The 71,412-nt window shown below is 42.5% G+C and overlaps 5 protein-coding genes and 1 long non-coding RNA gene across 13 annotated transcripts in view; 2 read left to right on the top strand and 4 right to left on the bottom strand.

The window, feature by feature from the left end:
* The window catches only part of LOC123747106 (NAD-dependent protein deacylase Sirt4), a 10,336-nt gene extending 4,856 nt beyond the window's left edge, over window positions 1-5,480 (top strand). For all 4 annotated transcript variants that reach the window (XM_069317320.1, XM_069317317.1, XM_069317318.1 and 1 more), the window contains exons 4-6: window positions 99-241; window positions 4,270-4,451; window positions 5,256-5,480. In XM_069317320.1, the coding sequence (XP_069173421.1) occupies window positions 99-241; window positions 4,270-4,451; window positions 5,256-5,388 (458 nt within the window). In that variant the 3' untranslated portion in view covers window positions 5,389-5,480. The remainder of the gene's footprint in view (window positions 1-98; window positions 242-4,269; window positions 4,452-5,255) is intronic.
* A 1,368-nt stretch (window positions 5,481-6,848) lies between these two features.
* LOC123746937 (uncharacterized) lies at window positions 6,849-8,116 on the bottom strand. Its single transcript, XR_011225613.1, has 2 exons — window positions 7,449-8,116; window positions 6,849-7,047 (listed from the first exon to the last, which is right to left on the bottom strand). It is a non-coding gene; the product is annotated as an uncharacterized lncRNA (long non-coding RNA).
* A 2,200-nt stretch (window positions 8,117-10,316) lies between these two features.
* Gale (UDP-galactose 4'-epimerase) lies at window positions 10,317-20,489 on the bottom strand. Of its 2 annotated transcripts, none has more exons than XM_045729137.2 (8): window positions 20,216-20,489; window positions 14,976-15,228; window positions 14,744-14,857; window positions 14,218-14,397; window positions 13,900-14,080; window positions 12,838-12,991; window positions 11,867-11,997; window positions 10,317-11,092 (listed from the first exon to the last, which is right to left on the bottom strand). In XM_045729137.2, the coding sequence occupies exons 2-8, from the start codon at window positions 15,219-15,221 to the stop codon at window positions 11,043-11,045; spliced, it is 1,056 nt and encodes a 351-aa protein (XP_045585093.1). In that variant the 5' UTR covers window positions 15,222-15,228; window positions 20,216-20,489; the 3' UTR covers window positions 10,317-11,042. The 2 variants fall into 2 exon arrangements, with proteins under 2 accessions (XP_045585093.1, XP_045585094.1); XM_045729138.2 differs by lacking the exon at window positions 20,216-20,489 and adding an exon at window positions 17,054-17,329.
* Window positions 20,490-20,600: 111 nt separating this feature from the next.
* Window positions 20,601-28,292, top strand: LOC123747105 (tyrosine-protein kinase Fyn). The gene is made up of 5 exons (XM_069317316.1): window positions 20,601-20,656; window positions 22,488-22,596; window positions 24,629-24,693; window positions 25,597-25,912; window positions 27,137-28,292. Exons 3-5 carry the CDS (start codon window positions 24,648-24,650, stop codon window positions 27,510-27,512), a joined length of 738 nt encoding a protein of 245 aa, XP_069173417.1. The 5' UTR covers window positions 20,601-20,656; window positions 22,488-22,596; window positions 24,629-24,647; the 3' UTR covers window positions 27,513-28,292.
* Window positions 28,293-44,999: 16,707 nt separating this feature from the next.
* LOC123747103 (uncharacterized) lies at window positions 45,000-55,263 on the bottom strand. Of its 4 annotated transcripts, none has more exons than XM_069317315.1 (7): window positions 54,822-55,261; window positions 53,208-53,303; window positions 52,761-52,883; window positions 50,615-50,662; window positions 50,233-50,300; window positions 49,700-49,903; window positions 45,711-47,711 (listed from the first exon to the last, which is right to left on the bottom strand). In XM_069317315.1, the coding sequence occupies exons 1-7, from the start codon at window positions 55,168-55,170 to the stop codon at window positions 47,610-47,612; spliced, it is 990 nt and encodes a 329-aa protein (XP_069173416.1). In that variant the 5' UTR covers window positions 55,171-55,261; the 3' UTR covers window positions 45,711-47,609. The 4 variants fall into 4 exon arrangements, with proteins under 4 accessions (XP_045585092.1, XP_069173416.1, XP_069173415.1 ...); XM_069317314.1 differs by having other exon boundaries at window positions 47,473-47,711; window positions 49,688-49,903; window positions 54,822-55,263; XM_045729136.2 differs by lacking the exon at window positions 53,208-53,303 and having other exon boundaries at window positions 45,000-47,711; window positions 54,822-55,257.
* Window positions 55,264-57,842: 2,579 nt separating this feature from the next.
* On the bottom strand, window positions 57,843-71,196 carry LOC123747102 (uncharacterized). The gene is made up of 11 exons (XM_045729134.2): window positions 70,991-71,196; window positions 70,409-70,564; window positions 68,695-70,041; window positions 68,019-68,250; window positions 67,628-67,740; window positions 66,192-66,432; window positions 65,536-65,669; window positions 63,569-63,693; window positions 63,068-63,270; window positions 62,017-62,226; window positions 57,843-60,437 (listed from the first exon to the last, which is right to left on the bottom strand). Exons 1-11 carry the CDS (start codon window positions 71,183-71,185, stop codon window positions 59,197-59,199), a joined length of 4,197 nt encoding a protein of 1,398 aa, XP_045585090.2. The 5' UTR covers window positions 71,186-71,196; the 3' UTR covers window positions 57,843-59,196.
* Window positions 71,197-71,412: the final 216 nt, after the last annotated feature.

Below are 71,412 nucleotides of genomic sequence, written 5' to 3'. Positions count from 1 at the left end.
TAATATATCATATATTAGTTCAATAGCTACAGGGAGCCTCCAGGGCTCACCTAGAAAGTGGTGTGTCATTACATTCAACGGTGTTTTTTTGCCAACAGGTACAGCGTTCAACGTGATATGCATGACCTGCAACCATATGGTCGCTCGTCACACCTACCAAAGTAAATTGAGAGAAACTAACCAACATATGTCTGCGGTGTCCCTGGAAATACGACCTGATGGAGATGTTGAACTCACCAAGGTATACTGTATAATCACTCTGCTTGCTTTTTGGTTTTTTCCTTATTACAATACTTATTTCTACTTTACTTCCAGTTTATATACATATTTTCTGGGTTGGCCACTTGTTGACTTCCAGAAGATAACTACCTAATTAGCTTCCAGTATACCATGCCCCACCCGGTTTTTGCACAAGTCATAAAAGCCTACTGGAGACCAGAAACAGAATCTGATCACTCAATAGAAATGCAGAGTCTGGGGATACTAGATGAACTCCAGCCAAGAGAAAAACCACAAGAAAGGTAGAGCACTCCAAAACAAGCAACTTTAAGGGTGAATATTATACAAATAATATAAACATAACAAACATAAGAAATATAAGCACAATTGAAAAAATATGAGAACGATCATAAACTAGCTACTGCTGGTATTGCTGCCGCTAGTCACCACTGCTAGCTATTGCCATTAGTTATTCTTCCCTGCCACCACCAGCCTGGAGGTTCAACCGACAATAACCCTCAGTCATTCACCTGGTGTGATTAATGTTTTTTCCGTTCACCACTACCCTTCAGGTCCTAGTTTCCAGATAAGTATTGGCTATCTTTTTTGGACTCTGTCCTGCAGGGATGTGTGTATTTTATCTGTTCAAATTTCATGTATCACTTCATGAATGTGTGGACTCAGAGTCAGCTGTTCACTTCGACTACATGTGGCTAGAGATATCACTCTCTAGCTGTTCATTTGCATTGCCTTTGCACAGTCTGAGTTACTTCCCTGGGAGGTTCAGGTGCCTGATCTTTTGAAGCTTCCTCCTGTCAAGAGAGACTCCCTTCAAGTAGTTCATGAGCTTTGCAACTCTGCAGGGATAGGGGTAGGGACAGGGTGGTGTGATTGTTTTGTTTTGGGGGTGTGCAGTGAGATTTGTGAGGCAGCTTTGAGTCATGCACTGCTTGTACCCTGCTTCTCTACCATGTTTTAAACAATGCTCAATGTCTTTACACTAATGCAACCCCCCTAACTTTTTCCTTGCTGGTGCTATAAAGTTCCCGACCAGTCTTAGCGTGGTTATGCTATGAACTTTACATCTTCTGTGTGTGGGTTTTTTAGGATCCTGTGCAGCTTTGATGGATGCTGATTCCCATTTTTTCTGCCTTTACCAAACTGCCTGTTGGGTGAATTTTTTCATCCTTGGGCTTGCTTGTCATTGTACATTGTACTTAAGTACAAATGTACGTACTTTGGCTTCAGTAGTGTCCAAAAAATGGAGTATGACATCACGGCTCGGTGGTCGTCCATGGTGTAGATTCCCGGAGGCAGTCGTGCGCCAGGTTCAACAAGTGCGAGTTGCTACAAATATTTTCATGTTCATTTTTTCCGCACAATTACAAATGCATTTCTTTTTTTCTGGCTAATCCTATGTATATTGAACAGGTTTACAGTAGTAAGGCAGTAGAACATCCGTACTGTTCAAAGAAACTGTGTTACATGTATCATAAATGTGTCCACAAACATTGTTTATATTTCCTATATTACATGTTCAATTATTTACATTTACAACTTATTTACACACTGTACACTATCACAGACTATATACATCACCTATCAACATACTTAAAACTGCGCGAGTGTGTGATAGTCACTTAAGCAGTCAACGTGGCACAGTGGAACTTTGCACTCAACGCACCAAGTGCAGATGGATCTTCGTTTCTGTTCCTTACGTTGCGTGTTCTTGCAAACAACACAGGAACGTTTACCCTTTTCATGTTTTCCTCTGCTTGGCATATAACCAGGCTTGTGTACAGCAAGGTAATCTTTACACCTGAGTCTGTCAGGAAGTGTGTGAGGCATTGTTGCAGGCACCCCATGTGGCACAACACTGCCCTCCACCCCATATTTCACTAGCAGTTGCGACACTAGAACAATACTGAATGTACGGATTGGTGGTCTCTTGCCAGATTTCACAAGATATGTGTTGAAACAGTTCAGCTACATATTCAGAGATAGCTACAGGGAGTCACCATAGAACCAAGCCAGAAATCGACCATTGATTGTAATGAAAATTCTTCATTCTGGTGGCTCCTCGGTGGCTTCCCCTTATTCCTGCCCTTTCCTTTACAGGGGCTTCAGTTATTGTCAGTTTAGGCACCATCAGGAAGTGAGGAGTTGTAACTAGTGGTACTAGCTAGTTTACGAACATTTCCTTGCTTTTTCCGTGTACTGTACCTCTTTTTGGTGACATTTCATCCTGGCTTTGATTTTTACTACAGTGTCTCTGCACATGTGTTGAGTGGATCAAATTTTATTTCTTGTCTCTGGTACTCTGAAATAACATGGCAAGGCCTGGTGGTGGTGCATGATAGGTTTGGACACTATCCATTCCATTCAACAGCTAATTTTTTCCCTGTTCAGATGATACTTCCCATGTTGTCGAAGTGATGTAGTTTTGCTGGTGTTAAGTGGAAGGACATGACCATTTCTGAGCAGTACTTCTCCCCTGTTTGCTTGTGGGGGCTGGGCCTTGAAGCGCGGATGGCCACCTTCCTCGATCCAGTTGTACTAGCTAGTATTCACCTAGTTGTGCTTGCAGGGGTTGAGCTCTGCTCTTTCGGCTCACCTCTCAACTATTACTAACTACCTTTTTTTTTTCCTCACACACACACACACACATACTTTCCCCAGAAAGCAGCCAGTAACAGTTGACTAACTCCAATGTACAGTACCTATTTTCTGCTAGGAAACAGAGTCATCAGGGTGAAAGAAACTCTGCCCATCTGTTTATGCCAGCACCGGGAATCGAACCCGGGACCACAGGACTAAGTATCCAGTGTGCTGTCCACTCAGCCACCAGCACCCCCTAGTGCTGTCACTTGGTTGTTAATGTAGACGTTACCCAGTGTGCACCATTGGTTGAAAACAACTGATGTTGCACACTGGGTAGCATGTCACTTTAGTTATTTTCAACCAATGGTGCCTGCTAGGTAGTTTCTAATTAGGTACTGTACTTCAGAACTATCATTGGCTTTCTTAGAGGTCCTAAGAAATTGTTTGGAAACGTGTTTGAGTGGTGCGATGTGTTCTTTTGGTGTTAGCAAGCCGCTTTTCAACTGTGGTGGACTGAGGTACGTTCTCCACTGCCTCTCACCCCTGGACAATGTAACATGACCATTTGACAAGTTATTTATCTGGGTGGGGCACAAAGTCATGAAGAGCCTAGCATATTAGTAAATGTATAGTTGGCTATGGCTGTGTGTGCAGACGATGAGTCACATTAACGTGGCTGAAGATGTGATGACCAAACTACACACCAGAAGATGAAGAGACGACGATGTTTTGGTCCGTCCCTGGACCATTAGCAAGTCGATTGTTGCTCTGAATGTCAGTTGTGACTATGACTCTGAATAGCAATCAGTGGCCACAAAGAAAAGTGCATTTCATTCCGCTTTACATACATTTTTTAGTATATAAGAGATAAATTAAGCATTTTCTTATCACAAATCACATCCTTAATAAAATTAAATATTCGTCATCAGTCATAAAGATACACGTCCTGGTAGTACAGTCAGGTTCGTTCTTGACACACACAATCGAGAATTCCAGGTTCAAATCCCTGGTGGGACAGAAATGGTTGGGCACATTTCCTTTCACCTAATGCCTCTGTTCACCTAGCAGTGAGTAGGTACCCAGGAGTTAGTCAGCTTGTTGTGGGGTTGCATCCTGGGCGGGGTCAGTAATTTGGCCTTGGAGGAGGGGGGGGGGGAAATCTCGATAAAAGTCTAACATGTGTGAATACACTCTGGCTTCATGTCCCCAACACAATGAATTTTTATTAATTATAAATCTTCACAGCAATTCCCCACTCTTTTCACGAGCTCTGTGAGAGCAATTCAACTTTTATGAATTCTTCACTAGATATTTTAAGTTTTGCAGAATTCTCTTTTATGCCTGCTTATGAGAGTTTTATCCAATTTAATTCCTTAGAGGGCAATTTTATATTAGTCTATTTTAAATGTATGAAGTAGTGAAAAATATTTGTTTTCTGAAATTTTACAGGAAGAAGTAAATAATTTTCAAGTACCTCCTTGTGAGCAATGTGGAGGAATCATGAAGCCTGATATAGTATTCTTTGGTGATAATGTTCCAAGAAGTCGTGTGAACGAAATTCAGCAAGAATTGGCCACCTGTGATGGTCTGTTAGTACTTGGATCATCATTGTTTGTTTATTCAGGTTACAGGTATGTTTCTGTTTTTGAGTAAAGTAGTAGAGTAAATTTTTGAGTGCGACACTGTATACATTAAGTGCTAATGTAAAGTTTGCATGTTAGCCAGTAGATGGGGTACCCTGCTGTGCTCAGGTTTCTCCCTTTACTTTCCTTCCCCCAACATTCCTTCTCTCCCCTAAGATTTCCCCTCTCCTCCCCTCTCCACAACATCTCTTCCCTCTCTTCTCTTATCCTTCTTCCCTATCCTTTCCTCTCCCCGCTTCTTTCAAAAACTAATTTTACAAAACATTGAAAAACTGCTAAAAAACTCTACAGAAAATACATCCCCAATTTCACACTTCATGATAATTACAAAAGTTACTTTTAATTAAATTTCCAAAAATCTGGAATTCTTTACAAAACATTCAGGTGCGATTATCACTAGGCAAGAGGCACTGGTAAACTGAGGTGCGATCGCCATGCCACAGGTTGGCCATACACGTATCAACAAATGATACCCGAGGCAAAGTTTGTAACCCAATTCAGATTTTACAAAGAAATTGGGCTCGTAACCCGAAAAGTTCATAAAGAGGGGCATTAGTAAGCCGAGGTGTCACTGTACATACAATCCACCATTCTATCTGCCTCTGAGAGGGCCCAGTTCTGGCTTTGGTCTCCAGTAGGCCTTTGAATTCTTTGACCAATGGGACGTAGTAGTATAATTCAACAGTATGGCACACTATCAGAGTTAGTAGCTTCAGGGAGCCACTGGTGCTCACCCAGTTATTAGTATTTCATTTCATTCAATAATTAGTATATATGTATCATTACCAACAGGTTTATTCTACAAGCAGCAGAATCGGGAATTCGTATTGGTGCAGTCAACATTGGGGCAACACGTGGTGACAAACATATCTCACTCCGTGTCAATGCTCGCTGTGGGGAAGTGTTACCTCAGCTTATTGTATGATACAGCTTATTATAAATATAAAGCAGAATTGCAACTCGTGTAATCTTTTAAATTTGGGAAAATTTTTAAATTAAAATGTGTACTGTATATAATTTGAGTCATTTCTGTCCCAAGTACATATGGCGTCACTTTTCTTGGGGGAGCCCCTTGTGGCTATCTCACCAAGATTGCTCCATTACTAGATCTCGTCAGCTGTGGAGGTCAGTTCAACTTACCGGGTACAACAGACAGAACCTGGTCTCCCTCATTAGAAATGTAGGGAGCAGGCAACACTCCACCTCACCAGGGAAGGCACAAAGAAAGCTAACTTAAACCCAGCAGTGATTTGTATTGGTTAAAGAGATCAAGGCCTCAACCCATTGAATGAACTCCCACAACAATGTGTATAAAAAAGTCCCATCGCCTTGTACATAAGTCTTTTTGCTCAAATTTGAACAATTTTAATTTTCCAGGTTTGGTGCCTTATTGGTATTTACTTTTAATTTTCCATTCCCATATCTAGTGTACTCACCTAGTTGTGTTTATGGTGGGTTGCGCTTTGACTTCTTGGTCCCACTATTATTTATAGTTACAAGCATTTTTACATTCTTGTATAGCCACTAGCATGCATGGCATTACGGGCAAGTCCTTAATCCCGATATTCCCCGGAATACAACCCTCACCAAGTCTTACCCAATAGTAAAATGGGGTACCTGGTTAAACAGAGGCTACAGTAAAGTATTTGCACCCAGTAAATCCTCCCTGGCCAGAATACAAACCCAGGCCAAAGTGCTCAAGAAATGCCAGGTGAGCATCTTACCACTACACCATGGGGACAAAATTGGACTACCAACTAATGTACAGATTCCCGAGTTTCATCTACATTTTAAACTGTATGGAGTCTGCCTCCACCACATTGCTGCCTAATGCATTCCATCTGTTAACTATTCTGTCACTGAAAAATGTTCTAACATTCCTGTGGCTCATTTGGGTACTAGTTTTTCCACCCATGTCCCCTTGTTTGTGTCCCCACCCGTGCTAAATGTATGGGTGGGATTATTTTTATCTACCCTGTCAATTTATCTGAATTTTATAGATAGTGATCGTGTCTCCCCTAACTGTCTTCCATTATGGAGGTTTGGTTCCATCAATCTTTCCTCATAGCTTATACCTGTCAGCTCATGGACTAGCCTGGTGGCATACCTCTGAGCCTTTTCTGACTTCGGTTTGTGTTTGACTAGATGTTCACTAGACTGCAGCTGCATATTCCAGTATTGCTCCAATATTAGGTATACAAGGTTCTGAATGATTCTTTACAAGTTTCTGAAGGGGGAATTTATGTAATATTTAACATCTTATTCTAACATTGATCAGTTATATTCTATTTAAGGCTAGAAGTTTAGTTTTGAGAAACAGATCCTTAGTGGCAATTTGTGTAGACAAAGCATTAACAGACCTCCAGGCTAAGGTATTCAAGAAGAGCGAGTTAGTTTCAATTAATATTTTACAACTTTAACATTCATTAAACAGTCATTTTCTGGAAAAAAATATCAAAGGCTGGCATCACAATACTGTATATGAAGTGGTGACAGGTAGTGTGTCACTATGCCGTCGATATAGATTTTCTTCAGTATAGAGTCCTCGTTGCCTTCCATGTTGCCTGGATGTGGTCGCCCGAGCCTAGGAATGAGAGGGAAGAGTTAATTATATTCCTTAATAAATTTTAAGAAATCTTGTTAAGCCAAGACTGACTTTAGACCTTTACAGCCGTTTAAGCCCTTACGAGTAACCTGCACTTAAACCTACAAAACACCCTGCATGTCTTTACAATTTGAAATTTATGACAGTCAAACAAGCCCTACAGCCCCTTCAGTGAGAGATCTGCTTGATAAGTACCCAGATGACCACTGTCAGGTCGTCATACCTCTCTTTGCCGCTTGTCCACATGAACTGGATCCCACCTGACAAAAATTAATGATTTTATAAAAAAAATCTTGGCCCTTTAGTAAAATTTAGTCTAGCATTATGACAACCTTTAGTCATGGATTTAAATAATTTAAGTATTAAACACTAATACTTACACTCTTGGCAATAACGCTCTTTATGAAGTAAAGGGCTCCAAGCTATTGTTTTAGATAACCTGTAGAACACTCAAAAACAGAAGCCGAAACTAACAGTTTTGCACGCTCACGAGCATTAATGATACACCTTTGTAATAAGAGTGACTGCCAAGAACTGTATTTTTTGCACTAAAGTAAAAGCTTAACCATGTACATTTAACAGATTGTTAACATTGTCCTCCCAAGTAACTTTAAACAGTCAACGTGCGTGGCCATACTGTACATTTCCAAACTTCAACTTAAGAGCCCCTAGAGCAATCCACTGTGGTGAAGTGTCCGGAGACTAGCATTGGAATTCTAGTTAAAAGGCATTTGTCACGCTTCTGATTGCCTTGTGTAGATCCCCGGGCCTCAATTACACTTCTACGAAGCGGTAGTTATCTTTTAGGTACAACGGTCAGGACATTCCGTTAACTTGTTACATCATAACTATTTACGTTAAGGGCTAGCCAGTCGCGATGCAAGTAGGACAAGCGTCACTGGCCAGTTTGGGGTCTTTCAGTGCCAGACGCAGTATTATGCGCACTTAATCCAGTCTTGGAGTCGAGGCAAATCAAATAATGGTACTCCCCCCCGATAAAAAAGGGAGACTGAATAAGGGGTAGGGGAGGGAGAGAGGGGGGGCGGCGCAACAAAGGGGGAGGGAGGGGGACGGCGCAACAAAGGGGGGGGAGGATCCGCCACATGGGGCAGGGGGAGAAGGGGAGGGGGGGATCCGCCTCATGGGGCAGGGGGGATCCGCCACATGGGGCAGGGGGAGGGGGGGAGATCCGCCTCAAGGGGGAGGGGGGGGGAGATCCGCCACATGGGGCAAGGGGAGAGGAGGGGATCCGCCACATGGGGCAAGGGGAGAGGGGGGGATCCGCCACATGGGGCAAGGGGAGAGGGGGGGATCCGCCACATGGGGCAAGGGGAGGGGGGGGAGGGAGGGGGGATCCTCACCATACAGCTCAAGATCCGCCACATGGGGCAGGGGAAGGGGGGGGGGGGAGATCCGCCACATGGGGCAGGGGGAGGGGGGGAGATCCGCCACATGGGGCAAGGGGAGGGGGGGGGGATCCTCACCATACAGCTCAAGATCCGCCACATGGGGCAGGGGAAGGGGGGGGGGGGGAGATCCGCCACATGGGGCAGGGGGAGGGGGGGAGATCCGCCACATGGGGCAAGGGGAGGGGGGGGGGATCCTCACCATACAGCTCAAGATCCGCCACATGGGGCAGGGGAAGGGGGGGGGGGAGATCCGCCACATGGGGCAGGGGAAGGGGGGGGGGGGATCCGCCACATGGGGCAAGGGGAGGGGGGGGGGGATCCTCACCATACAGCTCAAGATCCGCCACATGGGGCGGTGGGGGGGATCCTCACCATACAACTCAAGATCCGCCACATGGGGCGGTGGGGGGGATCCTCACCATACAACTCAACCTCAAGATCCGCCACATGGGACAGGGGAAGGGGTGGGAGATCCTCACCATACAACTCAACCTCAAGATCCGCCACATGGGACAGGGGGAGGGGAGGGGGGTGGGGGAGATCCTCACCATACAACTCAACCTCAAGAGACGAGGCTGATCTGTATACCAAAAGTGAGGTAAAACAACACTGAAGTGCTTTGTGTCACATCGTCACTTTTATACCCGGCAGCCAACCAAACCCGGCCGCTGATTGGTTGACATTCACCCTCAAACTCGCCCCCATTGGTTAACATTCTGCGAGTCTGAAGTGTCAATTAACAATGGCCAACAACCACTCCTTCACTTCCACAAATACGAACGAGTCTCTAATGAACCAATAATGATCCCCAACTTGAATGTTTGAAGTTGTTCATTTACAAATATAATTCACAAATCAAATACAACATTCTACTGCAAATGTTGCAACAGAACAACAGGTACAACAGAGCAACATTTGCAATAGAATCGGCAGTTAATAAGTATTCGTCTGTCAGTCAAGAACAGTTAATGGCCGCTCCACAACTACAATATACAATATATACAATAACACACTAACAAACACAACAACCCAAAGTTCCTGACACAACACTGAATGATGTTAAACATTTGCTTTCAACTGACTTAAGATATTGCTCGTTAATGACAAATTAAGTGATTTTAACTTATTGAAGAGTGAAAATTTATGCTTTATAATAACTATTAACGTCCAGGTGTCTCTGTGCTCAGTCCCACAAGGTTTATGTGCTCAGTCCCACAAGGTCTCCGTCCTGTCCTCTGTGCTCAGTCCCACAAGGTCTCCGTCCTGTCCTCTGTGCTCAGTCCCACAAGGTCTCCGTCCTGTCCTCTGTGCTCAGTCCCACAAGGTCTCCGTCCTGTCCTCTGTGCTCAGTCCCACAAGGTCTCCGTCCTGTCCTCTGTGCTCAGTCCCACAAGGTCTCCGTCCTGTCCTCTGTGCTCAGTCCCACAAGGTCGAATTACTGACCATTGCCAGAAATGCACGAACTGTATAATAAATAAATTGCTTTGGTAATTATCAATAATTTTCCACATATTACCCAATACCCATCGACTGTTTGAGGTGCAGAGTACATGTGGGAGTACAGAGTACATGTGGTGATACAGAGCGGTACAGAGTACATGTAGGGGGAGTACAGAGTACATGTGGGAGTACAGAGTACATGTGGTGATACAGAGCGGTACAGAGTACATGTAGGGGGAGTACAGAGTACATGTGGGAGTACAGAGTACATGTGGTGATACAGAGCGGTACAGAGTACATGTAGGGGGAGTACAGAGTACATGTGCTGGTAGTATTGAACCCAATACCCATTCTGTGGATGTAAGGGCGCTCTGGTAGGTAGAGAAATAAAAGACACACTATTGTAGACTTTTATATTACAAATATATATGTATATAGGATAACATGTGCGACACACTCCCAGGCACCTGTACCATTGTTGATGTTTAGCCGCTGCATCATATCACTCATTGTTTAGTCACGGCAGTGTTGTCATTGTATTGTGTAGTTGTCACAGTAGCGTCGTCATTGTACTGTTCAGTTGTCATTGTACTGTACAGTTGTCAGAGCAGTGTTGTCATTGTACTGTTCAGCTGTCATTGTACTGTTCAGCTGCCATTGTACTGTTCAGCTGTCAGTGTACTGTTCAGCTGTCATTGTACTGTTCAGCTGTCATTGTACTGTTCAGCTGTCATTGTACTGTTCAACTGTCATTGTACTGTATAGCTGTCACAGCAGCGCTGTCATTGTCTCCACAACACTGTCACTGAACATTTGTCTCCATAGTGCTATCATTGCACAGTTGTCAGAGTAGTACTGTCATTATATCACAGGAGGCCTGGTCGAGGACCGGGCCGCGGGGACGCTAAGCCCCGAAATCGTCGCAAGGTAACCGCAAGGTAGGGCTATCATTGTACAGTGATCACAGCAACACTGTCATTGTACAGTTGACATTGTAGTTTGATCAGCTGATGGGTGTTATGTTGAAGTCGTTCCTGTACAGCTGATGCGGGTGTCAGCTGTAGGCATCACAGTGTAGTACAGTCACTGATGATGCCACTGCCACACCTGCTTCCACACCTGCTACTACTCATAGCCATTGGGGTTCTGACTCTGCCACCTCCAAGCATCCACACCTGGTGGAAGAAAAATATGATTTTTTATTATTTTTGTAAACAATGCCAGAAATAACTGCGCATTTTAAGGGTTAAGGCTTACCTATGCTTTCCCCTCTAATGTCTAAATTATTTTTATATTTTTTTGTTTATTTATATATATACAAGAGTTCTTACATTCTTTTAAAGCCACTAACACACATAGCGTTCCGGGCAGGTCCTTAATCTCAATATTTTTCCCTGAAATACAACCTGTCAAATTGTTTAACAACCAGGTACCCATTCACTGCTGGGTGAACAGAGGCTACAGCTAAGGACTGGCACCTATTCCATCCACCCCGGCCAGGATGTAAACCCAGGCCAAATCGCTTGCGAAGCGCGGGGCGAGGGTGTTAAAGTTTATTTTACACTTACAGTAGGACTGAGGTGTTTCACTAAGATGAACTTAAGATCCTATGAGACGGGGAAAATAAATACAAACCACCAACATAACGGGTGACAAAGAAGTTTACATCGGAGAGAGTTGGAGAGTTGCTCAAGTATTTTCAAAGTATTAACTTAAGTTGGGGTCTTGAGAGTAGTTTGGAGAGTGCTGAGGAGGGGGAGGGGACGGGGTGTTGGAGAGGGAGGTGTGGAGGGAAGTAATTTGAACCAGGTGTGGAGGGAGGCATATGTGCAGGACCATGAGTTAAGGAAAACATACAGTGGAACAGGTGTGGAAGAACACACTGATGAACAGATGTGGAAGGAGCAAGTATAAAGTAGGAAGTCGAGTAGAAGCAGGTATGGACGTACACATCTGGTGCAGGTCACGGGTGGCCGTCCATCCTAGCTGGTCTTGGGCCAAAGTGCAGCTGGCCACCATGGTGGCTACATCGCCCTCACGTCGACCCACAACCTTGTATGGCACCTTTCTCTGGCTGGCCCTGTAGGGAGGAGGGGGAGGAAGGTACATGTCACTCTCTCAGCTCACACGTGTTACTCTCCCAGCTCACAATGTCCCAGCTCAAATATGTTGCTCTCTTGGCTCACGTCTGAATCATTGTTTAAAAAAAAAAAAAAAAAAATGTTTATTTAGGTAAGGTACATACATACAATAAATTTTTACAAAGATTGGTTGACTTATAGGTAGAGCTAGTACATACAATGCCTAAAGCCACTATTACGCAAAGCGTTTCGGGCATATACATTTATTATATAATATATACATTCGGGCATTTACATTTATCACGGTGCAGTTCAGTCTTTAATATCTGGTATACCAGTGTCTGGGACTTGTGTCGTGTTTGGCTCATCAAGCTCTTCCCTTGCACAACTACCTACCTGTTGATGATTTCGAGGATCAATGTCCCTACGGCCCAGTCTGACCAGGCCGCTCGCAGCCTGACATACGAGTCACAGCCTGGTTCATCAAGTATCCTTTAAAGGTGCTTGTCAAGTTCTATTTTGAAGTCTGCAAGAGGTTGGCCGATTATGTATCTTTAAAGTAGGGGGAAAGTGTTGAAAAGTCTTGGGCCTTTGACATTCCCTCCATCATTGCAAACCACCAGAAGATTTGGAGAGGAGAGGAAGACATTGCAGTCTACCCTCCTCACCTGCATCCCTCCCTTCCTCTCACACCTTCATTCCTCCCTATCCCTCATATCTGCCTCATTTCTCATTTCATATCTCTTGTACGGCTCACTTTTCTCACCTGCCTCAAATATACAGCGTCAAGTCCTTCTCACATATTTCCCTTTCACTTAAGATGACGAGAGAGTGTTTACCTGGCGAAGGCTTCGACCATCTGGAGAACTGAGACGCCAGTGCCAGTGCCCAGGTTATAGGCAGCTGCTCCATGGAACTCCTGGCTGCAGAGTTTCTCCAGAGCTGCCACGTGGCCCCGTGCCAGATCCATCACGTGGATGTAATCCCGCACACCTGGTCGACGACACACTTATATTAGTCATCCACACACTTGATCACCACTCTTGGCTTAATCTAATATACCTGTTTATCATAACATTGTTAGTATCAATTGTTCTAGCCATACCATAATGACATAATGTAGAGGGTTACCTACACACGATGACATGTGTTCTCAGGAGTCATATATCGGAAAGTTGACTTAAACGAGCAGGATCCAAAACCTAGTGATGATCTAGCAAACCTGCTAGGCGATGGTTAGACGAGATGTGGACTGGTTATATAAGCAGTCCATAGCGAATACAGTCGATATTACGGGCTATTCATGCCTGTGCTACCTCTTAAGTGGCTTAATCGTCATCAATCAATCAATACATGGAAGTTGGATATAACTAGATAGCATTACAGACCCGCTCCTGTGCCAGGTAAGTCCATTAGGGGCTCACCATCACCCCTGCTACTTGGAACTTGTTGTTCCCAGTAGCTGTATCTAAAACAGCAACAACTAATCGTCATTTTATGGGCTATTCATGCCCGTGCAACATTTGGGTTGCTTAATCTTTGACTGATTGATTGATCGATTGGTAATCATCAGTCTAACTCCAAGAGTGATTCAGTACAGATGCTTGAGAGATACTACACATCTTCAACATCCACCTACAACACTGTAACACTCGATGTGTCCAGTTCCTACCCCTCACAGGATGCTTCAGCTGGTGTAGACACGGTACAGGTGTACTGGTGTAGACACGGTACAGGTGTACTGGTGTAGACACGGTACAGGTGTACTGGTGTAGACACGGTACAGGTGTACTGGTGTAGACACGGTACAGGTGTACTGGTGTAGACACGGTACAGGTGTACTGGTGTAGACACGGTACAGGTGTACTGGTGTAGACACGGTGCAGGTGTGTGTACAGTACCTGTACCGTCGGGAGTGTCGTAGTCGTCACCGTAGACATAAAGGTGTTCCCTCTTCCCGACGGCGACCTGGGCGATGTAAGGGAGGAGGTTGTTGGGCGTCCCTCTAGGATCCTCCCCGATCCTTCCCGACTCGTGGGCCCCTACCGGGTTGAAGTACCGCAGGACCACCACCCGCCACTCCTGCAATGTTGCAGGATAGTAACACTCGGGAGCGCTGCCAGACACTCCTGCAATATCGCAGGAGAGTCAGTAATGACGTCTGGGTACACGGCACTTTGTTAGTCATAAACCCACAACACTTCCTCGTCAGCAGTTACCTTGTCCGCGGCTGCCAGATCCTTCATAATGTGCTCACACATGTGCTTGGTGCGTCCGTAGGTGTTTGTGAGCCCGACGCCGGTGGGGTGACGCTCGTCCGTGGGCAGGTACTGCGGCGTCCCGTACACTGTGGCTGACGACGAGTACACCACCTTCTTCACTCCCGCCTCACGCATCACCTGCAGGCATCATGGACGGCTCCAGCCTTGTATACACACACACAAACTCCTAGATCAATGGTAAGGCTCCTAGTAAATTGTGGAGCTCAGTAGCTCAGTAGATTAAGGCAGGTAAGGTAATTATCAAAAGAAGGCACCAAACCGGGAAGGCTATGTAGCACCATCAAAGTGCGAAATAATCAGAGGGCGCTAAATATCACCAAGAATGCCGTAGATTAAGGCAGTGTCTGGGATACTCCCGGACGCAGGTTCGAATCCTCGTCACGGCCCTTGTGGATTTGTTCATTTAAATTGTGGAGGCTCCTTCAACCACTCACCCTCTCTCCCCCCACAACCCGTGACTCACCTCCAGGAGGGTGATGGTGCCAGCGACGTTGTTGGTGTAGTACTCCAGCGGCTTCTTCACGGACTCACCAACAGCCTTCAGGGCTGCGAAGTGAATCACCACGTCCACCTGGTGCTGAAGGTGAACAGTGAGGTTATGAACTAGGTGTTAGGCTTGAGGGGGGGGGGATGAATTGTCATTGTTTTGAAAACGGGGTGACAGCAGGCGTGTCACAGCCTCCTGGCCGACTTACCTGCGCGAAGACTCTGCCGAGCGCGGCGCGGTCCAGGAGGGAAACCATGTAGAAGGCAGCGATGGTCTTGCCGGTTATGGCTGAGACTCGAGCAAGAGCGGGCGGCAGCTTCCCTGGATGGTCGGCTCCGGCACTGTTGCAGCAGTTGTCCACCACCACCACCTGGTGGCCAGCCTCCAGCAGCTCCACCAGCGTGTGCGACCCTACGAAGCCGGCCCCGCCCGTCACCAGCACCGTCAACCCCATCCTGCCGCTGCCGCAGGAAGACAACACAATTAGTAGGTCTTGGTGACTCCCCGTGTGCCTCTGCGGGTTATTTCCATCTTGTAAATTGTTCAGTAACATGTGATGCGAAGCTGGTAGAAATGCTATGAGGTCTTTTCTCATTTTAATGACACACACACACCAGAAGGCAGGACATTAACTGCAACAGCTTCCAGGAAAATTCAGTTGCCTAAGTATTGTAGAACAGGTTGAGAACCGTGACTGGTGCCCCATGACATATGAAGATATTGGGACTTTGAAAAGTAACTATGATATAAGAAATAAGCAAAAGTGAGTTAGAAATCAGGATAGGTAAACTTAATATTTCAAAACAGAAGCACGTCAACAACAAAGATGGCCGCCATCACGCCAACAAATGAATATTTCAAAGTATTCTCAGCACAAAATACAATGAAAAGTGGTTTTCTTGGTAGGTTAGTGATTATTTACGACTTGCTAAAGAATTATGACGAAAAAATAATTAAATTAGAATAAGAAAATAAATGTCTCAAGATTGAGTTCCATACTTTAAAAAGAAAGTATTTCCCAGCAAGATAAGGAAATTACCAGCTTGAATGATAAGGTAAGGTTTTGTATTTATGTTGCAAAGACAACCTAACCAGAACCAAGTCAATTCGTATACCAGGAAAGACGACGGTGGGGAACCAACGTAACCATGCATCAGGCACGACAAGGCTCGTATTAAAGACCATTAAAATCCTAAAAAATATTGAAAGTCATTTACCTAAGGGGCCGCATACTCTATAGTGGCTTTGACGGGGACAGAAAGCCGGTGGCTTGACAACGGAACCCTTCATTGTTCCGGAGAATTTTATTTTTCTTCTACGTCGCTTCATTGAAAAAGTTTCAATAGAACACCAACACGGAGGCAACAGCTTCAAGCTCAACAAGCCAGAATTTCAGGCACAAAACAGACTATTTTCATCCCAGAAGATAAACAAAATAATTGAATTCAAAGTTCAGCTGGAACGAATCTTCAGTGGTAACGGGGGCCACAATCAAGGCGCCAGGTTCGTGTCCCTATCGAGGCTGGGAGCCCCTCAGATAAATATTCAAGCAAAGCTAATTCACTCCTCTGAACCCCTATACCCATCCTGTGGGGGGTAGTGGACCCCATACCCATCCAGTAAGCTGTAGTGAACCCCATACCCATCCTGTGGGCGGTAGTGAACCCCATACCCATCCTGTGGGCGGTAGTGACAAAAACTACAGAGGCACATAATTGGTTCAGGAACGGTACCCCATAATACATTTAGCTATGCAAGACCTGACGAACTAGTTACATCATTTTTTATAAATACACCAGGAAGATCACAGCTCATCAAACTAACATTACAGATATAAATAAATTTCACACATTATATAATCAGCCGAATTATCACAAAAAGGGCACGGTGCTCCAAGGCCCAGAATAGCATTGCACGCGGATTATAATAAATAAATAAATAAATAAAAGTTTATTCAGGTAAAGTACATACATACAAGAGGTTATACAAAATTGATAGATTCATAGATAGAGCTAGTACATACAATGCCTAAAGCCACTATTACGCAAAGCGTTTCGGGCAGAATTATCGTACTAATGATGAATTCATTGTATTACAGTATCGTTGTATTTGTTCAACAAATACAGTACCTACTGTGTAATCACTGTAGTTTTATAATATATTTATTATTATTGTTGTTATTACTGAACGCGATCAGTGGATTAAATCACTGATCGTGGTATGTACGTGCCGCGTACGGTACGTGCTTTGCACGTGCTATGAAGAACAGGTGTACACTGGACCTACCTGATGGGGCAGGATCTGTCACACGGGCCTACGTCGCCAGCGTCAGTATGTGGCACCCCCTTGGCACCGCCATCGCTACCTCATCCTCCCTTTAGAATGCCCGTGTTCTACAAGAGATCATCGCTGTATTCGTCTCCTTTTCATAGCCCACCCATAAACTGTGCATTTCTGGCTGGTGTGAATTTCGAATCGAGATTTCGTGAGCAACGGTGACGCGAGTGGAGGAGCAGTTACGTCAAGCAGCGTCCGCGTGTTTACGTGTGTGTGTGTGTGTGAGGGCCAAGGAGGCCTCGTGGTTACTGAGAAGACAATCAATACAGGCGAGTCTCCCTCTCAGGAATCGTGCCAAGTTTCTCATTGAAAACGGGTAACATACGAGTGTTACAGAAAATGATCTGTCACTGTGTTGTTAGTGGGTAGCTTTAGTAAATTAATCTAAACCTTTTCCCCGCAATGTGTGTTGCTAATAACACTGATTATCGAGGATCTCGCTGTTCACTAGACACAAATTAATTAACTAAACTTCACCTAACCTAATTGTATGCAGCATCTTACATGTTGGCTCCCGCTTATATACCTCACTATAAACGCTCTAATGATCCGTTAGAATATGAACAGGCGAGATATTTACACAAGATTGACAACAGCAGCAGACTGGCCAATGTTGTTGATAGGAGACCCATTAGGAAGGGAGTGGCGTCAACACGTGCCGCCAGCACTCGTGTATTCACAAGAGCAACTGTCATTGGCTTGCATAAAAAAAAATAAACAAAAAAAAAATCCAACAAGAAATCCAACATTCTGGAGAATCCATTCATTCTCCAGGTGTCTCCAGGTGTGTTTGTGGGGAAGAGGGGAGACTGATACAGACACCGAGGGGAGACGAACCTCTCGGTGTGGCGAACGTGGTGAAAATTAGCAAATAATCTAGGAGGGTGTCGTGTGGAGGGGGAGGGGGGGTATAGAGAGTGTAAGGACACCAGCTGGTACAGCTACAGATATTGACACAGATGTCCCATCCCCAACACACACACACACACACACACACACACACACACACACACACACACACACACACACACACACACACACACCTCTACCTTTCCGTGCTTGATGGGTGCTCGTTAACACATACACCGAGTAGTTCATTGTGCGTCCATACTCCGTGAGCTCTAGTACAATGTACACCGTACACTCATCCTGTGAACATGGGGGGAGCAGCCCCCAGGGGAAGCTCCCCGCGTCCACCAGGGAGTAATAAAGTGTGAGGAAGGTTACACACAAATCTCTCATTAGGAACACTTGTTTTCAAAATCTAGACACAAACACAGCTGTTAAAATACCTGTATTACCTCACGTCCACATTCCACACCACCTGCGACGCGCAAATATATGACTAAAAAGAAAATCAGTGTTTTATTTTCAGAAAACGCTGGTACAGTTCCACCTGTACCCGGCGTTGCTCGGGTGCCGGAGGCTACATCTTCACAAGACCCTATCTTCTTCCCTGTAACCATCTTAACTACCCGGACACATCATCAGATGCCTCATCTACACCCATCATCATCATTACCTTCCCATCTTCTCTCTTGTTTTTTATTATTATTATTATATTATTATTTATATATACAAGAGTTCTTACATTATTGTACACACATAGCGTTTCGGGCAGGTCTTTAATCCTAATTTTCCCTGGAATACGACTCGCCAAATCGTTTAACAACCAGGTACCCATTTACTGTTGGGTGAACGAGGCTACAGATTGGTGCCTAGTCAATTGGCTCCAGGAGGGCTGGTCGACGACCGGGTCGCGGGGACCCTAAGCCAAGAAATCATTTCAAGGTAACTTCAAGGTGGTCAATCATTGCCGGCCAGGATACGAACCCAGGTCAAAGCGCCGGGCGCGTGCTTTACCACTGCGCTACGGACATGCTCATTCATTTCCTTACCTACCCTTCATTATCTTCTTTACCCTTACTCCTTACACTCGTCCAGCCCACTTGGGCTGGACGGTTGAGCGACCGTCTCGTCGCAGGTCGGCGTTCAATCCCCGACCATCCACCAAGTGGTTGGGCACCATTCCTTTCCCCCGTCCTATCCCAAATCCTGACCCCTTCCCAGTGCTATATAGTCGTAATGGCTTGGTGCTTTCTCCTGATAGTTCCCTTCCTCGAGCTTCCCTACCACTTCACTATTTGATGCAAAGGGGGAAAAGGGGGGAATGGGGAGTCAACCCCGACCCGCCTATGACCATTCCCGACCATAGAGCCATCACTCTGCAAAGTTTAGTGAGACTAGCCCCAAGCGCCTGGCTTCCAACCTCGAATACACACAACTGCTACAGAGACAAAAGAGGAATCCAAGATTTACAACATAATTAATAACTAAGTATTCACATTCAATGTTTAACGTAACCCTTAGTAACTAGGCTAAGTTTAGCTTACTAGTTTCAGGAAGTAAGAGTCAGAGAGAGAGAGAGAGAGAGAGAGAGAGAGAGAGAGAGAGAGAGAGAGAGAGAAGGGGGGGGGGCGGCAGAGAGGGAGAAACATACCTTCAGATGGGCGGAGTGTAACTAGAATGTGTAAATGACCAAGCAAGAGGGTATATGAAGTGCAAGGAGTAACAGATGTTCACATACACAGGTGTGATACCAGATACAACTCCTTACACACAGCTACACTTGTAACTGCACTTAGGTAATCACAGCTGTCAGGGGCCTGACAGTCTGAGTGGACAGCGCTCGGGATTCGTAGTCCTGTGGTCCGGGATCGATCCCCGGAGATGGCGGAAACAAACGGGCGGAGTTTCTTTCACCCTGGTGCTCTGTTCACTTAGCAGTAAATAGGTACCTGAGAGCTAGACAGCTGTTACGGGCTGCTTCCTGGGGGGGGGGGTGTATGTGAGGGGGGGGTGTATGTGAGGGGGGGGGTGGAAATAAGTTGAATGATTGACAGTTAAGAGGCGGGACGAAAGGGCCAAAGCTCAACCCCCGCAAGCACAATTAGGCGAACACACATACACATTCACAATTTAGGTTATTTCCCATTAAATGCAATAACTACTCCACAGATCACTGGCCGACTCATCATTGCACAATAAACATTGATGAGAAAGTCACTCACAGTATTTACTTGCACAGTAAATACTCACTAGGACACGTACTTAACACTGTGGTAGTCGAAGTGGGCCACAACACAGGACACGCACCCGTCTGCCACACAATCTGGGACGTTTCTTCTTAATGCTCGGAGCTTGTCGATAGTAACTCTGGATAGTTAAGACGCTGATGGAGAGGTCACGCTGAGTAGTCGCAGGGCGCAGGTGACGAGGGAGGAGGAGGAGGTGAACAGGTGATGATTAAGGAGCGTTAGCGACCGCTGGCTGCCTGCTCATCAGATATGACTGACAAGAGATATAACTAACATTACGTGTCACTTCATTATCTCTTAACTGGTGGTCACTCTCACAGGGACTCGAGGGGACACTATCGCACTCCACTCTAAAAATACAACAGTGGAGATATGGTTGCCCTGTTCACATTAGTTCACACAACAATATGTTTATCCTCACGCTTGTGCTGTGTTCGTGCGCGCGCATCGCAAAGTGCGCATCGTTACTTGAGATTTGTTTGACCAAGTTTGTCTCGTAACTGGCAGAGTTCTCAGGTCTTGACGGCACGACGTCCATAGATTACGACGTCGGTGAATCACGACGTCTGTGGCTCACGACGCCGGTGGATGACGACGTCGTGTTTACTGTGATCGAGTCACTGAATTTGTGCGATAAGACATTCTACCAGCCTCCCCAGGCACGTGACCTGGCATTAACACAGCGGTACACCATGCGACCTCCGGCCCGCTCTCCACTCTCATCCTCGCCCGCCAAAATGTTTACTATTAACACTAAGATAATATATTACGATACTCTAACACAAGAGTGCATGATGGAGTCCCTGGCAATTGACAGAATGAAATTCCAAAACTGTGTTGAGACAAATCACAGAATTGAATACCTTATTGAATACTTATGAGTTATCTTATCCTTAAGACATACACTACAGTGGATCAGATTACAGCGGTTATCTTGGTAGATACTGTATTTGAACGTTTCATAAAGCCGCTAATTGCGTACAGCGTTTCAGGCATAAACTTAATGTTAATTGAATTTACATTTTTAGGATAAATTATTTATGTGAATGACTCAAAGATTGATGTCGAAAAAATTTATTTATTTATTTATTTATTTATATACAAGAAGGCACATTGGGTTTGTGAGAATACATAGCATAGTATTTACAATTTTGTAAAGCCACTAGTACGCGCAGCGTTTCGGGCAGACCCTTAATCTAACAGGTAATTTTAAGTAGATAAATTCTAGCAGAATTAATAGAAAGAAACTTTAGAAAATTTAATTTTGCAACACCCTGGTGTGCTTCACCAGGTGTGTGGTGTACCAACACCCACATCTGCTTCACCAGGTGTGTGGTGTACCAACACCTACATCTGCTTCACCAGGTGTGTGGTGTACCAACACCCACATCTGCTTCACCAGGTGTGTGGTGTACCAACACCCACATCTGCTTCACCAGGTGTGTGGTGTACCAACACACACATCTGCTTCACCAGGTGTGTGGTGTACCAACACCCACATCTGCTTCACCAGGTGTGTGGTGTACCAACACACACATCTGCTTCACCAGGTGTGTGGTGTACCAACACACACATCTGCTTCACCAGGTGTGTGGTGTACCAACACACACATCTGCTTCACCAGGTGTGTGGTGTACCAACACCCACATCTGCTTCACCAGGTGTGTGGTGTACCAACACCCACATCTGCTTCACCAGGTGTGTGGTGTACCAACACACATCTGCTTCACCAGGTGTGTGGTGTATTGTGTAGCTAAATGAATGTTGGGGTTCAGTCCCTGAGCCCTTTCCACTACCGCCAAATCCTCCTCCTGTTTATATAGTAGTTTTTGTAACTATGTGCAAAGATTGACTTACTAAGCAATTAGATAGTAGAATTTTGTACTATTCATTTTATAGTCCGAAAAAATTAAGCTAAAAAATAAACTTAAATATTCCTAGGCCTAGTATAGCACACATATGTACTATATTAAGCCACATATATCGTGTATTAGGCCTAGGAAGGTTAGGTTAGGTTAGTTTGCCTTTGCAACATAAATAGAAAATCTTTTCCGGTTCTCCAAATTCAATAGTACCGATTTCTACTTTCTAATTGCGTTGTAAGACGGTATATGTACTATGGTCCTCATCGTTACTGTAAATACTACCAGGACAGGAGAATGGGTTACTACCGCCCACAGGATGAGTATGGGGTGCATAATAAATGAACTAAACTAACTCTACGCAGCATTTAGATTATGGCTGAGTATTTTCTACTTCCTGTTCTTTATCTTTCTCTAATTAAGGAAGAAGTCTTCATCCTGTGTACCGCTGCAGGAGTCTTCTCTCTACTGCTCCTATCCCCACAGTTTGGGATAGTCGCGGGAGCAACACAGGATGGAGGAGGAAGATAAAGTAATTATCAGAAAAAAAGCGCTAAGCCAGTATCGTTAAGGCACTATAAGGAGCCCAACCACGTGGGCCATCGAGGAAAGAACGAATACCCTGCAAGAAGCGAAGTCGTCGCTCTACCGACTAGGTCAAGTAGTTGGGAGAATGAAGAACTTTTCTTCGAATCGGGGGAAAAAAAAATATTTATTTATTTATTTATTTATTTATGTACAAGAAGGTACATTGGGTTTGTGAGAATACATAGCATAGTATTTACAATCTTGTAAAGCCACTAGTACGCGCAGCGTTTCGGACAGGTCCTTAATCTAACAGATAATTTTAAGTAGGTAAATTCTAGCAGAATTAATAAAATTATAACAAATACATTGCAAGAAAAAAAATGAGATGAGAGAAATTAGCAAGTATATTAAAGCACATTGGTATATTAAAGCTCTGACTGATTACATTGACAGCTTGATGGGTAATTTAAACAACATTAATAGACACCATACAGCAGATTGACTGCTGATTGACATACAGCAGATTATATTAGAGTATAATAAGCGCAAGCCTAACGCATGGGTAGCCATTAGCAGAATAGCTGCAGGCGCCATGCTGGCGAACATTTGGATAACCTTTTACAACTAAACACAAAATATCCATCAGAATGTTGTAGAGACTCCCCCCCCCCCCACACTGCTGCCCCCAACTGGGAACTTTCACCTTTATCTCAGCCTACGAGGACATGTAGAAAGAACTGGGCGTCACCCTCACGTAAGGAGAGAGGGCATAATACAAATGAAGATTAAAAGTAAAATTACCCAATGCAGGCGACGAGTCACAATAACGTGGCTGAAGTATGTTGACCAGACAACACACTAGAAGGTGAAGGGACGACGACGTTTCGGTCCGTCCTGGACCATTCTCAAATCGATTGTAGTCTATATGTGTGTGTGTAGAATTACCCAAGTTTAAACAACTGCAATGTACAAAGCGAGGACGAATAGAGCGATGGAACATGATTGGAAACCAAAAGACAATCGTCTGTGAAATGCAGTAGAGAATGAAGAAGTTGAAGCTTCTTATTTTAAATGCACTAAACTACAACACGCTCGAGAGGCGGGGCTTAGGAGCTAACAATGTAGGCAAATGCATCTTAGTGAGTGTACACACACTCCATATCCAGCTATCAGTGGTCACATCCTGGATGGGTTGCGGATGGGGATGGGGAAGAGGATGGGGGGGGGGGTGTGTGTTCCTGGTGCTTCCTATACTGTGTCAGTTTGTGGGTCTCAGCGCTGCCTTGGTGCTTCCAGGAGCTTACTGGGCCCAACACGACACCGTCTGCGGTAACTGTTGATAGACTATAACCCCCTTGAACAAGACCACCAAGACGCCCGCTCTCAGCACAGGCAAGGACTATCGTCCCATTCCTGGGGGTGTAGTCGACACAGCTCATCTTACGAGGTAACAAAAGATCACCCACATTTGCCTGCATAGTTGTAAATTGATTAGGAAGTTGATGGGGGCATAGTTTATTGTTCAGAAAACACCGATTTATACCGACCAAGAAATAATAATATTATAAATTAATTTTGTCGGAGCTGCTTTGTACACTGGCTGCTGTACACTGACAGGCAGCCAGTGTACATATAGATGTTAAGCTCATATGGAGGTGCAACTCAAACAAGGAAGAGAACGAAGAACAAAATCGATTGCAATCAGTTGTGAGTGTTGTGAAAATCGATTTTCATTCCTAAACAGAGGCTTGGCGGCTGGATTTTAAGGAACATTTGGCCCTTGCTTATTAGGACGAACCGTAAAATGTAAAAAAATTATTCATATTGGCAAATCGAGACTAGAATCAAACAACTTAGGATCCTCGACTTCATTGTTTGCTGACTAGTTCAAGTACATTTATTGACACAATAAAATATATCTCATACGGATGGAGTAGCCTAGGCTATTTCTACCCTCCAGACTGACTAGTGTCCTGAAAGTAGGCTGTTACAATTCTTTATATTTCTACAATTTACATTTTTATAAATATTTTAAGAACAGGTGCTGGTGTGACCATGGGCTCGAAACTGAGCCGAGGCCGAGAGCCCAAGCTCAACCACGGTACGTTATTTCTCGCACTTTCTCTTTGGATAATGCCGCGTGTTACCCTTTTCTGTCTATTAATAATGCTTGTGATCTTCCTGTGTTTCTGGATAATGCTTATTGTAACCTACTTTTGTCTGGATAACGTGTTGATGTTTCCTTTTCTCTGGACAGTGATTACTGGTGTGGATAATATTTTTCTATTTCAATTTGTAAATAAAGCTCGTTCATTATGCCTCTTCTTCGATATCCGTGGATAATATTTGTTGTAACTCCCTCTCTTTATTCGTGGATAATGTTTATATGAGCCCCTCATCCCTGTATAATGCTTCTTTTATTCCGCTTGTGTGGATAAAGCGTGTTCTAATGCCTCTATGTTTAGGAAAAACCGCTTGTTATAGCTTTTCTTTGCTTAGTGATAATGGCCGCTACTGTCAATGCTAGATTGATTGATGAAGATTAAGCCACCCAAAAGGTGGCACGGGCATGAATAGCCCGTAAGTGGTGGCCCTTTTGAGCCATTACCAGTATCAATAGATGATACTGGAGATCTGTGGAGGTGCGACTGCACCCTGCGTGACGGGAGATGTCTCCCGTTGTCTATGCTAGTTGTAAAAGTTTCTTTATATGTAAATTAAGGGCAGGTTTAGGGGGGGGAGTTCCTGGGGTGAGCCCGGATGTCTTTACCCCCCCCCCCCCTTCTACTCTGGCAACCCCCACCCTCTTCCTCTCTTGTTTCACTGTCTTCCTTCTCTTCCCATCTCCCACCCTCTCCTTCCTTTCTCTTATTTTCGACCTGAGCCTTGTCCCCCCCTCCACCTTTCCTCACATTTCCCACTCTCTCTCAATCCCCCCTCCCTCCATCCTCTCCCTATGCTCCTCTCTTTTTTTTAATTTTATTTTACGTTCCTTTGTTTGCAGAAAAGACAGAAAATGGAGACCAAGCAACTAATGAGAGAGATAAAAATAAAGAGGAAGAAACACTGGAGAATAAAAAGGACCTGACAGAAAGCAAAGGCAACGAAGGAGGTACCGCAGACAAGGAAGGAGGTACCGCAGACAAGGAAGGAGATACCGCAGACAAGGAAGGAGGTACAGCAGAGAAGGAAGGAGGTACAGCAGAGAAGGAGGTGAAGACGGTGATAGCCCTGTTGATAGCCACTCGAAGGTTCGTTAAGCGGACGCCTCGTGAAGTCTCAGTCGCTAAGGGAGACAAACTGCTGCTCTTGAACAAGAAGTAAGTTTGGGTCGAACATGTTAGCTCACGGACCCTGTCTTTAGCAATGGTAGTTCTTAGTTCACTACAGGATATATATTCGAAGTTTCCCCTGTTGTATTTTCCTGCCATAATTAATAACCAGCTTCCATTTTTCTCTAGTAAGTCAGAACAGAAACCCAATTCCAAACGGAGATCATGTGTAATGAGTTACAACGAAAGTGGCCCCTTGTTGATCTAACAATACGACTCCTCTAATAGTACATCGCATTACGTACGTATAAATCCTCCAAGGCCAAAAACTGATGTACTAAAACTCAGAGGCTCGCAAAATTGATGTGGTTCCGTTTTCTGTTCGTGGTTACGTTAGGTTCGGACAGTTTAGTACATCAGTTTAGTGACGTTGTGAACTCTCGAGAGAAGACGGGCTGCTTAAACACCCAGAGATGGCTATAGTATCTTTATTCTAACCGTTAGAATGCTGGTTAGGTTGTTGAGCTTGTGTTATGCCCTTTAGTGTATCAATAGTATAAAACGTGGAAGTGCACAAATCCACGTTTTCTACATTACATTCATTGCCACTATAGGCAACCCGTCCTCAGACAAGGTCCAGTCCATCCAGCGGTCGACCCCAAAGACGTATTCATCTATTTTAACATGCTGTTCATTCAAAATACGAGTTTTCGCAAATATAAATTAATACTATTTTGTATTAGCATATTGTGCATATTTAGGCACTGGTTAGGTTAGGTTTTTAGGTTCTGTTGGCGATTATTTGTATTTATAGTACGTGGGTGAAGCATTTACAGCGTTGTGGTTCGAACAGAGGACGTGAGCGAAGCCCTTGTCTGGAAGTGTTCGGACGTCATCAGTTGTGAGACGTGTGTAAACCGTTTTTCATTCATAAACAGGGGGTTTGGCGGGTACATGGAATGGACTTCGGGCTTTGTGTATGAGGACGGGGTTCGTGTAAGCCTTACTGTAAGTACAATTATCTTTGGAGGATAGGTTGAAACCTGTGGCTTCAGAACCGCAGTCTTCCTGGCTCATCTAAAGCATTGTCAACAAACGCGTTTCCAGCGTTCATACCAAGCATTCTCCTCTAGCCTCAATGCTGGCTCCCTCTAACCCCTCATCTACCCTCACTGCTACACCCCCTAGCCCACCCTTATCTACCATGACAGAGCACACCCCTTCCCCCCTCACACCAAATATACATGAGTTTTCTTACTTCCTCTCCTACAGGAACCGCGACTGGTGGACGGTGCAGGTGATCAAGAATCGCCAGCAAGGTTACGTACCTAGATCGGTGGTGGCTCGCCTCCCCACTGCCGGGGCCATCAGGTCCCAGGCTAAGGCCATGCTGGTGCAGGTCAACGACCCGAAGCCCAAGGTCACGATCGCCAAGGCTGAAGATGTCACCGAGAAGCAGACACTTCCCCAAGCTGAGCCCGGGACAACACGTCACTCTGGGAGTAACAACGGGAGTGCGGCAGGCTCCGACCCCAAAAACGAGACTGAGAACGAGTCACAGACACTTTCCAAGACTGAGAACGAGTTACAGAGACTTTCCAAGACTGAGAACGAGTCGCATGAGCCCGTCCTTATAAACAATGGCTAAATACAAGTTAATCATCCCGTTCTCATCAACAAAGGTTTATGCTTCTTAATCCAGCCGCCAACTCCCCTGTTTATGAATGAAAAACGATCTATACACGACTTATGAATGTACTTTTCTGGAGCAGAGCGTCGCTAACCTGTGCTAAAGTCGCACGGCTGTAAATGCTTCACCCACGAACTACACAAATAATCGCCAACAGAACATAAACACCCAGAATAACCTAGCCTAACTACGCCTAAATATACATCGAATTTTATTGTATAATGATATTAATCAATATGAGGAAAAAACGATTTTTATTACACCGTTTCAATTCATGATAGCGTCTTGGTGGGACGGCTGCTGCTTATGCTAAACCTAAGGGGGGGGGGGGGGGGGGGGGCGCCGCGCCAGTGATCTGCTGTAGCTTGGGGGGGGGCTCCGCTGCCCCCCTCCCCCCCCCCCCACCAGGCACTCCAATGTTATGTATTACATTGTTATTTTACCCAAGGTAGCATTTTCACCAATATAAGTCCCCCATTGTTAGTCTTTCTGGAAGTTACACAATATTAAACTTACCCTTGTTACACTTGCTAAGTTTCATATACTGTACAAGGTTAATATCACGATGTTAACGTCAAGTCATTTTAATTCAAGTACGGTGTATTGTTAACTTACAACGTTAATGTTATAAAGTTATTTTACCCAGGGTAAAACTTTCCCCTATGTTTATTACCTTCAAATTTATATAATTTTTAATTAAAGTTACTAATTAAATTTATTAATAAACTGTTATCGCCATAGCGTGTTTAAATCACCAAGACGAAAAAAAAACTTTACTGAGGACGGGCTGTCCACGAACTACTCTTTACATACAAATAATTGTCAATAGAAACTAAATACCCATGTCTAATTATGCATCAAATTCTGATAATATATTAAGGTTATTTTATATTTCTAAAAACACACCTTTTACAACATACTGAACAAACGAATACCTTTTTTTTTTGGGGGGGGGGGGTCGATCTCATGCAGCTTGGATACCATAGACTGAGAATGAGTGATAAGCCTGTTGTTTAATATTTAGCTACTGGGAACAAAAAGTTGCAAGTAGCACGGGCTATGGTGAGCCCGTAGTGGACTTACCTGGCACAGGAGCGGGGCTGTAACCAGTAGCACGGGCTATGGTGAGCCAGTAGTGGACTTACCTGGCACAAGAGCGGCTGGGATGGGAACAAGGAGCTGATATATTAAGACAGGAAGCTGAGATATGAGGAACTAAAAATGAGGATAAAAATCTAGGGTATTAGGACAGACTAAAGGAGCGATGCTCAAGCATTTGAGCTAACGGGGATCGAACGTAGACCCGTACGCCATCACTCTAATGTAATATAAACATGTAGTTAAGATAAGTTGAGATTTAATAACATTGAGACTAAGGTAAAAAGTAGATTAGGGTAGCAAAGCTACAAAGAGGATAGTGGTGATGATAGTTTAGTTTAGTTCATTTATTATGCACCCCATACCCATCTTGTGGGCGGTAGTGGAAAGGGTTACAGAGGCACATAATGGGCTCAGGGACTGAACCCCACAATTCATTTAGCTAAGCAAGTTACAATCTTGATGAGCTAGTTACAAAATTCAATATAAGTCATCACATCAACAATGGGTTCGAGATCGACCTCAAGTACAGGTTCTAAATTAAGCAACTGACATATGTGGAGAGCTAGTGTCAAAATTTATATGTTTGTCCTGCACACCGCCCCCCATCCAGTGGGCAGCGGTGGATAGGTTACAATCACTTAGTTACTACCTACAGTTAGCAAACTGGGGATATTTGGCTAAAATTTCTGGTAGCAGATCATTTTGAATGAAATATTGACACATCGCTGGAACATTGGTTATAGAATTGTCTCTAAATTCACGTATCTTTTCGCACTCCATCACATAGTGACGGAGGGTGTGCGAATAATTTTGTTGACACAGTTTACATTTGGTCAGGTCTACATCAGCAGATAATGAGAATTCCCAGAGATACTTGTAACCGAGTCTAAGCCGAGCAGTAGTAACATCTAGAAGTCTGCTGATTTTATTGGATGATCCATAGATGTGTGGCTCCTCTTGCATGATAGTATGATGATAGATGGAATTACTGGTGTCAATTTCACTTTGCCTCAGATCTACAAGATGTGATGATAGTAGTGGTGATTGTGGTAGTGGAGACATGGATAGTACTCATGGTGGTAGTACAATAGTGGTGTTTGGTACAGAACAGTGGTAGTACAAAAGAGTGGTAGTGGTGATAGTACAGGAGAATGGCAGTTGTGATGGTGGTAGTATAGGAGTGGTGGTAGTGGTAGTAGTAGTAGTGGTGGTGGTAATGGTAGTGATGGTAGAAGTGGTGGTGTTGGTAGTGGCAGTGGTGGTAGTGATGGTGGTATGACAGCTGAATATAAACACTCGTGATAACGAAGACCATTTTTACAGTGACTAAAATATCACTCATCCGTTGCCACCAAATTATACACCACTGTACTGCTTGGTACACCACTGTACTGCTTGGTACACCACTGTACTGCTTGGTACACCACTGTACTGCTTGGTACACCACTGTACTGCTTGGTACACCACTGTACTGCTTGGTACACCACTGTACTGCATGGTACACCACTGTACTGCATGGTACACCACTGTACTACATGGTACACCACTGTACTGCTTGGTACACCACTGTACTGCTTGGTACACCACTGTACTGCTTGGTACACCACTGTACTACATGGTACACCACTGTACTGCATGGTACACCACTGTACTACATGGTACACCACTGTACTGCATGGTACACCACTGGACAACATGGTACAGTGGTGTACCATGTGGGTTTCAGTCCCTGAGTTCATTATGTGCCTCTGTAACCCTAACAATCATATACGTCAGTCCCCATATACAAAAACAGTCCTCATCGCGCAGTGGTAAAGCACTCGTCTGGCGCTTCGCGAGTGCATTGGCCTCGGTTCGTATCCTGGCCAGAAAGGATTGCCTGGGTGCCAATCCTTAGCTGTAGCCTCTTTTCACCCAGCAGTAAATGGGTACCTGGTTGTTGAACGATTTGGCGGGTTGTATTCCAGGGGAAAATTGGGATTAAGGATCTGCCCAAAATGTTATGCATGCTAATGGCTTTACAAGAATGTAAGAACTTTTGTATATACAGTACAGTATAAATAAAATAAAACAATTAAAAAAATAAAAATCATGAAGCTGCTTCATTATTTATTGAACTTTTCATTATATTCTAGCACAACAGTATACAAAATCTTTAGTATTTATGAATTACATCACCTAATTTCCTTACCCACCAGTGTAATAAGGTAAACCATTGTAAAATTAAACTACAGGGTATAATTAACATCCACTTAATGACACTGTATTGTAAACCAGTTTTGTAGAAAAGTACAATTTGATCTATAGCAAGCAATTGTAAAAAAGCGTCAAGCCAGTTTGTCTATACAGCACTTCAATGCACACCTCAATCAAAGGTATCTAAATAGTGTACTATTCAATATGCAAGAATAATCCCAAAAGCATGTGATTCAGTTAAATCCAAGAATCCACACTAGAAATGAAACTAAAATTTTTGTTTCAATTTTCCTATGTGGATACTTGTACTTACTTACCTAGCTGTGCTTGCAGGGGTTGACCTCTGGCTCTTTGGTCCCACCTCTCAACTGTCATCAACTAATGTACAGGTTCCTGAGCCTATTGGGCTCTATCAAATCTACATTTGCTCTACTACTGTGCACTATTCAATATGCTAAGAAGAAATTGTATCTACAAAAAAGATGCAAATGAATTAAGTCTTAACTATTTGTAATGCTTTGTGGGTTTGCCACCAACTTCTTGTGCCTCATAAAATACCATAATCACCATTTGAGATCCAACACATGTCAAACTATTTTTCACAAGAGGAGGATATGTGATTAATAAAATACTGTTTCAATAATTATTTTTATTATTATTCTGTGGTAGGAAATATTCCAGCTACAATAAAAAACTGTGCACTGCTTGAAAGATGTTTGTCGTAATGCAAAAAATGCTTAATCCAAAGGCTCTCTCTCTCGAGACATGGAGAATTGAGCCACTGACGTGCAAGATGAAGTTTCTTTCAAGAAAAGGATAAAAACACTTGGCAAGAACTCTTTAATTGACAAGAATGTGATTCACGTGTAGCAATAAGCACTGCAAGATGTGAATTAACAACTTGCACATGTCGTAAATAACAAGAAAACTTGTATAGAGCAGCATCGCCTCCATAAAGAGGCACTGACATTTCTTACCACTGTGTTTGCAATATATTGTGTTATTATTTGTTAAACTCACTACCCTGACTATCATACTTCCCTTTCAACAAGCTTATTGTTTTACATGATAATGCCAAACGTTGGTTACAGAAAAAAATTAATTACAAATGTGTTATGTACCACAAACAATCTACACATCACAAAATAGTGTCATCACAGTGTCAGCATGAATCACACTGCGTTTTTTTCAATCACAGATGAAAAAGTAACAATAGCAGTAAAACAGGCTAAATACAAGAGAAAGTCACTTAATATAACATTAAGAAATGCTTACAACCTAAAGACAGAAATGAAAGATTGACTTTACATGAATGTCATTATAAAATCACTTAAACTAAACTCCTGACCCAAGGCAAAAATATGTCATACTTACAGTCACTAACAAACAAACCATGAAATTGTTGTGTATTTTTGCCTAATGCAGAAAATGCATAAGGAAATGCTACACTTAAATACCACACTATTAAACAAACAAACCCACACCCCCACAAAAAAATGTCAAGTTCCTATATCCAACATTTTAAAACATATCAGTTCTGGATACTTCAAGTGTGGAGATACCATTATTCTAAAGATTTTTGGGTGAGGTCATACCATATGACATTGCCATCTGATTTTTCTAATGCCTGAAGAGACATTTCCCACAGTACAATAAGTGTCAGCTAGAGTGACTTTGCTAATTTCTCCATAGCAAAAATAACAGCATAAATTAAATATAAATTATAATTAATAAATTATATATTAAATTAATAGCATATTTAAACGAGCATAGCATAAGAGTAATACTTGTTTTTTGTAGTACTGTAGTACTACCACAGAGTGCACATCTTACCTTTGTCAAATATGCCAACGTGAACATGGCACATACGAAGGACTTCACAAAGAAAGAACCAAAGCCTTCAAAACCCTCAGCAAAGACCATATAGAATCTTGCACCACATCCAAAAATGGTAAAAAGTGTTAATAAAGATACCCTATAATTACACGGGCAACTTGTTAATATACAGAACTAATAATTAACTGGTGTGTGTCAATTCATAATTAGCAAGTTGCAAAGGTGGCAAAAGGCAGTTGGTCACTGCCATTTTAGTGCCTTGGCAACAACTGTACCATTCAATATTATTAATCTACCTTAAATACACAATGATGAGCAAATGCATAAATAGAACAATACAGTGCTTCAAAATGCACAAAATAGAAATTATGGTCAGAAGGACTACATCAATCAATAATGATACCAAGTTAACAATACAAAATACATTAAGCTATAAATAAGTACAAATTTAGCAACCAACAGTTTAAATGTAAGTCTACATACAGTGTAAAGATTTACATTTTATAATATACATGAAACTTACATTATGTGTCATGCCCTCATATGAACATACATACTGTATATATACACACACACAAACATATAATAATAATAATAATAATATACTGTATATACTGTACTTGTGAAACCTTGAAAATGCAGATGCTAAAAACAAAGCCCGCCTCCTAGCAGTAACAGCACCCCATGCCGGGGATTTTTTTATTTGCTGTGCCCAATGCAGCCCTGGAAACTCGCCTCAATCATGATGCTCTCCACATTGGATTTGCCCTTCCCCTAGCCACCCCCATTCTCACTGAACATTAGTGCATCTGCGGAATCGCGATGGCAGACCAATATGGTAGTCATGTTCTGGTATGTCGTAAATTACAGGCTAAGATTGTAAGACATGAAGTCAACGGCATCATCAAGAGAACCCTTACCACAGCCCTCTGCCCAGCACAAAGAAAACACACACCTTTTCAGACCCAATGAACCTCATTAGTGCCCAGATGGGGGTCACCTTGCTCCCTTGAAAGGATGGTAAACAAGTGTGCGGGACAACACATGCACTTCCTCACTACCCAGTATCTACCTCCAATACAGCACAAGTGAAGAGGGTGAAGCTGCTTCTTTCAGGGAAACGCAGAAAGCCATCAAATACAGAAGTATGGCACACTGCTATAGCTTTGTTCCAATCGGTTCGGAGACCCTTGGTTTGTGGGGAAAATGTGCATTGAAGTTCCTGAAGGAATTAGGTGACAAATTGATCGGCGTTACAAAAGACTAGAGAGCGAAAAGCTTCTTGTTTATTTATAATAAGTGTAATAAATTCTAGTTAATTATTTCTTTTAGTTTACCTCAAACAATTATGACATTTGGAGAAATCCTCTTCCAATTAAACCAAGATGCAAGAGCACTAGTCAGAGGGATAGAAGCCCTAAACAAGAAAATAATCAATACAGAATATGCATTCATATTCAATGAAACATACATATACCGTATATATATAGTGGAACCTTGTTTTTGAATGCCCGTTATATCATGCCATGGGTTCCAAGAAAGCCAGTGGTAAAGTTCAACCTAAGAAAATAGTTGTGTAGATGACGATAGAGAAAAAAACAAAAGATCATTCAGAATGAGACAATGTGATGTCTCACTACAGACAAGCATTAAAACATCGGGAAAAACAAGTGTCTATAGACAGGTTCTTAGTAAGACAAGCAAGCAGTAAGCCACAACCAGGTCCTAATGGTATGTCTGCAAAACATAAAAGAGAGAGTACCCCAGAAATGTCTTCACTACTGATATAATGTAATGCGTTCTTTACATATTCCTATATATTCCAAACACTAACACCTCTCCTCCTCCCCCGTTCCTCACTGTCTTCCATACACCTAGAAGAGTCCTCAATAAAGGTAACATATACTTGTACATATTGTAGTACAAAATGTAAGTAGTAATAGTATACAGTATATAAAATTTATTTTTAAGTAAATATTTTTGGGATTGTGGAATGGATTAATTCAATTTACACTATTTCTTATGGGAAAATTCATTTCGGTTTTCAAATCGTCTCTGGGAAAGAATTAAATTTGAAAACGGAGGTACCACTGTGTATATATATGTATGTACTGTATACGTATTATATTATATTATTATATATTATATACTGTATATATATATACACAGTATATAAAATCACATCCCCACTACCAGCATAAACCCGAGTCACTGTACAAGATAAATATTATGTCTTACTCAGGATACATTTGATTGATAGCTTCAATCAGATTAAATTAGATTAGTGGCCTTTTATTCATAAAAACTCTGCATATACAGTAGAGTACTACTAATATGGCATACAGTGTATCATTCAACCACAGCACATATAACTGCTGAGCACATAATATGTACAGTATCTCAAGTATGTACTTGAGATACATTTCTCTAGTCTTACAATGCGTTTGTTATGTAGACAATTAAACATATTAGTATCTTAACAGTTTGCATATAAAAGTGCTCTGTAAAACGGCTTTGTACATAGTTAGGCTTGGGTTGGGTTAGGCTATTTGATTAGGGTTTGTACATAGGCCTAGGTTAGGCAAGATTCCATGAATCTTGGCCATGGTTAGGTTAGGTAGTGTAGTTAGGCTTGCTTAGGTATATTTTACACTTGGATTAGAGTGAGTCAAGCACAGCTCGAGTCAAAGCTCCAAGCTCAATCAGGACTACTTAATAGGTTCGATTATCAACATATCAAATACTTTTATGACTAGTGTGGAATTTATTGGCCATCAGTACATACCTGTGCATACTAAAGAGAACAGGTTGAATTTGCAGTCAAAATATTTACTTTATAGTAAATATTTTGTTGGTTTACCATAGTTGGGGACAAGAAGCCTGATAGCCATATCAATGTTCAAGGTTTCCCTAGGCAAACTACTGACCTCTCCCCAAAATATAACCCACAACAGCTTTCCTAACTCCTGGGTACCTATTTACAGCTAGGTGAACAGAGAAGGTGAAAGGAAATGTTGCCCCAAAGCTTCTATCTTACAATGGGAACTGCCATGGGACCTTTTGGCTATGACACGACTTCGCTTACCACTGGACCCCCCCCCACAAATGTGCTGGTGTTGACTCAAGCTGACACAACGTATGTTCTAATGTTAATTCAAGCTGATATAACATATATTCTAATTTGACTCGAGCTGAAATAACATGTCCTAATATTGATTCAACCCGATATAACATATACTGGAGACTACATAATTAATAATTAATATACATACATAATTAAAGCATGTAACAAATCTTAATAATTTCTTACATAGAATGGAGAATTATGATTTATAATGCACTCAGATGTGACACATTGGAAACATATATAATTACTTACAACACATATCAGAGGCTTATTCAATACATACTGAAATTACTATATATATAATCCTACACAATACAATATTTATATAGCAAGAATGGGGGGGAACCTTCGGCCCACACGTTAGAACAGGATTTTCCTCCCCCTTTTAAATATGGCTATATACAACTTGGGGGACTAAGAAAATTATAAGCCTTCAAGAAATAGATTTTGTCTGATGTAATATTTTTGTGCAAAAGTTAAACAAAATACTTAACAAAATATCACCATGCAGACTTAAAATATGTAATAGGCCTGAAGCTTACCATGTCTTGACTACATAGGTACTGTATATCATAAACTTGCAATAACACCAACAATGGGGTAAGTATATGCCATTCTATAAGTAAAAGTTTCAAATAGTGCTCAGAACTGTATAAGTGTGTTGATATGATCTAAAATTCTTTAGCTACAAACTCCAAACCAAAACACCAAAATACAGTACTGTAGTTCAATCCTATCAACCTCATTTTTTTTTTTGCAATTATTTTTACCGTGTTAATATTTGCAGATATTTGTTGGCATAGACAGTAGTGAGCCCAATGCCCTTTTCACTCTCCCTCATCCCACATATACTGTATCGTTCTTCTTTATCTCACTTCCCTCCCTACTCATGGTTTGTTACTATGGTACTGTTTCCTTACCTGGTAATGTCAAAATCACTTATGTTCATCTACCAATGACTTCATTACATTCAAGGAGAAGCATATGATGTGGGAGAAAATCAATCATCAAAGTCAACTAACACCATCCAACAACCCAAGTAAGTTTCTGTACACCGTTGCTGCACGATTGTCAAGACACTATTCAGGTAAATGGATAAAATACATCCCTAACACCTGAATCACATTTCCAAGTCACCCACCAAACTTTTCACTTTACATTCAAAACTGCTCATTTTAGCAGTTTAAACCAACACTTTAATTCCTAACTTCATCAACTGTATACACAAAATTGATTTAAGTTAAACTCTCAATATGTCATGTGCTGCAGTGTTAAATGATGCTTCACTTTCATGTTAGATAAAATAATGCCTTCCACTGATTGGTTGATGTGAAAAGTTTCAGGACATCAGAAAAGTTTTGGGACTATGAGGGATCTCCAACACTACTTATTTGATACAAGAGCAGATGGAACAATATTATTGAGAAATAGTATTTGTACATGATATACTGTCACACTGGCTCAGTGCTATGTTATAATAATGACTTTACCTTGTATTAGTACAGTATTCCTATTCTTAAATCATTGCCAAATTCTTCTTCAAGATTTTTAGTCATGCAGACCCAGTCATTTACACGTGCTGAAGAAAGCCTAGCACTCCACTTACACATGTTGCACAGTATTGAGATAGTACTGAGATAAGAGAGTCCTTCTTAACACTGTGACCCTGGAGAATTGGCAAGCAAATGCAAATAGGATAAGGTCATGTGACCTATTTAAATATGACAATGTAATACTTGTGACTGCACACTGCCTGGGAAGAAGAGGTTTAGCATTTGTTTGGTAATTTTATATTTTGATTCAAGATGCAACTTCGTAAATTAACTTTCCGTGTTGCCTCTCAAGTATCCTATAAATGCATTTTCATTTTAATACTGTATGACAATTCATTCACAATACTCTTCTAGATTTTGAAAATTCCCTAAAATATTCCAATTCTAATTTACAAGAAACATATGGTTTACAAGATGGTTTATGGTTACAAGAAACATATGGCACAATAAAGTGGTTTTCTAAACTGATTACTAGATGTTGGTAGTGTTGGCCAATGGGCAACTTGTCACAAGAGACGTTATTGTGGCCACCAAGGACCACGTTGTGACCTATCAGGATTATCTCCGTTCTCAGTAAGTATATGAAAAATAAACAAGATTAGATTAAGATGTGAAGGAAGTCGTGCAGACAAGTTATGTAGGAAATACTAAATGCTACAGTAGAGTGGAAATGGAGGTTACTCTAAAGATGAAGTGAAGCAATGACAGGAGTTCTTACACTCAACAAGTTTGCCACTGAATTTGGTAAAGAAATTACAGTACTTAGCACCATACAGTGAGGAGATTCAATAAGGAAGTGAGTGTATAGGAATCTGATTAATAAGCATCAATCTTATTACTCAAAATAATTATTGAAGAGCATTGGAGTCCCATGAATGGCTTATGGTTCACTCTTGTTTTTGGATAAAACTGACTTACATTTCTTGAGACTTAATAGCATGTCCTAAAAACATCTGCAAGATGGAACAGAATGAGAAAAAACTACAATATCAGTGAGAAAAATCATGTTAAAAATCTTGGGTACAATGAGAGCTATTAACATCAACTCTAGAAGGATTATGAAATCAAAATGTAAGATGTGTATTTTAGATTTTTTCAAGTTTGAATAAACATAAAAAAAAGACAGATGCAGGAAGAATGGTAACAGTGTTACATCAAATTGATGCAAAAGTAAGAGGAAAAAGAAGTGGAATGTTAAGAGTGGAGTATGTCGGCCAGAGATATCTTAACAATGTATAGCACTGGACAATATAGACGTGAAGGAGCTAGACGAGTCATATCATGAAGGAATGTATAACACTGGACAACACAGAAGTGTGTGTGCTAGACGAGTCATAACATGAAGGAATGTATAGCACTGGACAATATAGAAGTGTGTGAGTTAGACGAGTCATATCATGAAGGAATGTATATCACTGGACAATATAGAAGTGTGGGAAATAGACGAGTCATTACATGAAGGAATGTATAACACTGGACAAGAAAAGAGTACATCAGGAAGACTTATCTAGCATGGAGATATGTAAAGCAATCAGTAAGATTGGCATATGTGAGCAAGTCATCTAACATGGAGAATTGCACAGTTCTCAAGAAGAATAAAGATTGCACAATAGACACTGCTTAGGTTACTATTGAGCAGCAAAAGATGAATTATTGGATAGTGAGAGATGGACAGTTAGCGAGATTGGATTACTGGATAGTTGATAGATGGATTGTTAGCAAGATGGATTACAGGATAGCGAGAAAAACCCAAACATTAACTGGTTCATTTCAAATTCTAAAACAACTTTTCAAAATTTCCAATGGTTTATTGAAATTTGCTGTCAAAACCTACCTCTGTAAAGTTCTTGTTTTAATAGAATAGAAAGTTTTAATAGGTGGGAAAATAGTAAAACAAATCTTCTTGCCATAGTATTGGTGTGAAACACAAACAAATTTGTATCCAGATGCTAATTTTACCACTGCTGTGTGTGCAAGAATATTTTTGTATTCATAATCTGACATTCACACTCATTTTTATGTGATAATTACCATAACAAATATGGTAAATGAAATATATTCTCAAATATTATAGATTACTTTAACATTTTATTACCATTTATTCACAAAAATTGCACTGGTTTACATATTGGCTAAGTTTACATTTTTGTTTAGATTCCTAAAGTCATTATTAATATATTCCCACCAAAGAAAAAAAATTTCACTAGCCTATTTGAGCTATAGAGCCATTTATTGATAGAAGAAGTAACCCATCACAACATGGTTACTACATGTGACCTGCTAAACGTCACATTGTTTACTACTCGCCTGTGACGTGCTAAACATCACATTGTTTACTACCTGCCTGTGATGTGCTAAACCTTACTACACTTTATTATGATCCCTGCACTCAGCGTACACCATGGAAAAAAACGTGATACAGGATTATTATCCTCACAAAATAAAAGTTATCATCGTAACGATGGGGGTCTTCCCATTTCTCAAGAACTAGCACCTGGACAACTATAAATGAGCTATAATGAAGCTAGCGTCAAACATATTAATTTTATATTTATAAACATGCAGCAATTCATTCCATCCCACTCTGGCACTACGTCATAAATTGAAAAAACTCAGAATATATGAATAATTTATTGTAAGCTGCCGTTAATAAATAATAAATACCTTTGCTATATCGTGGGAAAAAACTAAAATATAATTTAGCATGTTTAGCAAACATGCTAAATATTAGGGCAAGCTGCACAGATGTGCCAAATACTGTTGCAAGATATACAGAGGTTCCAAATAATGACAGCATATCACTACATTAAATTATAAATAAATTGTTTCAGCTATTATGTATGACTCTCGAGAGGGTACCCGGTGGTACCCAGGTCTGTGTCTGTCTGTCTCTTTCTCTCTTTCTTTCTTTCTGTCTCTCTCTCTCTCTCTCTCTCTCTCTCTCTCTCTCACTGTAACTCTGTGGAGGAAGAGTTCCAGTGGATGGGTGCCTGGAAGGAGGTACATTGGGGACAGTTTGTAAATTACATGTTTTTGCTGCTTATGGCGAAAGTATGAGTGGAAATTTCTTTACATTTTCTAAAGATCAGTGCACATTGTTTTTTAATACTGTACTGTATTATGAGAATTTTTTTTTAAGTACTGTATTTAGCAAATTGGCAAAAAACGGGAGCCAACCCTAGAGTGAAAACTGTCATGTGGGTGTGTATATGACTGTGGCACACTGTTACCCCTAGAACTGTGGCAATCCCAACCCAACCATGTTAGGCACATACCCTACTAGAATCAGGGTGCAAAGATCAGCTAGCCCAAACATCTGGGGAGAGATTCAGGAAGCAGTTACGCAAGCACTTACGAACCTGTCCATCTTTTCTCAATCTTTGGCGGCTTTGTTTACAATTATTAAACAGTTAATGAGCTCCGAAGCATCAGGAGGCTGTTTATAACAATAACAACAGTTGACTGGGAAGTTTTCATGTTTGTAAACTGTTTAATAAATGTAACCAAAGCCGTCAAAGATTGAGGAAAGATGTACACGTTCGTAAGTACTTGCGTAACTGCTTCCTGAATCTGGCCCCTGGCCTCCAACGACAGACAGACATTTATAGATATACTGTAGCTATATATGCATGCATGTTTAAGTATGTGTATAAAGATATGTAAATAAGTATAGGTATGTGCATATAGTATACAAATATACATACATGTACTCGCCTAGTTATACTGTATTTGCAGGGAGATGAGGTACGACTCTTGGGTCCCACCTTTTAACCCTTAATCAATTGATGTATAGGCTCCTAAGCCTATTGGGCTCTGTCATATAATAATAATAATAGATCACATTAATATGATTTCTCTGTATAAGGATGATAGTAATAATAATAACAATAATAATAATACATTGTGATGGGGACAGACAGCCAGTGTATATATACATGTTAGGCTTATATGAAGGTTCCAAGGGTCAAATTACTAACCCTCTCCAGGATGCAATCCCACAAGCTAACAAGTGGTGAACAGGCACATTAGATGACCGGAAATGTGCCCAACCATTTCTGTCCTGCCTGGAATTCAAACCCGGAATTCCCGATTGCAAGTCGAGAACAAACCCGACTGTACTACCTGAACTACATTTAAAGCTGTGAATGAAGTCTCTCTCCACTACTTCATAGTGAATTCCAACTGTTTGTTATCCTGTTGCTGAAAATACTCTTTTTTTTAATATCTGTTTGACTTGAACACTTAGTTCTATTCTGTATCTCCTTGTTTGTGAGCTGCCATGTTAAATAGTCTATCTTTGTTTGCCCTGTCTATTCCCCCAAGTATTTTGCATGTGGTGACCTTATCTACCTTACTTCTCTCGTCTGGTTATATGAAGTTTGACTTCTTTAGTCTTTCCTCATAACTTATACTTCTCTGCTCAGGGACTAGTCTAGTGGCATACCTCTGAACTTTTTTCAGCTTACAGTAGTTTTGTGTTTAATGACACAAGGATTTCACGCTGGTGTGTGTACAGTATATATACATAGGTATTTTTGTATATTTATATACCTGTATATATTTGTATATGTACTGTATATGTAATGAATTATTATATATGTATGAATGTAAACTAAACCCATATATTAAATATCAAATTTGACAACATCTCCGTCGTTCTTGAATTGACCAAAATGTCATCATATTTTATCTCTTCATTAAAGTGTAGGTTTAGTGTTATTTGTTTCAGACAGGATACTGTGATTTATATTTTAAGCATACCATATATTTATTCCTGTTATTGTTACAGGAAGCCTTTACTTAAGCTTATCGAGGTCTTCCTAGATCAACTACGACATTTCCTAGGCTGCTACCCCACAACAGATGCCTAACTCCCAATATGTATATATGAATATATATCACTAAAAACTCTATTTGACCTGGCCAGGATTTCAACTCATGACGTCTAGGATCACCCCTAAACGTACACAGTACCGTGACCACTGCACCAATGGTCGTCTATAAGGATTGGTCAGTTCTGATGTTTATTAACTAAACTGCACAACTGATCAACCCCCAACGACAATTATGGATCCATTTGGGTACAGTTTTTCATCAAGTTCTGGCACATGCATGGGCCGCACTGAGTTTATAAATGTGAGAAAGGATGCATGAACGCTCAAGCCATAGATCACTAAGAACTCTATTTGACCTGGCCAGGATTCGAACTCATGACATCAAGGATCCCCCCTAAATGTACACAGTACCATGACCACCACATCATTGATTGTCTATAAAGATTGGTCAGTCCTAGTGCTTATTAACTAAGCTCCATGACTGATCAACCCCCAATGACACTTATAGATCCTTTTGGATACAGTTTTTCCATCAAATTCTGGCACATGCACGAGCCACACTTTCCATACCTGTGGCGCGGACTGCCATGGGTCATGGTGATCCAGGACGTCATGGGTTCAAATCCTGGCTGGGTCAAATAAGACTTCTTAATCATCTCTGGCTTGCACATTCATGCAGCCTTTCTCACATGAATATATAAATATATGTACTTTATATTATATTTTTACTTTCATTTAAAATTTTACCAAATCAACATAACAAGTATTTAAAATTATATAAACTTCATCTAAAATATTGTATTGATTAGAATTAAAATACAGTAATCTATATTAGACTATAAACCAATAACACAAGAGAGAATAATTTACCCACCCAAGTCGAGTCTAGTACCTTACTGATACACTATCTCTCTTTATCAGCCTGTGCCCACCACTTCTCTCTACCAGCAAACTTCACACTGGACTTGACCCAACATTTCACAACCTTCTGACAAATACTTGACAAATTCCTATGTTGCTGCTTTTTTTTGGCTTGGTGTCATTCAGCCTCACATGATAACATTACAATGGCTGACATTACCAACACTACTTGCAACATTACCTGGCTGAGCAACACATGTGTGTGTGTGTAAAAACAAGAAACAAAAACAGTTGATCGACTGACAGTTGCGAGGCGGGTCGAAAGAGCCAGAGCTCAACCCCCGCAAGCACAACTAGGTGAATACAACTAGGTGAAAACAACTAGGAGAATACATGCAACCTGTCTTCTTACTACACTTGCTACATTTCTTTTTTTTCCCTAATCAAAACCACTGTCAAATTTGCAGTGGTTTAGGGACAATAACACCACAATATTGATACATCCTATAAATAATGAACACTGGATCTAGTAGGTTAGGTGAATTAGCTACATTTTGATACTTTTAGGTTAAACCACTGCATTTGTATGGAGCGGAAATCAAGAGAACGGGCTGACATATGAGAGATATGCCAGAGGCTGCCTTAAGCACAGATCACAACAATAATACTATCGCCCACCACTGAATACTTTCGTCTTTAATTTACTTACTTACCATAATAACAAATTGCCTACGAACAATGCAATTGCAGTACTCTAACATGACTGCTGTATGGTTACGAGAAATCTACTTTTATTCTACATTCTGTACTAATATTTAAAGACTTACTTTTCTGGTTCTTTGAAAGAAAATGTTGACCCAAAAAGTGTCCATTGTACATTACAGTTTACAACTAGCTTCACATGCACAAACATTGCTTCTACTGTACAAGTCTTGTGGTCCAGCTGAGCATACTTTAAGAACAAATCCCCCATATTCAAATTTGCAGTGCTGTAATATGGCCAGATGTGGGTATTAAGCTTTATGAAATTCTGTATACATTTATATTGCACATATATATCACTTATAGCAGCTCATTAATTACTGCAAAATATTTTTATGTGATGTACCAAAATTCAACCTTTTATTAACAAAAAAAAAAAAAAAGGTACCATAATATACCTATCTACACCAAGTGGGTACACATGAAAGTTTCAGAGAAAGGGGAATACTGTAGAGTACACATGTTCATACATGCATACACAACCACACACACATGTATGCATGCATCTCATACACAATTTTTGTCTTTAATAGTAGCACCAGTAATAGATCTCTACTTAACGCATCCTACTGCGTAATGTCTATTCTCTACACCAAACAGTATTTTTACTCTGGCAATCAGCATCACCCTACAAGTGATGTGTAACAATGGTTCTCTCTGTTGACGTCTAACGTCATGTAATGGCAAGACTAAAATGAGCATATCGTGTCAACTCTCCATCAACTGTCTTATGAAAAACATTTTTGTATTCTAATACCGTATTTACTAAGCAGCAGAATGCAAGTCAGGGAACAACGGTTAAAAATAGCAATAAAGTCCAGAAAGATATAAAATAAAAAGAGCTTCAAAAAGCATTAATTTATCTCCGTTAGACTTTTGCCATACCCTGTAATGAAGAGACCATTCCAATTTGCTGCAACAAATATTGTGTGAATAATTACAAGTTCTATACCTGTATTATTAACTTGATTTTCATAATACCGATCAAAATTGACTGTTCAAATGGCTGGACAGCTTGCTAGCCAACATTCTTATGAGTAGAATAACTTATTTCTAAAGGAGGCAAGCACAAGATCTAAGCTCTGATGATGCTCCCATTTGATGACACAAGTTCCTTGCTATTTTATTCAGTTTCTAACTATGCAGCAAGTCATCATCACATTTTAAAAACAGCTGACAGCATCTATTTATTTAGGTTACATTATTGCTCTACACTCAACAACAGGTTGATACAATCTATTAATATGCAACTGTTTCATAGCAATGCACATATAAACACCCTCTGAGTCTTTTATTTGAACTGGACTTGAGTTTTACATATATATATATATATACTCACATACTGAATTAATATAATATACACTGGCTCTTGTGCAAGACAATGTATATGTTCCCAGCTGTTGCTGCACTCAACACTTATGGACATAAAGCATGTAATCCCCACAGCTCAACAAATCCTGAAATCTAGTCTAATCTTAGGTTCTGAATGCACATGCACTCGAACATTGCTAGCAAGAATAAACACACATTTCCTCGAGACAGTCATTGAGTGTGAAACAATTCCAAGAGTATATTACAGGAGCAGCTGCTTTTTTGTACTGTGAAGGTATTGCTTCATTCACTATGGACCTACAGTCATCAGCCAAAATACATATACAGTATACAGTGGAACCTCTGCCCACTTTACAAAATTGTCAATTTACAAGCTCAATTTCTTAAAAAAAATCTGACTCGGTTTACGAGCTTTGCCTTGCTTGGCGAGTTTGTTGGTACACGTATGAGTCGACCGAGCGCACGGTTCCTGGTGGCAAGGGCGAGGCCCACTTCAGTTTACCAATCTTTAGTAGTGATAATCAACTTAAATTAATTGTAAAGAATTTAATTGTTTTCTGTTTTTTTGGTTTCTGAACATAAAAGTAATTATTATATATCATGCCATGGGTTCCAAGAAAGTCAGTGGTAAGGTTCAACCTAAGAAAACAAATGCGAGGATGACAATAGAGGAAAAACGAGAGATCATTCACAGTAAGACAATGTCATATCTCACTACAGACAAGTGTTAAAACATAGGGAAAAACAAGTGTCTATAGACATAGTCTTAGTAAGACAAGCAAGCAGTGAGCCACAACCAGGTCCTAGTGGTATGCCTGCAAAACATAAGAGAGAGAGAAAGTACCCCAGAAATGTCATCACTGCCTGATGTTATAATGGAAAGGGACTTCCAAACATTAACACCTCTCCTCCTCCTCCCCTGCTCACCGTCTTCCATACGCCAACAAGAGTCATCAATAAAGCCAAGATAAAACTTGTACATAGTGTAGTACAAAATATTTGTAGTATTATGTATTGAAATGTATTTTTAAGTTAATATTTTTGGAAGTGTGGAACAGATTAATTCGATTTACATTATTTATGGGAAAATTTGTTTCAGTTTACAAATTTTTGGTTTACGAACTGTCTCTGGAAACAGATTAAATTTGTAAACAGAGGTACCACTGTACTGTAATGCCAATGCTTTCTGAGGTCACATTATGTGAGATCTCTTCCTGCAACCAGACGTCACCATCGGCAGTATCATACCAGGTATCCTTGCCATTATTAATTCTAAAAAAATCCACATTTTCCAGAGTGGTTAGCATAACACACAGTGTTGTATTGATTTAAGCGCACACACACAGTCCATACATCAACTCTTCAGTTAAAATCAAATCTTTGTTTCAAACTCATGGAATCTTACATCATAAGATGTAAAATTCATCTTACATCTTATGTAAGATGAATAAGATCATCTTAGGTAAGATGTAAGAGATGGTGGTCATCTTTTGTCGCCTTCTGAAGTAAACAGAATGACACTCTACTCATAAACCCTTTTTCTAGGGAGGCAACAATTCAACTATTACTGTATCAGAGACTGAACAAATGTGTTTACATCATAAAGTCATGTTTGTTTTATACATACCAGTATTTCACTAAGAATCGTTAAACAAAACTGTCTGGTAGCCTTGCACCTCTTCATCCTTAGTTTAGACACTTTGAAAAAGCTGTCTCCATAAATCATCTCCTGATGAATAGCATCGTTTCACAGACCAAAAGTTTACATGTTTACCTTGCTGGCAGAGAATGCACACTGCAGCATTAAGTGGAGTTAAATCTCTGAGGGGAGAAAACCATGAACTACTGAGGATGCATATTAACAGTCTGATCTGCATCAGAGATTCCCCTGAAATATAATACAAAACTAAAGTGCCAGTATGTATGTTATCTCACAGCTTTCATTAATGTAACTGTGCCTTCTGGCACACCTCCAAATGTAGTTGAGCTAAGGGGATTAAACCCTGCCATCTATAACATTTACATCAAGCCCTGAGAACATTTCTTCCATTTTACCAACCTTTATCATCACAAGAAAAGCCTTCACAATCTGGAATAAGATCTAAGTACCACCACCTGCTTCATATTCTATGAATTGAATAGCCATCAACATAAAGCCCATTGCTTCAACTCCAGGATTCTGCTTTCACCCCATTGGCAGAAGTCATTGCAGAGGACACATCAGAAACCCTTTCATAGGGTTTACCCCTCACCCACACGCACAATACACTCTTAAAATGGAAGTTAAAATCTCATACTTTTGCCACAGGAGCCCAAGCAGTGTGATCATTAGAACTGTACCTTAGAAAATACCAACAAACTCTACAATAAATATACATTAAAAGAGTAGCTGATGTAATTCAATAGTCTTATTGACAAAATAGCAATGATTTATGCAGATGCCATCTAAAATTCAATGTTCCACAACAGCTTTCTTATCTTCATCATGCCCTGGCAAAAACATCAGCGGGAACATTCCAAGAAGGCAGCCTACAACCACACCAATACCTCGACCCTGTAAACCATATGCAAATTTTACACTAGATATTTTGCTCAATAGATAATGTCATAAATCAATCACTGAAGAGCAATCATTAAAAAAAAAAAACAGCGTTGAATGTAATGAAACGCCATTTTCTGGGTGAGCCCCAGAGGTTCCCGTGAGCTATCTGACTGAAATTAGTTTACTTGTATATTAGTCTGGGGATTTAGTCAACGAGTTCTGCTTACCGGGGAGCTTGAGCCAGAATCTAGCCCCCCCTCAGATCGGCACAGGAAGCAATGGCCTAAGGAACCCCCCCCCCTCCCTTGTATTAGGGAGTATTCCATCATGTCTGCCATCGACTGGGGTTAGGTACCCAGAATGATAGGCATCCCAAAACAAACCCCACTTGGTAGGAAATTGCAAACCCAAGACTGAACAGAGAAACAGAACTCCCAAAAGAAAACAAGGAAACAAACAAACGTCATCAACCACCTCCGTGCAGCTCTTCTCCCCCATCCTCTTAATGGGCGGGGGAGGGGGGAGCTCCGGACCCCCACACCAGCTGCTCACTCTTCAATTCAGAGACTGAGCATCAAAAAATGAAACCGTTGACCAGATGGAGGGAGGGTGCCAGGGAGCCTTCGGGGCTCACCCAGAGGCTCCAAGGTAAAAATAGAAATTTTCCCGGAAATGCAGAAAATGGCATTTCATTACATTCAACTCTGGTTTTCTGTTGGAAGCCCCGGGGGAACGGCCACACCACGTGCCTCAAATCGAAGACAAGACAACTGGCTGCAACCGGTGGCCCAAGGCCACACAAGAATTCTGCTAGAATTTACCTACAGTACTTAAAATTATCAGTTAGATTAAGAACCTGCCCGAAACGCTGCACGTACTAGTGGCTTTACAAGATTGTAAGTAATATGCTATGTATTCTCACAAACCCAATGTACCTTCTTGTATATAAATAAATAAATAAATAAATAAATAAATAAATAAATAAAAGAACGACTTGGCCCCGGAACATTAAAAAAATAATGGCTGGCCAGGACCCAGTTCGACCTCCAAAACCCCCGGTGCCCAAATGTCAGACCAGAACATTTCCCCAAACACGGTAGCCAAAGCAGCATACTTACGAACATTATGGGCACGAGGGTAGACCGCAGGCTGGTTAGACTTAACCCTGTGGACAACCAGAGAGACCCCCCGAGCCCTGGAACAGGGAATGAGGGAAATTAACCCAAAGTGCATCCACGGCCACAGAAGCCGAGGCGCACAGGTAAGGGTTCTCCCCTCCCCCCTCCCACTCCCAGGGAGGAGAGGGTTGCTCGAACAAGCGGTACGGCAGCAAGGTGTGACGTTTGCTTGTTTCCTTGGGATTTGGGGGAGTTCTGCATCTCTGTTCGGTTTTCGGCTGCAGTTTTTGTACCAAGTGGGGTCTGTTTTGTCATGCCTACCTTTCTGGGTGCCTAATCCCAGTCGATGGCAGATTAGGAAAACCCCAACCACAGGGAAATTTTCCAGGGGCCATTGCTCCATGTGCCTCTCTGAGAGGGCCAAGTTCTGGCTCATGGTCCCTGGTAGGCTGAAATCCAGACTGATATATTAAACTAATGCCCTAGTCTAATATATCGCATATTAGCCCAATATTTCCTGGGAGCCGAAGGGGCTCCCCTCAGAATATATAAAATGGAAAAGCTTTTAAACAATTAGATATATATAAAATGGAAAGCATTTAAATAGATAGGGAATTTGTAATCCAATATGGCATACAAATTTCACAAACCAATAGAGTGTCTGTCTTTTAAACAATGCATCCACAGCATGACATAACTAAACCATGACTACATAAAATTTTAGGTAATGTCTTTTTTCTTAATTTGCACACAAAAATATTCCAAATACATGCAAAGACAGACGTGTTACAAATTTATGACTCGGAGAACAAAAGTACGTTAAAAACTGAAAGATTTGAAATACTGTACATTAAAGCATAAGCATATTACATTTAAACTCACAGCATTAGCAGACCATCTTGCGGACCATCTATCCAGCTGTTCTTGGCAAAGATCAGGGGCTCGAATACCGATCTTGACGGCGATGTTCTCAACGTACCAGGCAGAGCCTATGCCAGCAAGGTCACTGATGGTATTGCCAAGTGCTGCAGCTCCCATTGTACTTATGCCAAGTGCAGTCCCAATTGTCACATCAATATAATCACCCTAAAATTAGCCATAAATTTGCAAAGAAACCATTAGTATAAAACCTAAGTTATATATGAATTTTAGCCATATACATTGGTCTACTAGAGTTACTAGATTTACAACTAAATGAGACTAAACAGACCTGCATGATAAACTGTAGTTTAATTTCATTTATTCTTAGTTAATGATGAGTGATATTAGAGGAATCAAGATTTCTAAGCTGTTTAAATCCATGAAAAACTATTAGCCTTAGGTAAAGTTTGGGCCATTCAGGAGAGAACTATTATATCCTTATTTAAAATACTCAAAACACATTTTTTAATTCAGCCATATTACAAAATACTTACAGCAACTATCATGATGAAGTTGTCGAGAAATCCAAAACCAATAAATGGTAGCGCATTATGAATAGCCACTGTAAATAGAAATGACTGTTAGTCCAGAGTTTCCACAGGCCTACAGCTCCCCTACCACAACATGAACCCCCCAGGCCTACAGCTCCTCTACCACAACATGAACCCCCAGGCCTACAGCTCCTCTACCACAACATGAACCCCCAGGCCTACAGCTCCTCTACCACAACATGAACCCCCAGGCCTACAGCTCCCCTACCACAACATGAACCCCCAGGCCTACAGCTCCTCTACCACAACTAAAGTATATTGAGAAAACTCTACCCTGTATGCTTAAACCGATGTATAATATATTCACAACCAGAGGAATGCTTACACTGTCTCAGCTCAGCACCAGTTGGGGGTTTGGGTTTGGATTTCTCAGCTGTGGAAGAAATGAATAATTAAGCAAATACAGCCAATACTAATGTAATAACATCAACTCACTCATCATGCAAAAAGTAAACGAAAGTGACGGAGTTTCAGTCCACCCCGGATGATTACCAAGTCATACCAAGGAAGTCTCGGTATAAGGCATCAAGGGAAGATAACGTGAAAAAAGGAAAGGTTAGAAACACAGCATAAGAACTAAAGGGCACTGTTTGGGTTGGGTTACTAATTTTCAGCCATGTTACAGTGATTTAGTCTCTGCAGTACTAATGTGTATACACATGTATTCTCTGCAGTACTAATGTGTATACACATGTATTCTCTGCAGTACTAATGTGTATACACATGTATTCTCTGCAGTACTAATGTGTATACACATGTATTCTCTGCAGTACTAGTGTATACACACGTATTCTCTGCAGTACTAATGTGTACACACACGTATTCTCTGTTACTGACGAGCCAGATGCAGAAGTGTGAAATGTGAGGCAACAAGTTAGGTTTCCGGGTCTTCCGACCATATTGCGATGGTGGTGTTACTGCCACCTAGATGGTAGTTGGAATAACAAGCAGTTGCCCAGTTGGTAATTAGCACTAAGATACTTGATGATGTCTGGTTTCAATTTTTATTTGGAGAAAGTTTGTTAAAACTATTGTTTGTTCTTTTGTGTGAGTGTATTGTTATCTCACTGGGGGATGGAAATTTGGTTTCCCCCTACAGCTTCTGAAATCTCCCTTTCCCGGCTCCATTACTAGACTATGTGAAATATTACTGTGGTGAGCGAACAGGTCATTAAAGACTGGTAGGTAGAATGTGCCTCTGTGGACCCATATTGCCTACTTGTTCAAGAGAGCAACAGAGACAGCTTTTGCTAAGAAAAATATGAGACTGAAGAATATCCAGTCTTAACAAATTTGTCAGGTAAAACAAATTCACTTGCCAACAGTTCCAATTATATTTAACATTGTGTTATATTAAATGAAGCTGCAACTGTTCTTAAGTGATCACTATACAAGAAAATTCCTAGAGGGAATGGGCACTACCAATATTTTGCACAACAGTATCAGGAATGTAAAGAAAATATATTTTGCTATGATGGGAAACCAGCATTGAATGTAATGAAACACATCTTTCTAGTCGGTCCTTGGTCGCTCTTTCGTGCTTGCTGCCTGGCAAGCTCCACCCAGTTCAATCCACCCAGGCGCTTGCGAGACATCCTTAAACTTACCAGGGACTAGAAACCAAAACAATGGTCCCCAGCTCTAAGAGGCCCAATTAGCAAATGACCCCACAGAACAAAATTACAGTTCACAATGGTTAACACTCATCTGGAAAACTAGGACACAAAGAGTCCTGGGACAGAAAGAGGAGCATAACAGCAAGCGTCATAGATGCAAGCACCAGGCACTGTGACTAAGGTGTCAAGGCTGGTGGAATGAGGGGAAATGTGCGCAGGTGGAACGAATGAGTACTGCTTCATGACCTTGTGGTTCGTGAATTTTGGGGTGGTCCCATTTTCTTTGCCTTGTTTAGTTTACCTTACTGTTTGTATAGTTTGGTCTGCTCACCTTTCTTCTGGCCTCTTCTTGATTAGGATGATCTAAGGTTGCTGGTTGCTGGCCTGGTTGATCAGTCCAGCAACCAGGAGGCCTGGTCGACGACCGGGCCGTGGGGACGCTAAGGCCTGGAAGCACCTCAAGGTAACCTCAAGGTAAGGTTCTTGCTTCTTGTGGCTCTTCGAAGGGGGACCAGATTTAGCCTCTGGTAGGCCTATATGACTTGCAAGGGTAGGTAGTGTGGATTGAATTAGATGGAGCTTTTCAACTAGAAAGCACCAAGGAACTACTAATAGGAGGCCTCTTAAGAAAACAAATCAAAACTAAAACTGATAATTAAAACTATTTCATAAGCATTTCATTTATTTGCAATTAATGTATGAACTAGGCAAAATAATTCAGTACAGTATAATAAATTAGATTTTGAAAATAAAATGTACTGTATCTGAAAACTATACATTACAGTTCATAATGTGAAATTAAACATTCTTGAGCAAATAATTGTTAGGAAATGTTCAAGTCTAATAAACACTGACCAACTTTCCTCCGAAGCCAATCTGCCGGTATCTCACAATATGTCCCTGTAGGATCTGGCCCAAGGGCGTGTAATGATGCAGGGCGACCAAAACGTGATCTCCATCTCCAAGATGCAAGCTTCTCTGTAACAAATAATTATAACAACATTAGCCAACAAAATTAAAGAACTAGTAATAAGATCAGTTTTAAAAGAAAATGACAAAGCAGTACAGATAAACATGGTCAAAACTAAAGAAGGAACAAAAAGAGTAAATTAATAATATGAATATACACACAAATTGTCTCATCATTTCTTCACTTTGTCCTCATTACATCTTTAAGTACTGTACTGTATAATTACATTGGCTTAACACTTTCTCCTGATAATGTCTTTAAACATTTCAAATTTTATTTTTAGTCTTTTGACAGATACAGGATCCCCCAAGTTTAGGGTGACAGACACCTACGAAGTGTAATGCTATGAGTAACACGATGGCAGGAGACTGGAGCAGAAAAGGGTATATCATTGGTCTCCAGAAGAGAAAATGAACTCTCAAGATCACCTGGAAAACACAACAAACCAACAACAAATGTCATGCTACATTGCATATAATAATTAGATCTTAATGCTCACTGGTGTTCATGCTATATGGCACTTAACTTTGAAGTGTCAGAGACTGGATATTCGATGTGGTCAGAAGTTGGCCTCCAAACATGCCTGGAAGCCAACCTTTAACCACCCGATGATTCAGCCCATCCTCCTGTTTTGTTAGTACTTATAGGAAGGATAAGGGCCATATTACATATACCAACATAAAATGCAATTAGAAAGTAGAAATTGGTACTATTGATTTTAGACAAACCAGAAAATGATTTTCTACTTATGTTGCACAAACTAAACTAACCTAACCAAACCTTCCAAAGCCTAATACACGCTCTCTTTTGCCTAATATAGTGCCTATGTGTGCTATACTAGGCCTAGAAATATTTTAGCTTTTAGCTTCATTGTTTTCAGACCCTATAAAGTGAATACAAAATTCTACTCATTGCTTAGTACATCAACATTTGTACTATGATGCACATAGTTACAAAAAGTAATATCTAATCAGAAGGATGGGTCTGATGATTATTGGTCTGCAATGAGCCTAATAGGCTCTGTATATTTAATTACTAAACTTATTTTTATTTTGTTTATTTATATACACAAGAGTTCTTACATTTTTGTAAACCCACTAGAACGAATAGCATTTTGGCCAGGTCCTTAATCTAATTTTCCCTAGAATATAACCCGTTAAATATTTTAACAACCAGGTACACATTAATTGCTGCGTGAACAGAGGGTACAGTTAAGGATTGGCATCCAGTCAATCCTCCCCGGCCAGGATTGACTGGGTGCCAATCCAGTCACCCAGGATACAAACCCAGGCTAGTAGTACAGTGGATATTCTTCCCAGGTTGATGATTGATGAAGATTAAGCCATCCAAGAGGTGGCACGGGCATGAATAACCCATAAGAATTCTTCCCAGATTTCGACCCTATATAATTGGCCTTGTAAAGTTTAAGGAGAGGTGACATAGCATGGTAGTCACTGCAATCATAATCCATTATTATATCACCCATTACTGGAGACATGTCATCTCTCAAGAATAGCACACTTACTGTCCATATTCTGGTGGTGGCTGCCTAGAATGAGCCAATGGGCTCTGTGCTGTTTCATTTATTGTGTGGTAATAATAACAGTATTCTCACAATGTTCAATAATAATTCACCAGGTTGGTTTGGGCAAAATAAATGAGTAACAATGCTGATACAAATAATTTCCTTGCAATGAATTATACAGGAATATATAATTAGCTTTAAACCCGGAAAATAGTGGTCATGAAATAATCACGTTGTGAAGCAGGGCAGCCTGATCCCATTTCAGATTTATTTATTTATTTATTTATATATATACACAAGAAGGTACATTGGGATTGTGAGGATACATAGCATAGTAATTATATTCTTGTAAAGCCACTAGTACGCACAGCGTTTCGGGCAGGTCCTTAATCTGAGAAACTTATAAGTAGGTAACACATACCTTCTGCTTTCTTCTTAACCTCGACAGCTTGGACCTGATGGATCTGAGTCATGAGTGCCGCCCTCTGGTCGACACTCAGCGACGCCACCAGCCGTCTCATGTCGTCCTCCGTCATCTCAGATGTCGCTGCCCCTATCCCGACGACTCCATCCACCGTCGACACCGGTCCCGTCACCCTCTCTCCATCGCCCTCCTGCTTCGCCTTCCCACCAGCTTCCTCGCCTCTCACCACCGACGTGCCCAGTGCCCGCGTGTGCCTGGAGTGTCCCGGGGCACCACGGGCCAGCTTCGGGCACGCATGTGTCCACAGGAGGCGAGGAAGGGCAGCTGGAGGCCTTCCCGTCAACATTGTAAACAAACCAGCAGCCGACGCAGCTGCCCAGAGACCTTCCTTCTCATCCGCCCAGCCGCTCTTCCCTTCCCCCACCCTGCGCGCTCTTCCTTCCCATCTCCCGCAGTACCTTGACCTGACAACAACTGACATTTATTTATTTATTTATTTATTTATATATATACAAGAAGGTACATTGGGTTAGAGAGAATACATAGCATAGTATTTACAATCTTGTAAAGCTACTAGTACGCGCAGCGTTTCGGGCAGGTCCATAATCTAAGAAACTTAAAAGTAGGATAAAAATGATAACAGTTACATAGCATGAAAAAAAATAAAAGATGAGAGAAAAATTGTAGGTATAATAAAGCACATAGGTAGCTCAGAATGATTTAAATTTATATATGCAAGAAGTTACATTGGGTTTATGAGAGTACATAGCATGATGTGTTTACATTCTTGTAAAGCCACTAGTACGCACAGCGTTTCGGGCAGCCAATTAAAAAAACTATAAATTATGTGAGAATTCTTTAAAGAATTTGAATCATTGATTAATGAAGATTAAGCCACCCAAAAGGTGGCACGGGCATGAATAGCCCGTAAGTGGTGGCCCTCTTGAGCCATTACCAGTATCATTAGCTGATACTGGAGATCTGTGGAGATGCGACTGCACCCTACGAAGAGGTCGTGACCTCTGGTGAGGTGGATTGATTGATTAAGATTAAGCCACCTAAAAGGTGGCACGGGCAAGAATAACCCGTAAGTGGTGGCCCTTTTGAGCCATTACCAGTATCATTAGCTGATACTGGAGATCTGTGGAGGTGCGACTTCACCCTGCGTGACGGGAGATGTCTCCCCCGTCGGTGAGGTGGACGCTGGCAAGCCCTTTTATATCGGACATGACGTCAGAGATGGCGCGAATTCTGTAGGTAACTATCGGCCGGCAAGAGAATGGTCGCTAGCGAGTGGCGTCTGGTCCCCTCGCCGAAACAGCAGGCCTGTGTCTCGGATACTGGAGGGTGGAGAGGGTGGTGCTTGTCTAGACACCAATACGTTTGAGCATGTATTGTTGCTGTCGAAGCATGCAGATACGTTGGTGAATAGGCGGTAAAGTGAACATGCGGTGAAGGAACAGGCAGGCCCTCTACTAGGCAGGGGATTACTGTAACAATGTCAATAAGCTCAAGCTCTTAAGGGGCCAAGTGAAGATGTAGTCCAGGATTATGATCTCCCTCTGGCTTGAAGTCAGTGTTAAATTACTCATTCCATGTAAACTTGATCTAAAGTAAGAAATATCCTTTCCTAAATGTACCAACATATGCTCCCAAATTGAGTGTAAATTGTGTATTTGAACCAGTTTAATTTTTCAAGCCATTTTGTTAACCTTTTGTAGGATACATTTCTGTATGGCAATACCTATTATGTGTCAGCCTTCAAATTGTAGACGGTTAGTGCTTTCACCAATTACCGGTGAAAGCAGCCAACCGGTCTGTCAACTCCGCTTGGCAGACCACTTGATGAAGAGCTAGCTACCAGGATCCCAGACGCTGCCTTAATCGACTTAGATACGACATGGTGTAATATCTAGACCTTTAGTCTTAACTACACAGTCACCACATGTCCCACTGTCTACATGTTGATAAGATTGATTATCCAGCCGAGAGTTCGACCCATACAGTTTCATCTGTTTCTGACCCTCAGAGCAAAAGTTGCCTCATGTTCTTGATGCAGGTGTTGACATTCACAGAATCTATAAGTCCACTCGCAAGTGCATTTAGCAGTTATTGTTCTGCTTCTGTTTGGCCAAGCAAGAGAATCCTGGACGAATGGGTTATCCTGTTTGTTGTCTCCCCTAGCTCCCGGTACCTCTACCTCCTATGTCCCAATATTGCTGTACAGTGCAGTGTATATACTTATTTCAACTTCTGTACTGTATCTTAAATCTGCCAGTGTTGACCAGACCACACACTAGAAGGTGAAGGGACGACGACGTTTCGGTCCGTCCTGGACCATTCTCAAGTCGATTGTGATGAGGAAGTGTGGCTGTACAAGAATGTAACAACTCTTGTATATATCTCAAAAAAAAAAAAAAAAAAAAGTAGAATTTATCCCGTCGTCGTCCCTTCACCTTCTAGTGTGTGGTCTGGTCAACATACTTTAGCCACGTTATTGTGACTCATCGCCTGCATCTGCCAGTGTGGAAACTCGTGATATTTATTTCTAGTTTACAGTGCATGTTATTCAGAGTTTTCACAATCAAATTTCAAATTTCTCTAGTTCAGATTTCATGCATCTCCCGAGACGTTGTTGTACACAGGTGTGTGTCGCGGCCGGGGATTGTAACAGGCTCTTTTGATTAATTGTGAGCCGAGGATGTAGACCATTATGCTATAGGCTTGTCAGGATATCAGATTGATTAATTGATGAAGATTAAGCCACCCAAAAGGTGGCACGGGCATGAATAGCCCGTAAGTGGTGGCTCTCTTGAGCCATTACCAGTATCAAGAGCTGATACTGGAGATCTGTGGAGGCGCGACTGCACCCTGCGTGACGGGAGATGTCTCCAGGACCAAATGGTGACCAAATGGTGCAGGATATCAAGTATCTTTGGGAAATAATACCATAGTATCTGTGGGAAAATGTATAAACTCAGTGAATTTATACAATTTAAGGCTTCAAAAAGACACAAATTTGTTGAGACAATCCTTTATTAGTATTGATATTTTAAAAAAATATCTAATTATTTTTTTATATACTAGAATGCACATACATTTAAGATATAAACTGATATGATTTACTGAATGTGTTTTATCCGAGGCACTTGAACTGCAGCAGCCTAATGCTGTAGTACATAATGTGTGTGTGTACTACATTATAATTTCCATGGTAGAAAAAGGAGGCTGTTTATAACAATAACAACAGTTGATTGGAAAGTTTTCATGCTTGTAAACTGTTTAATAAATGTAATCAAAGCCGCCAAAAATTGAGAAAAGATGTACAGGTTCGTAATTGCTTGAGTAACTGCTTCGTGAATCTGGCTCCAGTACTTGAGACATTGTGTGACCCCAACAGCATATGTGTGTCATATCTTAAACAACACAATGTTGTGTTACATATCTTTGGTTAGATTAATGACTTTATACAAAAAGATAAATTCTGTTCAAACCATCTGTAGTATTTAGAAATAAATTATTATTAATAATATTATTGTCCAAAGAAATCACATTAATGTGACGTATTGATGAGAAAATTAGTTTGACCTATGAGAAGGATTCGAACCCGTGTACTACCAAACACACGCCTTAAATAAGAGTAACCAGAATGCCGATTTCAATTCTTATATCTCCAACTATTTATCTCATGGATACATTACATTAATGTGATTTCTTTGTGCATTTGAAGTTACCACAGAGTGGAAGAACTCTTGTACCACACCACAGTGTACGAGGGTAAGGTTTAGACCCTTGAGTTAGTGTCAGTTCGATACCTCGAGACACCTTGTCGACTCAATGGAGACTCAAGGTACATTACTCAGGCATATCATAGTCCAGTGATTTAAGGTGCCTGCGTGTACCCACGGGGGCTCCAACTGATTTGATCATAATTATTATTATTATTGAACTCCTGCAAATAATGCATACAACATTTGGTGCAAATAGGGTTTTGAAAATATTGGCTCTAGTAATCAGTTCATTGTTGATATCATAGTAATCAGCTCATTGTTGACGTCATAAGTACTCGAGAGGAAGCACCAAGCCAGGAGGAGACTGTGTAGCCCTCGTCAGTGTCTCAGGATATGTCAAGAGGCTACATATCACTGACGACGCCAATATAAGAACAAAAGCACATAAGGAGAGCGCTGTCGAAGGTATCGGATTTACTAAGTATAATATCTAGAGACAACTGACTGATGGACATTAATATAAGAGACATAAGATCGTTGGTGATGTCAGTAGTTCCCAATTGGATTATACATTGTAGCCTCGTCAATTATCAGTTGGTTGATAATTTTGGCGATTAAAAGCATTTTGTTAATATCAGTGATCAGCTGGCTGCCTGAGGACTGAACTCGGATACCTCAGGGTTGGGCATGGGCTCCTGGCGTCTGGATATGGGCTCCTGGCGTCTGGATATGGGCTCCTGGCGTCTGGATATGGGCTCCTGGCGTCTGGATATGGGTTCCTGGCGTCTGGATATGGGCTCCTGGCGTCTGGATATGGGCTCCTGGCGTCTGGATATGGGCTCCTGGCGTCTGGATATGGGCACCTGGCGCCTGAATATGGGCACTTGGTGTCTGGACATGGTCATCTTACCTCTGGACACGGACTTTTGAGAGCTGGACGCGGTTACCTGAGGTCTAGACAGGGATTCCTGAGGGCTGGAGACGGACACCTGGGGGCTCAACACGGACCCCAAAGGAGTGGACATAGGCACCTGAGGGCTGGATACGGTCCCTAGAGGAGTAGATACGTGCTTCTGAGGGCTGGATACGGTCCCTAGAGGAGTAGACACAGGCTTCTGAGGGCTGGATACGGTCCCTAGAGGAGTAGATACGTGCTTCTGAGGGCTGGATACGGTCCCTAGAGGAGTGGATACGTGCTTCTGAGGGCTGGATATGGTCCCTAGAGGAGTGGATACGTGCTTCTGAGGGCTGGATACGGTCTCTAGAGGAGTGGATACGTGCTTCTGAGGGCTGGATACGGTCTCTAGAGGAGTGGATATGTGCTTCTGAGGGCTGGATACGGTCTCTAGAGGAGTGGATACGTGCTTCTGAGGGCTGGATACGGTCTCTAGAGAAGTGGATACGTGCTTCTGAGGGCTGGATACAGTCCCTAGAAGAGTGGACACAGGCACCTGAGGGCTGGATACGGTCCCTAGAGAAGTAGATACGTGCTTCTGTGGGCTGGATACGGTCCCTAGAGAAGTGGACACAGGCTTCTGAGGGCTGGACACGGTCCCCAGAGGGGTGGTAACAGGCTTCTGAGGGCTGGACACGGTCCCCAGAGGGGTGGTAACAGGCTTCTGAGGGCTGGACAGGGGCCCCAGAGGGGTGGTAACAGGCTTCTGAGGGCTGGACAGGGGCCCCAGAGGGGTGGTAACAGGCTTCTGAGGGCTGGACACGGTCCCCAGAGGGGTGGTAATAGGCTTCTGAGGGCTGGACACGGACCCCAGATGGATGGTAACAGGCTTCTGAGGGCTATGCACATGCTTCAGAGGGGTGGACGCGTTTGGCAGGCTCTGTTGTTTTATGTCATCGTGAAGGGAAGACAGGGAGAGGCCGGCCCCTGCAACACAAAGGGACGTGTATACTACTGCAGCACGTCACGGCGTGGAGGGACAAGGCATAACATAGATGTTCCACAATGAAGGCATTGTAGAGGTGGGTGTGTGGAGAGGATATACCCTGAACCCGACGGCAGCGGGGAGTTACACAGAAGTACAAACAATCGGAACCGGAGGATGTGAAGATAGTTGAGGTAAGTCAAGGGTATAAACAGGGGATTAGAGACGACTAACAAAAATGAGGAATATCACAGTAGCTGAGAGCCACAGAGAGTACAACCCTGGAAACACAAACCAAAACTGTCTCTATTTTCCGCTTGTTACAACTTGTAATAAAGTTGTTACATCTTGGCTTAATGTGTTTATGACGTATTAGAACGTTGTTACAACTTGCTATATTGGTTGTTATAACTGGTTAGGAAGTGATAAAATTTGTTCGAACGTTGTACCAACGTCGTAGTTTCGGTGTGTGTTTAGCGGGAAGTACCAAGTAACTTCACAGTACCAAGAGAGATTGCATTAACATACAGATGAGAAACGGCAGGATGATTTAGATTAAATGAGTAGAATTCTTTCAAGTAATTACTTGACGGAATGGCAGAACTCGAAGAGAACTAGAAACCTTGGGGGAAAAAAATGATGAAAGTCAAGCCAAGGATGTAGTTATTAATGACATCGGGAGAGACAAAAACCTCATGTATAATACAGTAGACGGTGTGACCCCTGACAGTGGGAACATTTGGGCTCAGGCAGACACTAAAATGCATCGTGGACTTTGTCCTGCCAATAGTCTCCTTTAGTCTCCCCCAAATAGTCTGTTCTTTCCTGTCTTGAGAGACATGAAAGAGCAATTATGCAGGATAATAACTGACTGAAATCAAATAATTTTCCTGCCCGAAACGCTTTGCGTAATAGTGGCTTAAGCATTGTATGTACTAGCTCTATCTATAAATCTATCCATTTTTGTAAAATCTCTTGTATGTATGTACTTTACCTGAATAAACATTTATTATTATATTATTTATTTATAAATAACCAACTGATAAAAGGAAGGAAAGTAACAATGTTCCGGACCTAGCTGGTCTCAAGTAACAATATTGTTAATTTCCTTTTTATTCATTAGTGTGGGTTGGTTGATGTTAAGGGCAATCTAAAAGAGACAGCACTTATTATTCAAGGTCTCCCGAACCTGTAAATGTTAACACGTAGTTTAAAATCCAGCTGGAACAAACCTCAGTCACAATGGAGGCTCCTTAGACAAGTCGCCGGCTTTCGGTTCCCATAAAAGCCACTAGGCAGACAAATGGCTTTCAGATAAATAGAGAAAAACAGCCATACACATTCATGGATTATTAGATGTATGTGAGGAAATGTACATACTAGGGTCATACACCACAGCACAGAAAACCGAATATTTAGACCACTAAAGTTGGTATTTAATAATTCATTTTGTCAGGGGACAGGCAGCCAATATATATATATGTACATGTACCATGACAATGAGACGATACCATGACAAGGAGACAATACCATGACAAGGAAACAACACGAGTTATTAATGTTGATAAGTTGTGTCCTGACCTGGTGAGCGGGAGGTAGCGAGGAGCCTGAAGAAAGTGTGTGTGTGGAGACTACCACGGGGCCCACACCGCCCCTGGGCCAGCTCTCCCACCGTCCAAGCCACCGCCTGCGCCACCTTGGCCAGCAGCCCCAGGTCCCCCATGTCCTTCAAGAGCTGGGGACCATCACAGGCTCCGTGGTAGCACTCTTGCATCTTTCCCCTGAAGGGTCCTGTGGGGCGGGACATACAAGTGGATTACCTCTCGTACTTCTCAAAGAAATTTCAAGAACGTAAAATATTCATAAGAAACTATTAAGCCTGTTTAATGGAATCGAATCCTCATTCGTAGACTTCTCAGGTTGGAGTTCAGTCCGGAGTGTGTGTGTACAAGAGGAGGCCAGAAATACGGGTTCGATACCATTAAATGTGACATTATTATTATTATTATTATTATTATTATTATTATTATTATTATTATAACCTGATTATTATAACATTCATAACAGTATCAATAAATATTTTGTCATATAGAAAGAAGGAAGGAAGGAATGGTGCCTAAGCGTCCAAGTAGTTGGGCACCATTCCTTCCTACCGTCCCATCCCAAATCCTCATCCTGATCCCTTCCAAGTGCTAGTGTTGTAATAGCTTGGTGCTTTCTCCTGATCGTTCTCTTCCCTTACTATAGTGCTTCCTATGTACGTTCCTCAAGTTGGCAATCAGTAGAAAAAAGAAATATTAGTAAATATGTCGTCAAGAAGATGGTTAACTGTTTCCGAAGCGTATAATAATTAACTGTAAAAATCTATTCAAAGTATGGAATGTCTTCCAATAAAGAGAAAAATTGCCATGGATATGCAGGCGAGGAGTCACAATAACGTGGCTAAAGTATGTTGACCAGACCACACACTAGAAGGTGAAGGGACGACGACGTTTCGGTCCGTCCTGGACCATTCTCAAGTCGATTCATATAGAAAGAAAGAATAGAAACGTCGTCGTCCCTTCACCTTCTAGTGTGTGGTCTGCTCAACATCAACTTGCCATGGATATTTTGTGTTAAGGTAAGTGCTGACCAGTGTCGGTGACGAGGACAGCGGGGATGGTGGTGGAGGACGTCGTGTGGTTGGAGTACCAGAACCGGATGTGGTCAGACCGAATGAAGTCGAAATGCTTGTGAAGGACCTCCGTACTGGGCAGGTCTGGACCCAACTCCTGCAGTGGCATCAGCTCTAGCCTGTAGTGTTGCTGGCCTAGAGCCAGGTACCGCTCTGCTAGCCTGTGGTGTGGGGCATGTGGGTTAATGCTCACGCTTCATGTACTCACATATATTTGGGATTACTTCTGGCAAAGGGCACTTTAAGCGTTACAGGGGAAGATACCAAGTAAAGTTACCTTATACATACAAAAGTTACCAGTTAATTTAATACCTCCTCCCTCTCAATCCGAGAGTTCGCATGTCAATTTATCTTTTTTATATACAAGAAGGTACAATGGGTTGTAAAATTATATATTTTGGTGATGTACATATTTTGATGAAGGTGTAGTAAAGTGTTACATAGAGGTGAAGTACCGACCTGTTGGCGAGGTAAGACTCCACTTGGGATCGGTAGATAACAGCGGCGAAGTCGCCAGAATAGTTACGGCCTTTCAGACTTTTCTCGAGTTCAGGTATGAGTTCGTACCAGGCCGGGGAGAAGACCTGTTGTAGAGGCAAGAAAGGAGCAGGTTAGGGAGAGGCATGATCACCACATACAAAATTCTCAGGGGAATTGACAGGGCCGATAAACACAGATTATTTACCACGGGTGGTACACGAACAAGGGGACACAGGTGGAAACTGAGCATCCAAATCATCCACAGAGACATTAGAAAGAATTTCAGTGTCAGAGTAGTTAATAAATGGAATGCATTAAGTAGTGATGTGGTGGAGGCTGACTCCATACAGTTTTAAATGTAGATATGATAGCGCCCAGTAGGCTCAGGAATCTGTACACCAGTTGATTAATAGTCGAGAGGCGGGACCAAAGAGCCAAAGCTCAACTCCCTCAAGCACAACTAGTTGAGTACACACACACATCAGAACGAGATGCCACAGATGGAAAACAGAGTCAGATGAGCCACAGGTAAATAAGGAAACATTTGTTTAGAACAAGAGAAGTAAGCTGATGGAGTTAGCCAGAAAGAAAGGTAGCTACAACTACACACACACACACACACACACACACACACACACACACACACACACACACACACACACACACACACAGGTAAACAAATGCTATCAACCAAAACTGCCATTACTAGTCAACCATCAACCCTTCAAATGTTGTTCAGACAACCATAGTCACTTACTGACCCATCAAATGAACTCCCTAAGACCCGGACATAGTTAAATTACAAAGTAAATTTTGTATGTACACCGGGAACTGAAATGAACATGTCTGCGTCCACCCTTCCCTCCTCGCCTTGCTCCGGCAGCATCAGGTCGGGTGACGGCCATAAGGCCTATCAACCTCTGGACGGTTATTATACCAACTACAAGCGCTTACTGACCGATCAGAAAGTATACCTTAGTCCTGAACATTGTTTAATCTACTCTACACACGACCATCATCACTGTAACCACCTTCACTACGCACTGTCTGCATCTCTGTTCCTTGGCAACTTGCCGCCAAGTGGAGCACTAAGATTCATCCATCTCGTATGCAGGGAGGGAGGGAATTATCAGGGTCAAACTTAATCTGTGTAAACACTCTATGCAAATTAAGGGACCTAGTCTATGGAACTCACTCCCTAGTGAATTGAAAAACTGTAAAACTTTTGCCTTATTTAAAAGCAAAACCAAAAAGTACCTAACTTCATCTATTTAGTTTCCTACACTGAGCTTTAAATTTGCTCTGTACCTAGTGTTACCCAATCTCCTAATTTTTATGTAATATCAAACAACCTTATCATTGTGTTCATTGCTGTCTTCTTTTATGTGCTTGCCATATGCTGTATTGTGACTACCAATTTTTGTCAACTACCATTCAAGCTGTCATTGCAATCAATCTTATATTGTTTCTGCTGTATTGTGCCTACCAATTTGTTGTCAACTACCATTTTAAGCTGTCATTGCAATCAATCATAGCTACCTATGTGCTTTAATATACTGTACCTATAATTTTCTCTCATCTTTTTTCTTTTTCATTCCATGTAATCTGTTATCATTTTTTTGTCTATAAATTTTGCAAGTATTTACCTCCTTAAAATTTTCTTAGATTAAGGACCTGCCCGAAACGCTGCGCGTGCTAGTGGCTTTACAAGACTGTAATTACCATAATTGTATCCTCACATTCCTTATGTACATTCTTGTATATGCATAAATAAATAAATAAATAAATCAGGGTAATATCCTGACGCCTTGGAAGGGGTCAGGATAAGGATTTGGGATGGGACGGGGGAAAGGAATGGTGTCCAGCCAATTGGACGGTCGGGGATTGAACGCCTCGTCACAGAAAGATCTGGAGATCGAATTGGCATGTTGACCCGGAAGACTGACCTGGGAGTATGGTCGGGGGTCCCAGTTGGCGACACAGTCGAGGACGAAGGCCCCAGTGAGGCGGGTGATACCGAACTGCTCCATCACTGCTCTGCCCAGGTAGTCCTTCACGAACATGGCTGAGCCTTGTGTACCTGGAGTCGAAGACGCTCGAGTTACCAGACACTCGTGGGGAACCTGTCTGTCACACATGGCACTAGTGAGGCACCGTCACACATGGCATTAGTGGGGAAACGTCGTGAAAATGATGTGGGGACATGTATATGTAGAGATATTTGGCATATACAGTACTGGGATTCATATTTAGAAGCGTTAGTAAAATTACCTTCTGATATTATTATTCAGCATTATCCTATCCTTGTCAGCATTCATACAGACGTGTGCCTTTTCGGGAAACGTACACGTCTCCAGGAAATTTTCTGGAAACCCTCTAAATCTCCCATTTTCCTGGAAAGCCTCAAAGCCTTTTTCCCAGCTGGAAAATTGGGTCCTTAGCCACCTACCTCTTCTCAGTGGACTCACAAAAGTACAATATTATCTTCAACTACGATTGCACTCATCCATAGCTTCCCAAGTGTGGCCAACAGCATCCGGAAGAAGGCTCTACCGTCAACAAGTCCTCACCTACCAACGTCCCAACACTTCCCCTTACCAACCTATTTCCTCCAGGTCGAAGGCGACGAAGATGATGGAATGGTCGAAGGCGCAGCCGCTGGAGGTCAGGATGCGAGCAGCCTCCACCAGGGCGGCCAGGCCAGACCCGTTGTCGACCAGACCGGGTGTGCCAGCCACTGTGTCCAGGTGGGCACCCATCACCAGGGGCGCGTCCTCCGGAGTCCCCCACAGGCGTCCTACAAGCACCCCGATGATGTTCCTCCCTTCCAGAGCCTCGTCGAACTGGAAATGGCGGGAGAGGGAGAATATATGTGGGTTCAAATCCCACTGCATGACCATTATGGTACTAGATTCTGTTGTGGAATACAGGAAGAGGCTCAGAGCGCCCGACCTGCGCAGAGTGGGGCTATAGTGGATAGAGATAGTGGCCCTCAGGTACACTCAGATATGGCTAAATGTTGGAATTGCTAAAATTATGTATATAATGACAGACTTTCATTAAGCTATGAGGATCACCCTCTGAGGTCCGTGACTATTACTGTCAGCTACTTAACATGGCATCAAAAGACTAAGGCAAACTTACCCTGAACTTTACACTAAAGTATTCCAAACTTTCCTCACCAAAAGTAAAGATACATACAAAAAAGTAGATAACTAAAGCTACAATTGATCTCAGAATGCATGAACTCGACAACCTTTTGTCTAACCATTTGAACTCGTTGGTAGTAATCTACTCTTTACTGACTGTAGGATGGGTATGGGCTCCACTACCGCCCACAGGATGGGTATAGGCTCCACTATCGCCAACAGGATGGGTATGGGCTCCACTACCGCCCACAGGATGGGTATAGGCTCCACTACCGCCAACAGGATGGGTATGGGCTCCACTACCGCCAACAGGATGGGTATAGGCTCCACTACCGCCAACAGGATGGGTATGGGCTCCACTACCGCCCACAGGATGGGTATAGGCTCCACTACCGCCCACAGGATGGGTATAGGCTCCACTACCGCCAACAGGATGGGTATGGGGTCCACTACCGCCAACAGGATGGGTATGGGGTCCACTACCGCCAACAGGATGGGTATAGGCTCCACTACCGCCCACAGGATGGGTATAGGCTCCACTACCGCCCACAGGATGGGTATAGGCTCCACTACCGCCAACAGGATGGGTATGGGGTCCACTACCGCCAACAGGATGGGTATAGGCTCCACTACCGCCAACAGGATGGGTATGGGGTCCACTACTCCTCACAGGATGGGTATGGGGTCCACTACCACTCACAGGATGGGTATGGGGTTCACTACCACTCACAGGATGAGTATGGGGTGCATAACAAATGGACTAACCTAAAGGAGGGTTTAAGACTATGTGGTTAAGTTAGATTAAGTTAAGCTAGGTTAGGTTAGGGTCCGTATGCGATGACGTAGACAGGTGCAACATTACACAGGTGCTAGAGCCTACTCGCCTCACCCAGACATAGTACTCGGCAGCAGAGAACACGTGCTCCACCACCATCAGTCCGTAAGAGTCAAACTTCTTTGTGACGTAGAGCATAGCCGCCATCTTGTCCAGGGGAGCCGTCTCTGTTGGAGGGCGGCGGAGGTAATATTTACAGTCTTCAAGAAATATATAAATGTTTATAATGAGAAAATCAGTGTGAGCTATAAGGAGGATTCGAACCCGCTTACTTGGTACTCCCAAGCTAGCACCCTAGACCACTACGCACTACACTACAGACCACTACATGGTCGAAAGCAGTACAACCTGAGATTCCACTGAATCCTCTAGGATTCAGTGGAACACCACTGAATTTACATAAATGTCCTCAGGTAAATTCAGGCAAATGTTCAGGTAGACAAACCGTGATTTCTTGTGACGGAGAAGACAGAGTTGAGCATCTTCTTGAGACTGTCCTGGTTCACCTGCATGGTGCTGAGGAGGTTGTCAGCGCCGGCAGAGTCATGGCTCAACCCCCTACCGCTGACTTTACCCTTCTCCACCTCCTCCTCCAGGGCCTCCACCCTCGAGGTCAACTCCTGCAGGTGACGCTCCACCTCCGGCCGCCTCATACCAGCGTCCTCCAGGGCCTCTATCTATGGAGGGAAGAGAGAAGGCAGATGAGGAGTAACAGGTGGAGCAGGCGTGTCTCTCATGTCAACAAGACGCCGTTGCCGCGGGTGCCACACAAGCATGGCACTGGCATGTGTCACCAGGAATCCTCAGGAATCCCCAGAAACCCCCAAGAATCCCCAGGCACGAGGGTGTGCTGCACCCTGCACATATTAGATGGCCTCAGATGCTAGCATATTGGAAATAGTTGTAACTAAACTGTTTTGAGACATTCAGGGGGCCCTAAGACAGCGTATAGTAGGCCTAGGATTCCTTCTTTAGGCCTAGAATAGACTATAGATTGTGTAGTTACTGTTCCAGTCCTTGGCCTGGTATTTTTAATGTGTGTGACGCAAACAACACGGAGATATCGATAGGGGACCAGAATCACTGGTAGCCGCATCAAGGAGCCTGGGGAGTGATCTTACCTTAGGGGGCGACAGCGGGGCATCAGGGAGCCAGCTACGGGCCCTTAACGCGTACATCAACTCCAGGGCCTCGTCGAAGTCCTCGTCAGTAGGTGCCAGTGTCAGGCCTGGCACCTCGCCCGTCAGGACAGCTCGCACCACACTCAGACTCTCCTCGCTGATGTTGGGTAGTCGGGCCCTTAGCTCCTCCACACCCAGCAGGGAGGGCCCCTGCTCCTCCACACCCAGCAGGGAGGGCCCCTGCTCCTCCACACCCAGCAGGGAGGGCCCCTGCTCCTGCATACCCAGCAGGGAGGGCCCCTGCTCCTTCACACCAAGCAGGGAGGGGCCCTGCTCCTTCACACCCAGCAGGGAGGGCCCCTGCTCCTTCACACCCAGCAGGGAGGGCCCCTGCTCCTTCACACCCAGCAGGGAGGGCCCCTGCTCCTCCACACCCAGCAAAGAGGTCCTGAGGTCATTTTTATCAGATGATAAAAGAGCTTCTATGTTCTGTACATCAGATAAAGAGGATCCAGCATCCTTTTTACTCGTTAAAGAGGGTCCTAATTCCTTTGCAGCAGATAAAGAGGGTCCTAATTCCTTTGCATCAGACAAAGAGGGTCCCAATTCCTTTGCAGCAGATAAAGAGGGACCTAATTCCTTTGCATCAGACAAAGAGGGTCCTAATTCCTTTGCAGCAGATAAAGAGGGACCTAATTCCTTTGCATCAGACAAAGAGGGTCCTAATTCCTTTGCAGCAGACAAAGAGGGTATTAATTCCTTTCCATCAGATAAAGAGGGTCCTAATTCCTTTCCATCAGATAAAGAGGGTCCTAATTCCTTTGCAGCAGACAAAGAGGGTATTAATTCCTTTCCATCAGATAAAGAGGGTCCTAATTCCTTTCCATCAGATAAAGAGGGTCCTAATTCCTTTGCAGCAGACAAAGAGGGTATTAATTCCTTTCCATCAGATAAAGAGGGTCCTAATTCCTTTCCATCAGATAAAGAGGGTCCTAATTCCTTTGCATCAGATAAAGAGGGTCCTAATTCCTTCGCATTAGATAAAGGACCTAATTCCTTTGCAGCAGATAAAGAGGGTTCTAATTCCTTTGCATTAGATAAAGAGGGACCTAATTCCTTTGCAGCAGATAAAGAGGGTCCCAGTTCCTTTACACCAGACAAAGGGGGTCTTGGTTCCTTTGCAACAGACAAAGAGGGTCCCAGCTCCTCTATATTAGGCAAAGGGAGTCCTAGTTCTTTTACAACAGACGAAGAGGGTCCTAGATCCTCTGCACTAGGCAAAGGAGATCGTAGCTCGCCGCTTCCCAGGAGGAGCTTGCCAGCACGCTCATCTGGTGAGACGGGCGCCTGGAATGAGAGGAGGAATAATGAAAAAGATGAGATGAACTGTGCGTAGACATGAAGCCCATACGGCTTATTGGGGTCAACACCCGGCCTTTTTATCCAGGTTCCAACCCATAACAGTTGTCTATCTCCCAGGTACCTATTTACTATGAGATGAACATAAGCATCAGGTGTAAGGAAATTCGGCCAAACGTCTTCCCCCGCCTGGGAGACGAACGCAAGGCTCTTTCTTATTTGGCTTAGGACGGGCGGCAAGCCTGCTATGTCAACACACCTCGCAAAATTTAAGAAAACGTGTCCTAGAGCACGGGCAGACTTGAGTAATGTGAGCTAAAGTCGTGACAATGTGTGAATTGATGAAGCATCTTACCTTGGTAACGGAGAGGAGAGATTTGCTAGATTGCTGCTGCTGCCGATCCCGCGGTTCCTGCTGTTGCTGCTCTTCCTTCTGTTGCTTCTGCTGTTCCTTGTGTTCCAGGTGCTTGCTGTTGCTGAGTTGTGGTCCCTCTCCGCTGCCAGACATCTCCTGTAAGGACATTGCGCATCAACACGTATTACTCCCTAACATGAGGACAAACAAACCAACAGAGACCTGAATACACTGCTGGAATTAAGGTCGCCGAAGCCATTTCCTCTGGAACTTCGGTAGTCAACAATGAACGCTTTCTCTTGAGTACAGTTGTGTGGTCTTAGAGGGACGGTGGCGAGTGTCTGGTGGTGGAAGCAGTAGGAGAAGGCAAGAGGAACGTGGTGACAGTAGCTGAAAGTAGCAGATAATGTTGGAGAGTAGTAGATCTCAGTTGAGAGTAGTAGATCGCGGTGGAGGAGAACTAGATCATGGTTGAGGGTAATAGATCGCAGTGGAGCATAATACTAAGAAACAAATGGAGGAGGGGAGGGAAGAGAACAAGGGGCAGGGAAGGCAGTGGGCAAGAGAGCGTAAGGCACTTACCGCCCTGGCGCGCTGGTTCATGACCAGGGTGAAGGTGGTGGTGGTGGGCATAACCAAGAAGGCGGAGAGGGTGAAGTCCTGGAGTGCCTGCAGGTGTTGGGGATCCTTGACGTTGGAGAGGTCCAGGGCTAAGCGCGCCCCCTCCACCACCCCCACCAACACCACCTCCACCATCACCAACAACACCTCTATCATTACCACCCGTCTCATCTCACCTGAAAGAAACGCACGCAATTCAGGTATGTTTTATTGCCTGTCACCACTTTCTCTCCCCTAGCACTATATTAGGGCTGTGTTTGTGTTGCTGTCTTTGTCTGTGTTAGTGTGTTGGGGTTATATTAGTGTGTGTTGGTGCTGTGTTAGCCCCAACACGTTAGCCTATGTTAGCCTGTCCACAAATGTGGTAATCTCACAGATGTTAA

Source organism: Procambarus clarkii, chromosome 87, assembly GCF_040958095.1.
Source record: "Procambarus clarkii isolate CNS0578487 chromosome 87, FALCON_Pclarkii_2.0, whole genome shotgun sequence".
NCBI classification, from domain to species: Eukaryota; Metazoa; Arthropoda; class Malacostraca; order Decapoda; family Cambaridae; genus Procambarus; species Procambarus clarkii.
The sequence above is the reverse complement of the archived record's forward strand: the minus strand, read 5'-3'. Positions and strand labels throughout refer to the sequence as shown.

Bases quoted from the DNA above. Each gene is read 5' to 3' on its own strand.
- LOC123747105 (XM_069317316.1), top strand. From the start codon at position 24,648: ATGGGCTCGAAACTGAGCCGAGGCCGAGAGCCCAAGCTCAACCACG. The intron at 24,694-25,596 runs GTACGTTATTTC...CTTTGTTTGCAG, and splicing joins AGAGCCCAAGCTCAACCACG to AAAAGACAGAAAATGGAGAC. The intron at 25,913-27,136 runs GTAAGTTTGGGT...CCTCTCCTACAG, and splicing joins CTGCTGCTCTTGAACAAGAA to GAACCGCGACTGGTGGACGG.
- LOC123747102 (XM_045729134.2), bottom strand. From the start codon at position 71,185: ATGATAGAGGTGTTGTTGGTGATGGTGGAGGTGGTGTTGGTGGGGGTG. The intron at 65,670-66,191 runs GTTGGTAAGGGG...CTTCGACTCCAG, and splicing joins CTTCGACCTGGAGGAAATAG to GTACACAAGGCTCAGCCATG. The intron at 62,227-63,067 runs GTCAGCACTTAC...CCCGCCCCACAG, and splicing joins TGTCCTCGTCACCGACACTG to GACCCTTCAGGGGAAAGATG.
- Gale (XM_045729137.2), bottom strand. From the start codon at position 15,221: ATGGGGTTGACGGTGCTGGTGACGGGCGGGGCCGGCTTCGTAGGGTCG. The intron at 14,858-14,975 runs GTAAGTCGGCCA...GTTCACCTTCAG, and splicing joins TCGGCAGAGTCTTCGCGCAG to CACCAGGTGGACGTGGTGAT. The intron at 11,093-11,866 runs GTACGTCCATAC...TTCTTCCACCAG, and splicing joins CCGTGACCTGCACCAGATGT to GTGTGGATGCTTGGAGGTGG.
- LOC123747103 (XM_069317314.1), bottom strand. From the start codon at position 55,170: ATGTTGACGGGAAGGCCTCCAGCTGCCCTTCCTCGCCTCCTGTGGACA. The intron at 50,301-50,614 runs GTAAGCATTCCT...TTCTATTTACAG, and splicing joins TGGTGCTGAGCTGAGACAGT to TGGCTATTCATAATGCGCTA. The intron at 47,712-49,687 runs GTAATATGCTTA...TATGGTTTACAG, and splicing joins CTAATGCTGTGAGTTTAAAT to GGTCGAGGTATTGGTGTGGT.